Source organism: Onychostoma macrolepis, chromosome 03, assembly GCF_012432095.1.
Source record: "Onychostoma macrolepis isolate SWU-2019 chromosome 03, ASM1243209v1, whole genome shotgun sequence".
Lineage (NCBI taxonomy): Eukaryota > Metazoa > Chordata > Actinopteri > Cypriniformes > Cyprinidae > Onychostoma > Onychostoma macrolepis.
Window position 1 is genome coordinate 45,917,338 of NC_081157.1, and position 72,089 is coordinate 45,989,426.

The 72,089-nt window shown below is 37.3% G+C and overlaps 2 protein-coding genes and 2 long non-coding RNA genes across 5 annotated transcripts; 2 read left to right on the forward strand and 2 right to left on the reverse strand.

Annotated features, from left to right (window-relative positions):
• Positions 1 to 612: 612 nt before the first annotated feature.
• On the reverse strand, positions 613 to 7,228 carry LOC131536001 (uncharacterized). Its single transcript, XM_058768602.1, has 2 exons — positions 7,074 to 7,228; positions 613 to 3,242 (listed from the first exon to the last, which is right to left on the reverse strand). Exon 2 carries the CDS (start codon positions 3,117 to 3,119, stop codon positions 1,260 to 1,262), a length of 1,860 nt encoding a protein of 619 aa, XP_058624585.1. The 5' UTR covers positions 3,120 to 3,242; positions 7,074 to 7,228; the 3' UTR covers positions 613 to 1,259.
• Positions 7,229 to 55,506: 48,278 nt separating this feature from the next.
• LOC131536011 (uncharacterized) lies at positions 55,507 to 57,247 on the reverse strand. Its single transcript, XR_009269809.1, has 3 exons — positions 56,754 to 57,247; positions 56,596 to 56,664; positions 55,507 to 56,389 (listed from the first exon to the last, which is right to left on the reverse strand). It is a non-coding gene; the product is annotated as an uncharacterized LOC131536011 (long non-coding RNA).
• A 329-nt stretch (positions 57,248 to 57,576) lies between these two features.
• On the forward strand, positions 57,577 to 58,977 carry LOC131535769 (zinc finger BED domain-containing protein 5-like). Its single transcript, XM_058768294.1, has one exon. The coding sequence runs from the start codon at positions 57,577 to 57,579 to the stop codon at positions 58,975 to 58,977; it is 1,401 nt and encodes a 466-aa protein (XP_058624277.1).
• A 346-nt stretch (positions 58,978 to 59,323) lies between these two features.
• LOC131536010 (uncharacterized) lies at positions 59,324 to 64,362 on the forward strand. 2 transcript variants are annotated; one of them, XR_009269808.1, is made up of 5 exons: positions 59,324 to 60,626; positions 60,901 to 60,973; positions 61,291 to 61,345; positions 62,797 to 62,915; positions 63,681 to 64,362. It is a non-coding gene; the product is annotated as an uncharacterized LOC131536010 (long non-coding RNA). The 2 variants fall into 2 exon arrangements; XR_009269807.1 differs by having other exon boundaries at positions 59,329 to 60,973.
• The last annotated feature ends 7,727 nt before the right edge of the window (positions 64,363 to 72,089 follow it).

Consider the following 72,089-nt stretch of genomic DNA (forward strand, 5'->3'; position numbering starts at 1 on the left):
TTACAGTTTTTTTCAAAATGCTTAAACACAGTTTTTGAGGCTATGGCTCCATTTTTCAAAACTCTACACACAAAACCACAGAACACACACACAACATGCAAAATGTCACACACATCTTGCAAAAGCAAACACTTCTTTGAAAACTGCTTTAACTCTTCTAAAATTGTATTTTGTATTGTAACTCTACACACAAACATAAAATAATTAGCCACATACACACCAAACTACACACAGATGTGAAAAATGTAAAACACTACTCTCGTGTGTCTTTTGCTTGTCCAGAGTGCAGTGGAGCACAGGAGTTTGTCACAGCACTCCCACATATTATACATGCACATATACACTGTATATACAGTATGTATGACTGATTAATTTTACACAGTTATGCAAATGAACTGAATCAATACAGAACTGACTTGAGCTGCAGAATGACATTATTGACTTGTCAGAGCTGCTTTGCAGCAGAATGTGAATCTGACACTATTGTGAAACAATCTATATTGTAGTAAGCACTTTAGAAATAAAGTTGACTTTCTGACTTGGCCTATATGCATGTTCAGTATGTGTATGTGTATATATATATATATATATATATATATATATATACATACATACACACACACACACACACATATATGCATATAAACCAAGTCAGAAAGTCAGCTTTATAGATACAGTGTACACAGAAATAGAAGGGGGTGAAAACACTTCTTTATAAAAAAAAAAAAAAAAAAGAGTTTTGATTACTAAGTGAACAAATGATGTATAAGTGTTTTCACACATAATTGCTGTGTTTAGGTCATCAGTAAATGAGTGTGGCATTAAAATGGCAGTGTTTCGAAAATTAAACAAAAGAGCTTTTAGTTTCGAATGATGTGTGTAATGTAGAGAACTGTGTTTAGAGTTTTAAAAAAAGTTTGTTTTAGCAAACTGCAAACTGAGTTTAAAGCATGTAATGTGCTTATAGTTTTGCAGACTTGGTCTAAAGATTTGGTATATGAGTGAATGGTTCCACTAAGTGGGCCTCAAGTATCACTTTTAGTGTCTAAGCAATTAAAAAAAACAAAAAAAAAACTGTAACTACTAGTGAAACAATTGACTTAGTCAAGCAAACTTTCCCTCTTTTCATCTACAGATGATCAGTTCATTCAAACTCACTCATAAGAGAAGGTTGAAAATAGTCCATGTGTTTCTGTGCACACACGTCAGGTGTAGGCAATCAGAATCGTTATCTGTATTGAGCTTATTATCAGTGTCAGTTAAGAGCTTATTCTGACTGATATATTAACTTCACATGGCTCTCCACTTCCACCCTCTCCCTGCAATATCACCGACTTTGTAAAGTCTCTCATGTTCATGTTGGGTCTGCGTTCTATGAACATCAGCCCAGAATTTCTCTCAATAAATTCAATGTTCACCCTTTGGACATTTCTGCCATTAGTCTGTGGTGCCTCATTGGGTATCACAAAGCATTCTGGCTCTTCTACTGTTCCATTCACATTCTCCTTAATGATCACTTTAAAGAGGTGACTTGGCACTCTCTTCCCTCCCAACACCGAATGATCCATAGGTCTCCGGTAAAGTGGTCCAGTGTACACATGGACATTTCTGATCTGTGTATTTCTTGTCATATTTCGACAATCATTCTCCAGGGATTTCCATGTGCTATTGTTTAACGTACTATCCTGTGGTATCATGTTGCTGAACAAATTGGCATCATTATTTGCTTCCCGACACCACCTGTGATTGCGAGCTGCAGCAAGATGACCTTTGACATAGCCATTTCCAAAATCATCTGGCCGATCACACCTGTCCACTAAAGTTTCCCTGTTCAGTATCTCATACACCAATTTAGCATTCATGGTTTCAGTGTCGAATGACATGGCGTAAGATTTTCTTATTCTTAAATCAGTATCAGAAGGAAATCCATTTATTAATTTATAGTGAGATAATTGGTGACGTACACGTTGACTAACTGGTGATCCACTGCTGAACATTGCTGAGAATGGGATACGTATGCAAATGGTTTCATCAGCTTTTTCACTTTCTGATGCTGCGCTGACATTAGTTCCAGACTGGTTAGCGGGAGCACTAGGATCATTCCTAGTGGCCTGACTCCCAGCTGGAAATTGTGCCCCAGAGAGGCTCTTACTGGCACTACCTGCTTGATTGAGATCGCTTTTAGATGATTTGCGATTAGCACCAGAACTCTGCTTAACTCCTCCAGCAGCTTCCACTGCCTCCAGTTCAGCACTGCTTTGAGATAATCTGTCTTCTGAGTTTCCTTTTGTGCTTTCTGCTTTTCCGCAAGCTCGATTTATATCATCAGTTGACCAAAGACCATCTTCCCGTCTTTCATTCTCTGATTCAGTTTTTATTTGGTAGGGCGTATCTGTGAAATTCAACTCCTCACAGTTGTCAATGCTTTTTGGCAGCTCACAGTTGTTATATAAAGTATCCTCATTCTCATTCACCAAAGCAGCATTCATGGATTCACCGCTGCTTGAATGAGCGTAACAGATTTTTTCCCTTAATTCAGCAGGTAATGTAGCTACATCTGTGATAGGAGCTGAAAGTTGACTTTCTAATACTGCACTGGATTGCTCTATTAGTTTGTGTTTAAATGCATGCAAATCCGCTCTCCACATCTGCAGTTTATCACTGCTTTGAGATAATGTATCTTCTGGGCTTTCTTTCATTCCTGGTGTTGTTTCACAAGATTGATTAATATCATTGGTTGTATCATCGTGATCATCCTGTGCTGCGTTTTGTTTACACTCATCATAAACCATAAATCTTTTTAGAATCTGCAAAATTATAACATGAGCCCAGTATCGTCTTTTGTTTGATTTTATATTCATTGTTCGTGTTTGTCCCCAAGCTCGTTTGATATCATCAGCTGGCCAGCAATCACCATGCTCCTTTTTAATTTCATATTTCTTTTCAATCACTTTTTTAGCTTCACTTAAGCTCTTAAACCCATTTAAAAATGATAATAAATGTTCAGCTATGTCATCTAAAGGGACATCCAGTGGGTTTGTTTCCCCTTTCTCAAGAGTGGTTTCACCATTTCCATCAGATTCAGGAAGTTTATTTTGTACACATGTGAAAAAACCCATTGTGATGTGTGACTTAGGAACAAAGCTCAGGAATAAAGCACTCTTTACTCAATCTGCTGTTATTACTTCTTCAACGTCTTCTAGGATCTTCTCTTCTTCCTGGCTTAAATAATGTGAACACTTCTGGTAAGAAAAAACAAAACAAAATTCAGCTTAATTCAGATATTGCGTTCATTCAGTAGAAACAGAGAATAATACTCTCATCAACAGGTTTGTGATCTGATAAACAGAAATGTCTGCTGCTTTGATTTTATGTCAGTTCTGTTCTGCTCTGCACACAACAAACATATACAAAAAATACTTATACTGTAATGTACTCTTGTTGTTTATTCAAACAGAACAAAATTCAAGTTTTTTTTTTACTAAGAACATTGTTTTAGTAAAAACAAAAGTCAGTTATGCCAACTCCTATAATTTATTAAGAAGGAAATAATTATGCACAGCAAAATCTGCTGTTAAAATGTAAAAGTAACACTGAAGCAGTTGTAGTGGAAATTTTTCACGCAAGGACCAAAATGTTTAATTTAAAAGAGAGGTATTGGAAGTTTTTATAATTATTTTATCAGTTCTGCTTCATCATGTTAAACTCTCAAATAATATGCTTCTGTTGTAATCTGAAATATTAAAATGTCTTGTGCTTACGCTTACGCTTATATGCTTCTGTAAAAAGGAAACATTTAAACAACAAGAGGGAATGGCAACAAATGTGTTAGAATTTAATAGGCCAAGGCCATTTGTAATTATATCATATGATCTGATAGTCTAGATTTGAGTGATTAACACTAGGAAACTGTGAGCTGCCACTTTCAGATGAGTGTAAGCAATCTAACTGAACAATCTGCTCCGCTCGTGCACACTGAATGTAACAGAAAAACGCATTTCAAAAAAGTTATAAATTGATTTGCATTTTAATGAGTCAAATAAGTATTTGACCCCTTCTCAAAACATGACTTAGTACTTTGTGGCAAAACTCTTGTTGGCAATCACAGAGGTCAGACGTTTCTTGCCGCCAGGTTTGCACACATCTCAGGAGGGATTTTGTCCCACTCCTCTTTGCAGATCCTCTCCAAGTCATTAAGGTTTCGAGGCTGACGTTTGGCAACTCGAACCTTCAGCTCCCTCCACAGATTTTCTATGGGATGAAGGTCTGGAGACTGGCGACCACTCCAGGACCTTAATGTGCTTCTTCTTGAGCCACTCCTTTGTTGCCTTGGCCATGTGTTTTGGGTCATTGTCATGCTGGAATACCCATCCACGACCCATTTTCAATGCCCTGGCCCTGACAGTACATGGCCCCGTCCATCGTCCCTTTGATGCGGTGCAGCTGTCCTGTCCCCTTAGCAGAAAAACACCCCCAAAGCATAATGTTTCCACCTCCATGTTTGATGGTGGGGATGGTGTTCTTGGGGTCATAGGCAGCATTCCTCCTCTTCCAAACACGGCGAGTTGAGTTGATGCCAAAGAGCTGGATTTTGGTCTCATCTGACCACAACACTTTCACCCAATTCTCCTCTGAATCACTGGCAAGCTTCAGACGGGCTGTACATGTGCTTTCTTGAGCAGTGGGAGCTTGCAGGTGCTGCAGGATTTCAGTCCTTCATGGCGTAGTGTGTTACCAATTGTTTTCTTGGTGACTAAGGTCCCAGCTGCCTTAAGATCATTGACAAGATCCTCCCATGTAGTTCTGGGCTGATTCCTCACCGTTCTCATGATCATTGAAACTCCACGAGGTGAGATCCTGCATGGAGCCCCAGACCGAGGGAGATTGACAGTTATTTGTTTCTTCCATTTGCGAATAATCGCACCAACTGTTGTCACCTTCTCACCATGCTGTTGGCGACGGTCTTGTAGCCCATTCCAGCTTTGTGTAGGTCTACAATCTTGTCTCTGACATCCTTGGACAGCTCTTTGGTGTTGGCCATGGTGGAGAGTTTGGAATTTGATTGATTGATTGCTTCTGTGGACAGGTGTCTTTTATACAAGTAACAAACTGAGATTAGAGCACTCCCTTTAAAGGTGTTACCGGATGCTCATTTTACACAAGTTGATATGATTCTTTAGGGTCTTAATGAAAAGTCTTTTTGCAATACCGATTTGCAAAGATTTATAAAAACCTTATACTCCCTTCTGTAAATGAAGCTGGATCATGAATGATTCGCGCGAACATAGACGCATTTAGGCAGATCGGGGATCTGCGCATTCACTTCAAAACGAAAGTAACGTTAATCCTCTGCGTCTTCAGCAGCTCAGATGTCGGGAGTAAATGACGACTGCTATATTAATTATTACATCCAACAACAGAACACCTCAATTGCTTAATCGGAGACATCTTGTCTTCCCCTGCACCGGAGTCTACAAAATGGCAGACGGATGACAGTTCACTCAGCTCACTCAGGGCAGGTCTGTTTGTGGGAGGGGGTCTGTGCAGAACTACGTCATTCTGACAGGAATCTCAGAACAGCCTGATTTGAGGGGATTTTTAAACAGGGATTTAAAAAAAACACTGGGTGGATTTTTATCATTATAGGATGGATGTGTACACACACTTCCAACACGCATTTATGCTCAAACAACTTGTAAAGTGAATTTTGCATCCCATGACCCCTTTAAGAGAGTGCTAATCTCAGCTCCTTACCTGTATAAAAGACAGCTGGGAGCCAGAAATCTTGCTGATTGATAGGGTATCAAATACTTATTAAAATGCAAATCAATTTATAACTTTTTTGAAATGCATTTTTCTGGATTTTGTTGTTGTTATTCTGTCTCTCACTGTTCAAATAAACCTACCATTGAAATTATAGGCTGATCATTTCTTTGTCAGTGGGCAAACGTACAAATCAGCAGGGGATCAAATAATTTTTTCCCCACTGTAAGTGTTAAAGCTTCTGTATTCATAGTTGACTTGCTCTTCGGATGGGGACACATTCTCACTAGCATATATATTAATAGCATATTGGTTGTTTATTAGTACTTATAAAGGACATATTAACGGCTTTTTCTGCATGACCATATTCTAGATCCTTATTTCTACCCCAAACCTAAACTCAACAACTACTTTAATAACTATTAATAAGCAGTAAATTAGGAGTTTATTGAGACAAAAGTCAAAGTTAATAGTTAGTCGATAGTGAGAACTGCTCCCTGAACTAAAATGTGGCCTAAAAATAGGTTAATTAGATACTTAAGTGTTTAATAAAGTGCTGATTGCACATTAGTGATAAACACCTGATGTTAACATGCAAATTCACTGAAGAAAAGAGAAACACAACAACTACAAGTGACTTCCAACCACAGCCTTAGATGAAATCAACTGAAAAATTCTCTCAAGAGGACGATTAAACAACTCCACAATCAGCATCAGCAGCTTCACACATTACTAACTAGACTGGCTTTCAGGGTGAATTAGCATAATGAAGAATCAATATTCTAGTGATTTGTGTTTGCTTTTGTTGGGCACTTGGCCCTTGACTTTTTCGTGTTAGTTTATCTGGTTGATGTTAATGCTGTAAACATTTGTTATGGCAAGAAAAACCAAGAGAAAATAGGATTGTGAAGTTGGTCACTTACTGATGATGACATAATCAACCTATTAGAAATGTTATATTACATAACATCCTGCTGAAATGCGTATGGATGATGTGACAACAATGTGTATATTTACGTCATCAAAACTGTGTAACATAGAAACTGAATCTGTTTATTACTAGATTAATTATTATTATTATTATTATTATTATTATTATCAATAGAGTACATCTGATTTTGGAAACCAAAACATTTTAACTAACATGACATTTGAAGCGAACATATCTTTTTGAGTTTTAAAGCTTTTAAATCGTTATTTTCATATGAAGCTGTTCACTCTTATATATTATTTATAAAACGGGATCAAAGGCATTGGTAGTTTTTATCTGGTAGTTTTATTGGTCCACAGGACTGAATTAGATTTCTTACCTTGTCTGTCCTCCAGAAACACTGAAAATCATGTGAACTTCAGTGTTCAGTATTACTATATAAAGGTCCAGTAACCTTTCCAATTAAATCAGTTTTCATACACTGTCTTACAGAAATATCAGCTGTATTTCTGTTGTCACAGTTCACCAACGAGAGTTGTCTGTTCTCCAGTAAATGATGATGTTGATTGAGGAGTGTTTCAGTTTGATGCTCTTTATCAAGTTTAGGGCGTCATAAGGATGAATCATCCTACGTAGCTGTTTATACTGACCTGTCTAACTGTTGTGAGAATATGTTCCTTAGTTCCTTAGATTATTAAAAAAAATATGTCAAACAAATAATCTTATTATTATTCAAATAAAAATATTTACTATTATATAATTGCATTCATGATCAGAAATGTGTTTCATGTTCATAGTCATTACTTGCATAGAAAACAAGTCAGTCTTTTCTTGCTGTACATGTTTTGCAGGTCATGTTTTATGGAATGCTGTTATTACTCACCGTACAAGTCTTTGAGTCACTGTCAAATGTTGAATGTCATTCATTATTACATTGCAGCGTTTTTGCACTTTTTCACACAAGAGCTGTGAACAGTCTATTGATTATTGTCCTTCACTGAGACTTGTTCAGTTGTTGTATATTTTATAGTGAATTTCAATGTATGTATTTCTACCAGGGCCGCTGCTGGCCAAATGGGTGCCCTAAGCAGGATTGTATTGTTGTGCCCCCCCTCCCTCAAATATTAAAGTAAAAAAAACAAAACAAAGAAAAAACACCTACAGAACTTTAATAAAATATAAAAGTAAATGAATAAATAAATTGTAATTAAATTGTATTATTTACAAATTACAATTGTGGCTCTAGATAGTTACCTATGGCTATTATTTTATTAATACAGTTGTCTGATTGATTTTATGGTCTCAAGCATTCAGAAATCATGCAAAAGAAAATTAAGCTACTTTCCTTTTACTTTTCCATTTAATAATACTTTTACTACGATAAAACCATGGTTAATTTTTGTAAGGGTTGTGATGTCCACATGTTTTTTGTTGAAGAAATTATAGAGGCTGTGTCATCTATAGCAAAAAGGTGGCCAAAAATTAAAGATTACGTGGATATTTGAATTGAATGTTTGGTCAATAGCCTATTAAACAAGGATATGATCGTCCTGTAAGTATAACAGCAGCAATTACCAGGTTGGCTTAGGTTTGTTTTTATAACCACAAAAATATATTATCTTAATACTTCTTTGTATATTATTATTTGAAGTAACAAAACCAAGGTTAATTTGAGGTTACCATGGATACAACAACCATGATTTTAATTTTTTTTTTCGTGTTAAAACCATGGCTTTCGTAAGTGAACATGGAAACTCGGAGAGAATATTAAATGCATTGGTGGTGGTGAAATTATTACCGACATTTAAACACGTTATTAACCTCAACACCCAAAACAAGTTTCACAGGATTGTGATTTTATGAATGTAGCCTACATGAAAGTGACGCACGGGCTTCATTTTCATCTTTTTTTTTTTTTTTCTTGGCCCCGGATTGCTGATGTCTTTTCACCGGCATAGTTGTCCATCAATTATGATAATTTGCATTCAGCCGCAAAACATGAGGTGCCAGCGGTCGCGGGCGCGAATGCAGGAATGGCGCTTCACGGTTTTTTTTTTGGGTTTTTTTTGAGCAACTGGGATGGTGCCCCCCTGGGAGTTGGTGCCTACGCAAACTGCGTACTCTGCGTATAGGGAGCAGCGGTACTGATTTCTACTGTCCAAAGCTGCTATGTTTGCACACATGCACTTTATGTGATGTGTATATTTTGTTAGTCCTTCTGTATTTGTTCAAGACGTGACGAGGCTTCATCCTGTGGTGGAAGATGACAGAGAGTGACGTGTTCTTTATAAGAGTGGTAAAATAAGTATTTTGAGGAATATGAAATTATTAAAATATTAATTTTGCTTCATTCCTGGGGAGCTTCATAGAGAACTGGAACAAATATGTTAGAATTTAGGAGGCCAAGATATTGTACCATATGTATCACAAAAATCACATGATTATTCTGTACTTTAGTGTTTGTCCTACATCAAATTGTAGAAAGGGTTAATGTAACTTTTCTGAACATATCCTGCAAAACATAAATGTTTGTGTATTCTTCTGGTCGTTGAGTTGCTCTGCTGTGTCTGAAGTGACGTCCGGCTTGAGTCTGCATTAGAGACTCAAAGCACACACCTGGGGCAATCGAAACTTTACTTTCACTTTCACCACAAGAATCACAAAGACCTGCTGTCTGTTCAGGAACACAGTTTGAGAGCATTTCTCTTCATTCTCCACGAATTGCTGATTCCTTGATTTTGTCCAGAAATTCAAAAGTGTCAGTATATAATATATATATATATATATATATATATATATATATATATATATTAGGGGTGGCATGATACACAGATGTCACGGTTCAGTACGCACCTCGGTTCGGGGGTCACGGTTCAGTACGATTTCGGTACAACAGGGGGAATCTGCTATGCTGTTTCTTTTCATTTATTTTGAACAGACAGTAGTGCAAATGAAAAAAAAATCCATCTAGATGTGAAAATACTAAATATTATTACATGTTATATATATAAAATCTGTTTTGTTTTCATTGTGAGTGTACACAAATAAAAGCAGACCTTTATACAGTGATTATTAATAAGACAATAAAAGTGGATTTTGCTGGTATAAGGAAACAGTTGAAGTGATCGCGCAGGAGCGCGAGCGCACGCGCACACACACACACACACACACACAAAACAAATCAGTTCCAGCATTGCTAACTTGACTGCGCAGTTGGTACTTTATCAAAATAAAATAAAGCCAAACATCTGCGCGCGCGCCTCTGTGTCACTGATGGAACGCGACTGAAGTACAATGCCTATCATTTACATAATAAATAATAGTTTCGCATTCAGATACTTTGCACCGCAAATATGGAAATATTATGGAATATTTGGATTTGTGCCGAATGAGAGAGGTAGGATACTCGAGAGCAAAGCTCCATTTCGCAAACAGTTGAGTGCGCAAGCCTTTAAAGTATACTCCCTTGTCAGTCTATGTGAGAGACGCGTTCAGAATCAGCACATGGTCACTGTCTGGGGGCTTTGTTTTCAGGTGCGCAACTCATGGCATCCGCTGTTCTTCTGCTGGCGGTTATCAAACCGCGCTGTATTACTGCGGGCGCCCCCTTCTGGATTGGGGGTGAATTGCCTGTATTCGTCGGAAGACCTCATGCACCGAACCGAGACACCCGTACCGTGACGGTTCGGGACGAATACACGTACCGTGCCACCCCTAATATATATATATATATATATATATATATATATATAGCCTATATATAATAATGAGAGTCTCTTCTTGGTAAATGTTTGAAGAGGGTGGAACAGTTTCTGATCATCTTGTTCAGCAAGTTAGACAGGAGCATCAAGATTTCTTCAAGATGACATGAAAAATGCATTCAAAATGAACATGAGAGAATACATCTATTGATAGAAAAACAACACAAGACACTTTGTGTTTTATTTATTGCCCTTCATTTGTTAGTGTGTTTGAAGCTCACAGAGTTTCTCCAGGGTCTGTCATGATCAAATCTTTGTCAATTGTTTTTTTTTTTTTCACATGCTAAAGTTCCATAACAAGTTATTACATAATTACATCAGCAGGCAGTGTCCAGTCTTTTGAATAACAAGTGAGTCGTTCTTCACTATACAGATTATTCACAAAATAGTGTGTCCTTTACAACTGAACAAGTCTTTGTATCCTTTATTACATGTGTATGGGATTTCTTTAGTTTAGATTTGGACAAAGTGCACTCAAAATGAACAAAATCAACAACAAAAAAGAGAAAGGAATAAAAGACACTAATGTGAGTGTTTTACTTATTGTACTTTATTTGTTTGGTGTGTTTGACGATCACAGAGTCTCTCCAGGGTCTGTCATGATCAAATCTTTGTCAAAATGATTTCTTCACATGCTGAAGTCACAGCGATAAGCATAAGTTTGATTATGGTGCTGATTGTCAGTGTTTGGAGACGTGAACAGCACTTACAGAGACGCCAAACCAGTTTCTGTCTCTTCATCTGTTCTGCATCATGTCTTTGTGTTCATTGTGTGCTTCATGCCTTTTTTTGGTCACTGTACTTTCATTATCAGGGTTGCACACTTTGTTTGCTTGGCTGGAGTGAGTTTTTGATGACATGAGCTTGATCAATGACACAGCTTTGTATTTATTTCATATATGGCAAATTACCCAAATACTTCACATACTAACATTGTACTAGATGCACTTTTTAGAAACTACCCCAATTAACTTTCCCATTGTTGCAGGTTAGATAGCTACCTAATATTACCAGATAATCAGATTTCCTGCCAGCTAATTTATTAAATCATAAAAAAAGGTGTGGTATATAAATAGTATAAGTGATGGTACAGTATGTAGCTTGTTTAAATGCAGTTGTAAAACAGGAAAACAACAGTTATATGCACTAATCAATGCCAAGAATAATAAATAAAATGCAAACATCTGGACGATACACTTATTTAACTGAAAAATGAAGTGTGGAATGTCAAGCACTCAACGGTCACTGTTAATTAGATGATTAAGTGATGATTAATGTTGAAATTTTGTTTAAATATTCCATGGACATCACCATTATGGTCCGGTATTAACGTCGATGTCCTGTCCTGTGAATCTCTCCCTGCCTTGTGTTGCCCTGTTTTTGGTTTGTTTATTAAAGACTGTTCATTTTGAAGTTTACCTCTCGTCTCCTTGCTTCCCTTGTGTGCTTATCGTGACAAATATATTGTGGATAAAAAGTTTTAAACAACTGCATCATTCAGGCACACAGACATCGAGAACCAGCAAATGAATCTTAATGATGGTTACAGAAACAAATGAGAACATACTTGTAAAACCTAGTATAATATTATTAATTAATCTATTAATTATTAATATCCTTTTACAGGCTAGCATAATGTTCCAATAAACAACTTGATCTTTTTTGTACTCCAGAAAGCAATTATCCATCTTATCAATGAAAAAAAAAAAGAACCACACAAGCTGTACACCATTTTGAGCAGATGGTATATTTAAAGTAATAATACTTAATGTTCATAAAGTAAACACTACTCAATGAAGTGTTGTTTCAGTTCTACAAAACATTGTAGCATAAACACATTTCACACAAATGCAACGTTTTAAAGGTTAGAAGCAACATTTATGTTATAGAAATAAATAAAAGACCTGAAAATATACAGTGGTTCTTGAAAATTTGTGAACCCTTTAGAATTTTATATATTTCTACATAAATACAACCTAAAAGACCATCACATTTTCATGCAAATGCTGAAAGACAATATATACAGAGGGTATGGAAAGTATTCAGACCCCCTTAAATTTTTCACTCTTTGTTATATTGCAGCCATTTGCTAAAATCATTTAAGTTAATTTTTTTTCCCTCGTTAATGTACACACAGCACCCCATATTGACAGAAAAACACAGAATTGTTGACATTTTTGCAGATTTATTAAAAAAGAAAAACTGAAATATCAAATGGTCCTAAGTATTCAGACCCTTTGCTGTGACACTCATATATTTAACTCAGGTGCTGTCCATTTCTTCTGATCATCCTTGAGATGGTTCTACACCTTCATTTGAGTCCAGCTGTGTTTGATTATACTGATTGGACTTGATTAGGAAAGCCACACACCTGTCTATATAAGACCTTACAGCTCACAGTGCATGTCAGAGCAAATGAGAATCATGAGGTCAAAGGAACTGCCTGAAGAGCTCAGAGACAGAATTGTGGCAAGGCACAGATCTGGCCAAGGTTACAAAAACATTTCTGCTGCACTTAAGGTTCCTAAGAGCACAGTGGCCTCCATAATCCTTAAATGGAAGATGTTTGGGACAACCAGAACCCTTCCTAGAGCTGGCTGTCCGGCCAAACTGAGCTATCGGGGGAGAAGAGCCTTGGTGAGAGAGGTAAAGAAGAACCCAAAGATCACTGTGGCTGAGCTCCAGAGATGCAGTCGGGAGATGGGAGAAAGTTGTAGAAAGTCAACCATCACTGCAGCCCTCCACCAGTCGGGGCTTTATGGCAGAGGCCTGATGGAAGCCTCTCCTCAGTGCAAGACACATGAAAGCCCGCATGGAGTTTGCTAAAAAACACCTGAATAAGATTCTCTGGTCTGATGAGACCAAGATAACTTTTTGGCCTTAATTCTAAGCGGTATGTGTGGAGAAAACCAGGCACTGCTCATCACCTGTCCAATACAGTCCCAACAGTGAAGCATGGTGGTGGCAGCATCATGCTGTGGGGGTGTTTTTCAGCTGCAGGGACAGGACGACTGGTTGCAATCGAGGGAAAGATGAATGCGGCCAAGTACAGGGATATCCTGGACGAAAACCTTCTCCAGAGTGCTCAGGACCTCAGACTGGGCCGAAGGTCTACCTTCCAACAAGACAATGACCCTAAGCACACAGCTAAAATAACGAAGGAGTGGCTTCACAACAACTCCGTGACTGTTCTTGAATGGCCCAGCCAGAGCCCTGACTTAAACCCAATTGAGCATCTCTGGAGAGACCTAAAAATGTCTGTCCACCAACGTTTACCATCCAACCTGACAGAACTGGAGAGGATCTGCGAGGAGGAATGGCAGAGGATCCCCAAATCCAGGTGTGAAAAACTTGTTGCATCTTTCCCAAAAGACTCATGGCTGTATTAGATCAAAGGGTGCTTCTACTAAATACTGAGCAAAGGGTCTGAATACTTAGGACCATGTGATATTTCAGTTTTTCTTTTTTAATAAATCTGCAAAAATGTCAACAATTCTGTGTTTTTCTGTCAATATGGGGGTGCTGTGTGTACATTAATGAGGAAAAAAAATGAACTTAAATGATTTTAGCAAATGGCTGCAATATAACAAAGAGTGAAAAATTTAAGGGGGTCTGAATACTTTCCGTACCCACTGTGTGTATATATATATATATATATATATAAAAAATACTTAGCCATTTATTTGTTTCTAGAAAATGATCCAATATTACATATCTGTGAGTGGCAAACATTTGTGAATCTCTAGGATTAGCAGTCAATTTGAGATTAAATTAGTATCCATCTGTTCAGAGGTGTTTTCAGTCACAGAGGTGACTAGACGTCAGTGTGTTCCTTGTTTTATTTAAAGAAAAGGGATCTATCAAAGTTTGATCATGTTTGTGGAAGTGAATCATGGCACGAACAAAGATCTCTGAGGACCTCAGAAAAAGAGTTGCTGTTGCTCATAAGGCTGGAAAAGGTTACAAAAGCGTCTCTAAAGAGTTTGGATTCCACAAATCCACAGTCAGACAGAGAAGCATTATGTTTGGAGAAAAGAACACACTGCATTCCAACATAAGACCCTTATCCCATCTGTGAAACATGCTGGTGGTAGTATCATGGTTTGGGCCTGTTTTGATGCATCTTGGCCAGCAATTTCTAAAGGAAAACGTCAGGACATCTGTCTGAGAACTGAATCTCTAGTGAAAGTGGGTCATGCAGCAATACAATGACTCCAAGCTAGGGTTGCCAACTGTCCCATATTAGCCTGGGACGTCCCGTATTTTGGGCCTAATTGATTTGTCCTGTACGTGACCTCCCTATGTACTAACAAAGCTGAGCTGCAAATGATAACTTGATTTGAAATTGACTAATGACATCCAATGACTAGCAGTTCATCAAAATGTAATTGTTACATGTACCACATACCTTATGATCAAATATCTTATGAATTTTTACAATACTGCTACTACTAATCTTTATTCTTATCACTGGTTTTATTATTGGTGATTTGGCAATATTGTATGTACAATCATGTCAATAAAGTACATTGATATTGAGAAAATTTAAATATTTAAAACCTAAAAAGGGGAAAAACTGGAAGAAAGAAAGATATCGGAAATATAGAAAAGTATTCTTTCTTTAAATTACATAATTACCAATTACTGTTTTTTGAATATGATGAGGGAGCATCTCAAACAGCTTGAGGAAGTTGTTGCAAAAATGAATAGAGCCAAGATATTTTCATATCTACATATCTAAGCCACTGTATCTTTACCACAACATTAAAGAGGTACAGTTTTACTTCTGTTTGCTATTTCAATAGCTGAAGAAGTGTTTGTTTCAGTGTGGGTAATTATACGATGAAACAATGTTTCAATCACCTGAAAGTGCAAGTGAGAAAAGTAGCAGTGTTGAAATATTAAAATGTGAACAAGCCAGTTACCTTTTCATTAGATGGTCTGAGAGCTATGATTCTTCAAGAGAGACAAACAACAGCTTACAGCTATAAAGCTCTAAAACACACATGGCATCAGAGGTGGGTAGTAACGAGTTACATTTACTTCGTTACATTTACTTGAGTAAATTTTTTGGGTAACTAATACTTTTAGAGTATATTTAAAAATGGGTACTTTTACTCTTACTCAAGTACATTTTTAGTGAAAAAACGGTACTTTTACTTCGTTACTGTGGGCGACGCTCCTCTCGTTACTTTATCTTAATGCATTAAAAATCCTTCAATTTATTCCAAGCGCGACGTCTACTTTTTTTTTTTTTTTTTTCTGGGCAATGAGCGATGCCCGTTCGCGAATGATTCATTCTTTTGAGTCAATTCTGTTCGAAGGCTTGATCAAACCAGTTGGCAAACCAGTGAATCGGTTCGCGAATCAGTTTGAATGATTCGTTCAGTTCCCTGCCGCACGCGCTGAGTCTGAAGCGGCTCTCACTCAGAGTTGTAACATCAAGAGCGTTGAAGACGTGGAAAGGCTATTGCTAGCTATGAAGATCTTTATTAGATGAACACCGCGTGTGCTGTCGGTTCCACAGGTATAGATTCGATTACAGTACACGATACCATGACATTACCAATTTGTTGTACATGTACCTTCTATACAATGTATAATTTATTCATTGTCACAGAGTATGAAATAAACAGCCGCCAAACCCGCGTTAGTTCCAGGAGGAATGCCTTGCCAAGACACAATTAATATTGATATTTTCACAATATTTACGCTTGCAGAAATAAAGGCTACATTTGTTTACATTTTGCAGAACAGACGGAAGAAGTGCATTTGTTTCGTTATGTTCAGATGTTCTGTAGCGGTCATGTGAGGAGTTTTACTCTTCTCCGTGTCAGAGGTTATATACATTTATAATACATAATTCAACTTTAAAATATAATTTAATTTAACTCAGTGATGCAAATCAGAATTTGTATCAGCTGTTACTCCAGTTTTCAGAGTCATATGATCCTTCAGAAATCATTCAAATATATTGATTTATAACCAGTGTTGTTGAGAAAAAAAAAAAAAACAGCATATGCTGGTATGGTATGTTTTGAAGCTGGGATGCTGGTTTGTGCTGGTCATGTGCTGGTCTTGAGCTGGTGCTCAAACCAGCATCCCATGCTTCAAAACATACCATACCGGCATATACTGTTTTTTTCAACAGGGAACAGTTTTGCTGCTTAATATTTTTGGAACCTGTGACATTTTGTTCAGGATTCTTTATGAATAGAAAGCTAAAAAAAAAAAACAGCATTGATAATAAATCAGGCTGATAAAAATTCTGATTTGCATCACTGAAATAAATTACATTAAAAAAAAAAAAACATTAAAAGTATTTTGAACGGCAGTGTGTGTGTGTGTATAAAAAATGTATCTAAATATCTATATATCTAAATAAAAATAGACTATATTCAGTATATCCAAAGTAACTAACTACTTGAGTAGTTTTTTTATCCGATACTTTTTTACTCTTACTCAAGTAACTATTCAGACTATTACTTTTACTTTTACTTGAGTAAATATTTCTTCAAGTACTTTTACTTTTACTTGAGTACAGTTTTCGGGTACTCTACCCACCTCTGCATGGCATCATGGATTCTATCAAATAACAACAAATAAAACATCAATAGTCAAGTCAAGTCAAGTCACCTTTATTTATATAGCGCTTTTACAATACAGATTGTGTCAAAGCACTTAACAGTATCAAATTGGAGGATAGAGTGTCAGTAATGTATAATAATAAGATTAAACACTCAATTTTCAGTTAAAGGCATTTCATTATTGAATTCAGAGATGTCATTGTCTCGCTCAGTTTAGTTTAAATAGTATCTGTGCAATCAAATCGGCGATAATCGCTAGAAATTAAGTGTCCCCAACTGAGCAAGCCAGAGGCGACAGCGGCAAGTGACTGACTCTGTTAGAAATCTTATAATGAGCCATGTTTGGATCTTCCAAAACATTTATTTCATAATGATATTTCCCCCAATTTTAAATTCTTATTTTCCAATGAAAGGTTAGATTTTTGTGATTTTTTAAAAATAAAATATCAAAAGGATTAACAATGCAGATTAATTTTCACAGTCTTCTTTGATCATATTTACCAAGGGTGCCAATATTTTTGGCCATGATTCCACAGTCTGTTCGGAAACCGAGGCTCTCAAATATGGTTCTTTCAGTGAGGGTCGACAGAAGGGAAAAAAATGAACCAAACAATATTTTAAACTTTTTTTCATCAATAATCAAAGCTAGTGTGTCGATTTAATTAATCCATATATTAGCCTATATATTTTAGAATATTACATAATTCATCAATGCCGTTTGTCATGTAGCTATAAGCCTACACCAGCCAATCATGATCTGGCACAAGTTCAAATTTCATTGGACAATACGTGAAGTGGCGGTCATTTTCCGTTCTTATTCATAAATCGGTTGAAAATGACATGGGATCGACGAGCTTATTTGTGGAGCGATCTGGATCTGTGGTTTGTCTCATTTTATAAATCAAATTACATCGCTGAGAAAATGGATGCTAAACGACTACAAAAGCACTGCACAAAACCGTGCAGCGCCAAAAGTCGCAATAATGCTAATCACTACACAATTCACTTATGTGTGATATACACCATTTACTATTTGATGAAACTATCAATGAAGCCCAAGTGCCACCTACAGGCCTATTATATGAAGTGTAGGTTAGCGAAATGGTGACATGAAAGGACTTTATTATGTTACCAATTATGTGGATTATGGCCACAGCCATATCACCCTGCAGCCCAAGACTGGTTGCCCACTGAAGCTAAGCAGGGTTGAGCCTGGTCAGTACCTGGATGGGAGACCTCCTGGGAAAACTAGGTGTTGGAAGAGGTGTTAGTGAGGCCAGCAGGGGGTGCTCACCCTGCAGTCTGTGTGGGTCCTAACGCCCCGGTATAGTGACGGGAACACTATACTGTAAAAAGCACCATCTTTCAGATGAGACGTTAAACCTAGGTCCTGACTCTCTGTGGTCGTTTAAAAAATCCCATGGCACTTCTCGTAAAAGAGTAGGGGTGTAACCCTGGTGTCCTGGCCAAATTCCCTCCACTGGCCCTTGTCAGTCATGGCCTCCCAATAATCCCCATCCACTTGATTGGCTCTATCTCTCTCTCCTCTCCACCTGTAGCTGGTGTGTGGTGAGCGCACTGGCGCTGTTGTCCTGTGGCTGCTGTCGCATCATCCAAGTGGATGCTGCACACTGGTGGTGGTTGAGGAGAGACCCCCCCATGATTGTAAAGTGCTTTGGGTGTACAGCAATACACAATAAAGTGCTATATAAATTCATTCATTCATTCATTCATTCAATTATTATGCAGCATTATGAAAGTGTCTTATGCTCATCAAGCCTGGATTTATTGGATCAAAAATACAGGGGGAAAAAAAACTGTAATATTGTGAAATATTACAATTTAAAATACATTTGTATCTATTGCAATATACTTTATATATAAAATATAATTTATTATATTTAATAAATTAAATATAATTTATTTCTGTGATGCAAAGCTGAATGTTCAGCATCATTACTCCAGTCTTCAGTGCATGATCCTTCAGAAATCATTCTAATATGCCAATTTATTATCAATATTGGAGACCGTTATGCTGCCTATTTTTCTTTTTTATTTATATATTATATTTCATTTATTTATTTATTTTATTTTATTTTTTTGGAACCCATGATACTTTTTTTGGGGTTCATTGATAAATAAAAAAAATAAAAGAACAGCATTTATTCAAAATAAAAATGTTTTCTAACAATATCAATCTTTACTATCACCGTTTCTATCAGTTTAGCAAATCTTTGCTGAATGAAAACTAATTTCTTTCAGTTAAAAAAAAAAAAAAAAAAAACTGACCTCAAGCTTTTTTTTTAATTAATCAAAGAATCCAGAAAAAAGTATCACAGGTTTCCAACATGATAATAAGTCAGAATTGCATAAAATATATTTTAAAGTATATTAAAAATTTGAGCAAATAAATGCAGGCTTGATGACCATAAGTGACTTCTTGCAAAAATATAAAATAGTAATGTATCCAAACTTTTGACCTATAATTTTTTTCAACATTTTTTGCCCCTATTTTACATTTGAGCCCTGCCCCTGAAGAACTCTCTGCACGTCCCTGAGAAGCACACACCAAATCTGTAAAACCATACACTAATTCTCAGCCTTTGACTCAGTTTTCAATTTCATAAAACACTTTTCACACAACACACAATTCTCTATGTAACACACACACATCTAGCAGGAATTAATATTATGGCAAAGGTGTTTGCAAATGTTTGCTTTTGAAATGTGTTTGTAATGTTTTGAATGCAGTGCTTCATTTTGCAAGAGATGTGAGGCATTTTGCATTGTGTGTGTGTGTGCAATTCTTGGATTTGTGTGTAAAGTTTTGAAAAAAAAGAGGCAAAGTTTTGAAAATGTGTGTAAGCAGTTGAAAAAAACTGTAAGCATAAAAACTATTTGTTTGTCTACAAAAATAATTTCAAGAATTTAGGCAAGGCAAGGCAAGTTTATTTATATAGCATTATTTCATACACAGTGGTAATTCAAAGTGCCTTACATAAAAGTAAGTAAAATAGTCATTAAAAATAATAATAATAATCACAACAATAAAAACAAGGAACTATAAAATAATAATAAATTATATAAAAATTTGTTTAAGATTAATTTAAAGGGGTCATATGACGTTGCTAAAAAGAACAATCGTTTGTGTATTTGGTATGCAATATTTGTGGTTTAAAGTAAAAAAAACAAAAAAAAAACATTATTTTTCACATACTGTACATTATTGTTGCTCCTCTATGCCCCGCCTTTCTGAAACGCACCGATTTTTACAAAGCTCATCGTTCTGAGAAGCGAGCTGTGCTCTGATTGGCCAGCTATCCAGTGCGTTGTGATTGGCCAGCTATCCAGTGCGTTGTGCCATTACAAACGATGCATTTGTTGCATCCAGTGGAGACATAATTACTGATTATAATGACTTATACTGTCTTTTTACGCATTGCGTTGCTTTGTGCCACGTAAACATTACCATGTTTGCATTTCTGATCGGAGAAACGACAAACAACAAGCGCTACTCTACAAGCTCAAAACTTGCGTTTGAATTGTCAGTGGCAGAAACATACTTACAGGCTGTGAGTCAGAAGCGCCAGACTGTCCTTGCAAAGTTGGAATCGCCTCACTTTATAGAAACAGCCTTTGAGCAAGCCAGCATTGTATGCTACTCTTCCAGGTTCAGGAAATAGTCCTCTGTAAAATGCGCTGCACACACTCTAATATTTGGGTTGAACTGTTCTAGAACAGTGTGGTAAATATAACTGAACCACTGATTTCTAGTTGTGTCCTCTTTTGGAAGCCCAAACAAAGTACTTTCGCTTTCACAACAAAACACAGCACTCCACGACATGGCGCCAGATAATAGTTCCGCCTTCTTTCATTGCCTGTACATTTGGGTGGTGTTATGCAAATATTTCCACACCGTGACGTAGACATGTGCGGGCGTCTTTGAATGAGCCGTTTTAGGGGGGCGTAGACAAGTCTTAAATTGTATAAGGAATATCTCTTTGGTTTTGAGACTTTAGTCTTTGCAACTTCAGGGATCTCATCTATGCACAAACAGCTTATAACACTCCAAAGAGAAAGGAAAACTTGAAATCGCATCATATGATCCCTTTAAAACAATTACGAATAGAAAATGATTATACACAGTGCAATCAGTTCGGATTTAGGCATAAGCACTCACATCAAAATGTATTTATGATCATGAAAAACATTCATTTTTGAAATCATATAAAGTATTTTTGAATGGTGTACATCAGGGGTGCCCAACCCTATTCCTGGAGATCTACCTTCCTGCAGAGTTCAGTTCCAACCCTGATCAAACACACCTGTCTATAATTATTAAGTGCTCTTTCAGATCCTAATTAGTTGGTTCAGTTATGTTTGATCAGGGTTGGAGCTAAACTCTGCAGGAAGGTAGATCTCCAGGAACAGGGTTGGGCACCCCTGGTGTACATCTATAAGCACATACAGTGTGGGATTATTACATTTTTTTCAAAATGCTTAAACACAGTTTTTGAAGCTATGGCTCCATTTTTCAAAACTCTACACACAAAACCACAGAACACACACACAACATGCAAAATGTCACACACATCTTGCAAAAGCAAACACTTCTTTGAAAACTGCTTTAACTCTTCTAAAAATTGTATTTTGTATTGTAACTCTACACACAAACATAAAATAATTAGCCACATACACACCAAACTACACACAGATGTGAAAAATGTAAAACACTACTCTCGTGTGTCTTTTGCTTGTCCAGAGTGCAGTGGAGCACAGGAGTTTGTCACAGCACTCCCACATATTATACATGCACATATACACTGTATATACAGTATGTATGACTGATTAATTTTACACAGTTATGCAAATGAACTGAATCAATACAGAACTGACTTGAGCTGCAGAATGACATTATTGACTTGTCAGAGCTGCTTTGCAGCAGAATGTGAATCTGACACTATTGTGAAACAATCTATATTGTATTAAGCACTTTAGAAATAAAGTTGACTTTCTGACTTGGCCTGCATGTTCAGTATATATATATATATATATATATATATATATATATATATACACACAGACACACTGAATATGCATATAAACCAAGTCAGAAAGTCAGCTTTATAGATATAGATACAGTGTACACAGAAATAGAAGGGGGTGAAAACACTTCTTTATAAAAAAAAAAAAAAAAAAAAGAGTTTTGATTACTAAGTAATTTATACAAATGATGTATAAGTGTTTTCACACATAATTGCTGTGTTTAGGTCATCAGTAAATGAGTGCGGCATTAAAATGGCAGTGTTTCGAAAATTAAACAAAAGAGCTTTTAGTTTCGAATGATGTGTGTAATGTAGAGAACTGTGTTTAGAGTTTTACAAAAAGTTTGTTTTAGCAAACTGCAAACTGAGTTTAAAGCATGTAATGTGCTTATAGTTTTGCAGACTTGGTCTAAAGATTTGGTATATGAGTGAATGGTTCCACTAAGTGGGCCTCAAGTATCACTTTTAGTGTCTGAGCAATTAAAAAAAAAAAAAAAAACTGTAACTACTAGTGAAACAATTGACTTAGTCAAGCAAACTTTCCCTCTTTTCATCTACAGATGATCAGTTCATTCAAACTCACTCATAAGAGAAGGTTGAAAATAGTCCATGTGTTTCTGTGCACACACGTCAGGTGTAGGCAATCAGAATCGTTATCTGTATTGAGCTTATTATCAGTGTCAGTTAAGAGCTTATTCTGACTGATATATTAACTTCACATGGCTCTCCACTTCCACCCTCTCCCTGCAATATCACCGACTTTGTAAAGTCTCTCATGTTCATGTTGGGTCTGCGTTCTATGAACATCAGCCCAGAATTTCTCTCAATAAATTCAATGTTCACCCTTTGGACATTTCTGCCGTTAGTCTGTGGTGCCTCATTGGGTATCACAAAGCATTCTGGCTCTTCTACTGTTCCATTCACATTCTCCTTAATGATCACTTTAAAGAGGTGACTTGGCACTCTCTTCCTCCCAACACCGAATGATCCATAGGTCTCCGGTAAAGTGGTCCAGTGTACACATGGACATTTCTGATCTGTGTATTTCTTGTCATATTTCGACAATCATTCTCCAGGGATTTCCATGTGCTATTGTTTAACGTACTATCCTGTGGTATCATGTTGCTGAACAAATTGGCATCATTATTTGCTTCCCGACACCACCTGTGATTGCGAGCTGCAGCAAGATGACCTTTGACATAGCCATTTCCAAAATCATCTGGCCGATCACACCTGTCCACTAAAGTTTCCTGTTCAGTATCTCATACACCAATTTAGCATTCATGGTTTCAGTGTCGAATGACATGGCGTAAGATTTTCTTATTCTTAAATCAGTATCAGAAGGAAATCCATTTATTAATTTATAGTGAGATAATTGGTGACGTACACGTTGACTAACTGGTGATCCACTGCTGAACATTGCTGAGAATGGGATACGTATGCAAATGGTTTCATCAGCTTTTCACTTTCTGATGCTGCGCTGACATTAGTTCCAGACTGGTTAGCGGGAGCACTAGGATCATTCCTAGTGGCCTGACTCCCAGCTGGAAATTGTGCCCCAGAGAGGCTCTTACTGGCACTACCTGCTTGATTGAGATCGCTTTTAGATGATTTGCGATTAGCACCAGAACTCTGCTTAACTCCTCCAGCAGCTTCCACTGCCTCCAGTTCAGCACTGCTTTGAGATAATCTGTCTTCTGAGTTTCCTTTTGTGCTTTCTGCTTTTCCATAGCTCGATTTATATCATCAGTTGACCAAAGACCATCTTCCCTCTTTCATTCTCTGATTCAGTTTTTATTTGGTAGGGCGTATCTGTGAAATTCAACTCCTCACAGTTGTCAATGCTTTTGGCAGCTCACAGTTGTTATATAAAGTATCCTCATTCTCATTCACCAAAGCAGCATTCATGGATTCACCGCTGCTTGAATGAGCGTAACAGATTTTTCCTTAATTCAGCAGGTGATGTAGCTACATCTGTGATAGGAGCTGAAAGTTGACTTTCTAATACTGCACTGGATTGCTCTATTAGTTTGTGTTTAAATGCATGCAAATCCGCTCTCCACATCTGCAGTTTATCACTGCTTTGAGATGATGTATCTTCTGGGCTTTCTTTCATTCCTGGTGTTGTTTCACAAGATTGATTAATATCATTGGTTGTATCATCGTGATCATCCTGTGCTGCGTTTTGTTTACACTCATCATAAACCATAAATCTTTTTAGAATCTGCAAAATTATAACATGAGCCCAGAATCGTCTTTTGTTTGATTTTATATTCATTGTTCGTGTTTGTCCCCAAGCTCGTTTGATATCATCAGCTGGCCAGCAATCACCATGCTCCTTTTTAATTTCATATTTCTTTTCAATCACTTTTTTAGCTTCACTTAAGCTCTTAAACCCATTTAAAAATGATAATAAATGTTCAGCTATGTCATCTAAAGGGACATCCAGTGGGTTTGTTTCCCCTTCCTCAAGAGTGGTTTCACCATTTCCATCAGATTCAGGAAGTTTATTTTGTACACATGTGAAAAAACCCATTGTGATGTGTGACTTAGGAACAAAACTCAGGAATAAAGCACTCTTTACTCAATCTGCTGTTATTACTTCTTCAACGTCTTCTAGGATCTTCTCTTCTTCCTGGCTTAAATAATGTGAACACTTCTGGTAAGAAAAAACAAAACAAAATTCAGCTTAATTCAGATATTACGTTCATTCAGTAGAAACAGAGAATAATACTCTTATCAACAGGTTTGTGCACAGCAAAATCTGCTGTTAAAAAGTAAAAGTAACACTGAAGCAGTTGTAGTGGAAATTTTTCACGCAAGGACCAAAATGTTTAATTTAAAAGAGAGGTATTGGACGTTTTTATAATTATTTTATCAGTTCTGCTTCATCATGTTAAACTCTCAAATAATATGCTTCTGTTGTAATCTGAAATATTGAAATGTCTTGTGCTTACGCTTACGCTTATATGCTTCTGTAAAAAGGAAACATTTAAACAACACGCCCAAGAGGGAATGGCAACAAATGTGTTAGAATTTAATAGGCCAAGGCCATTTGTAATTATATCATATGATCTGATAGTCTAGATTTGAGTGATTAACACTAGGAAACTGTGAGCTGCCACTTTCAGATGAGTGTAAGCAATCTAACTGAACAATCTGCTCCGCTCGTGCACACTGAATTTAACAGAAAAACGCATTTCAAAAAAGTTATAAATTGATTTGCATTTTAATGAGTCAAATAAGTATTTGACCCCTTCTCAAAACATGACTTAGTACTTTGTGGCAAAACTCTTGTTGGCAATCACAGAGGTCAGACGTTTCTTGCCACCAGGTTTGCACACATCTCAGGAGGGATTTTGTCCCACTCCTCTTTGCAGATCCTCTCCAAGTCATTAAGGTTTCGAGGCTGACGTTTGGCAACTCGAACCTTCAGCTCCCTCCACAGATTTTCTATGGGATTAAGGTCTGGAGACTGGCGGCCACTCCAAGACCTTAATGTGCTTCTTCTTGAGCCACTCCTTTGTTGCCTTGGCCATGTGTTTTGGGTCATTGTCATGCTGGAATACCCATCCACGACCCATTTTCAATGCCCTGACCCTGACAGTACATGGCCCCGTCCATCGTCCCTTTGATGCGGTGCAGCTGTCCTGTCCACTTAGCAGAAAAACATCCCCAAAGCATAATGTTTCCACCTCCATGTTTGATGGTGGGGATGGTGTTCTTGGGGTTATAGGCAGCATTCCTCCTCCTCCAAACACGGCGAGTTGAGTTGATGCCAAAGAGCTGGATTTTGGTCTCATCTGACCACAACACTTTCACCCAGTTCTCCTCTGAATCATTGGCAAACTTCAGACGGGCTGTACATGTGCTTTCTTGAGCAGGGGGAGCTTGCAGGTGCTGCAGGATTTCAGTCCTTCATGGCGTAGTGTGTTACCGATTGTTTTCTTGGTGACTAAGGTCCCAGCTGCCTTGAGATCATTGACAAGATCCTCCCGTGTAGTTCTGGGCTGATTCCTCACCGTTCTCATGATCACTGAAGCTCCACGAGGTGAGATCTTGCATGGAGCCCCAGTCCGAGGGAGATTGACAGTTATTTGTTTCTTCCATTTGCGAATAATCGCACCAACTGTTGTCACCTTCTCACCAAGCTGTTGGCGATGGTCTTGTAGCCCATTCCAGCTTTGTGTAGGTCTACAATCTTGTCTCTGACATCCTTGGACAGCTCTTTGGTGTTGGCGATGGTGGAGAGTTTGGAATTTGATTGATTGATTGCTTCTGTGGACAGGTGTCTTTTATACAAGTGACAAACTGAGATTAGAGCACTCCCTTTAAAGGTGTTACCGGATGCTCATTTTATACAAGTTGATATGATTCTTTAGGGTCTTAATGAAAAGTCTTTTTGCAATACCGATTTGCAAAGATTTATAAAAACCTTATACTCCCTTCTGTAAATGAAGCTGGATCATGAATGATTCGCGCGAACATAGACGCATTTAGGCAGATCGGGGATCAGCGCATTCACTTCAAAACGAAAGTAACGTTAATCCTCTGTGTCTTCAGCAGCTCAGATGTCGGGAGTAAATGACGACTGCTATATTAATTATTACATCCAACAACAGAACACCTCAATTGCTTAATCGGAGACATCTTGTCTTCCCCTGCACCGGAGTCTACAAAATGGCAGACGGATGACAGTTCACTCAGCTCACTCAGGGCGGGTCTGTTTGTGGGAGGGGGTCTGTGCAGAACTACGTCATTCTGACAGGAATCTCAGAACAGCCTGATTTGAAGGGATTTTTAAACAGGGATTTAAAAAAAAACACTGGGTGAATTTTTATCATTATAGGATGGATGTGCACACACACTTCCAACACGCATTTATGCTCAAACAACTTGTAAAGTGAATTTTGCATCCCATGACCCCTTTAAGAGAGTGCTAATCTCAGCTCCTTACCTGTATAAAAGACACCTGGGAGCCAGAAATCTTGCTGATTGATAGGGTATCAAATACTTATTAAAATGCAAATCAATTTATAACTTTTTTGAAATGCATTTTTCTGGATTTTGTTGTTGTTATTCTGTCTCTCACTGTTCAAATAAACCTACCATTGAAATTATAGGCTGATCATTTCTTTGTCAGTGGGCAAACGTACAAATCAGCAGGGGATCAAATCATTTTGTCCCCACTGTAAGTGTTAAAGCTTCTGTATGTCACGGTTCATGGGTCTCTGTGCTCATTCCTGGGAGTGTGTGGTGTTGCGTGGTTCTGCCGCTGCTGGCAACCCGTTTCCTAATTAGCGCTTCACCTGCACCCTATTTCACTGCCTATATCTGGGTCGCTCTTTCATGATCCTTTGTCAGTTCGTTTTCTCGCTCACCTTTGTTTGTTCTCCCTCGGCTTCTAGTGTGTTCTGTGACCTGCTTGGATTTTACCCTCCGGCTGGACTTCTGTTCTCGGACCTTTGCTCTCTGAGCTAGGGCGTCCCTCCGGGATATTTGGATACTGTTGTGGTTTCTACCTTCTGTGTTATCAATAAACTGTTTCCTTCACTCGCTATTGGATCCGAGTCTCTCCTTACGTGACAGAACGAACTGACCAGAAATGGATCCAGCGAGTGCTACGGAGCTAAGAAGCTTTTTCGAGAATAATAACGCAAGAATGACTCAACAGGAGGAACAGATGCTGAGCACTGGCCGCGCCGTTCAGACATTAGTCTCGCAGATTTCCGATTTAACCTCTCAGTTTCAACGTTTTAAAGTGGAGTCTACACAACAGTCCATTGTGCACAATCCACCTGCACTTCCAGATGCATCTAGCACCACCCATTCTGCTGAACCTCGGCTGCCGCCTCCCACTATCTACTCCGGTGAGCCTCATTTGTGCCGTCCTTTTTTGACTAAATGTTCCTTATACTTTTCTCTTCAGCCGTCATCATTTCCCACAGAGGAATCTAAGATAGCGTTCGCTATCACGTCGCTTGCTGGACGGGCTGCTCTCTGGGGCACCACGGTCTGGGACAATAAGCACCAGTGTGTTTCCTCGTTCCAGGCGTTCTCGGGGGAACTGAGAAAGGTCTTCGATAGAGCGGCGTCTGGGAGAGGCGGCACGGATCTTGGCGGAGTTACGCCAGACTCACCGAACAGTTACAGACTATTCAATTGAGTTTCGCACCTTGGCAGCAGAATGCAGCTGGAATGCCGAGGCCCAATGGGATATGTTTTTGCACGGACTGGCTCCGCACATCCAAAACGAGATTTATGCCCTGGATTTACCCACCTCTTTGGATGGGCTTATTGACTTGGCTATCCGGGTGGATGCCAGGTTGCGACGGCGGTCAGCACAGACCTCTTCTCTCGACCTCTGATCGTTTAGATCGCTCTTCATACAATTCGTATGAGACGCCGGACGAAGTCTCGGATTCTGAGCCCATGCAAGTGGGACGGTCCCGTCTCTCTCCGGATGAGAGGGAGAGACGTCGTAGTCGCGGATTATGTTTATACTGCGGGGAGGCTGGCCATATGGTGGCACAGTGTCCGGTAAAAGCCGGAGTCCGTCGGTAAACAGGAGGTTACTGGCGGGCGGGTTCGCTACGGAAAAGACTTCCCACACTGTCACCCATCTTCCGATCAAGGTTCAGTGGGACTCAGACAATTACAGCTGTCAGGCTCTCATTGACTCGGGAGCCGAGGGTAATTTTTTGGATTTTACTTTGGCCCATAAACTTAGAATTCCTGTTTTTGCCCTTAAGAGTCCCATTTCTGTCGTTGCCCTCAGCGGTCAATCATTGTCTCCTGTGACTCACACCACAGGCTTGATAAGACTGGTCACCTCGGGCAATCACACGGAGGACATTTGTATTTTTCTAACTAATTCTCCTTCTGTCCCCGTAGTCCTCGGTCATCCCTGGTTGACTTTACACAAACCTCACATTAACTGGGGTCTCAATTATGTCCTGTCCTGGAGTGATAAATGTCATGCTTCTTGTCTATTGTCTGCTTGTCCTCCTGTCTCGTGTTCTGTGTTTCAGGGTGAGCATGGGGACCTGTCTAACGTGCCCAGGGAGTATCTCGACCTGAAGGGAGTGTTCAGTAAGTCTCGAGCTGCTTCTCTTCCTCCGCATCGTCCCTATGACTGTGCTATAGACTTATTGCCAGGTACGTCTCCGCCTAAGGGCAGACTATACTCACTTTCCGCTCCGGAGAGGGAGGCCATGGAGAAATATATTTCTGATTCTCTAGCAGCCAAGATCATTCGCCCCTCTTCGTCACCGGCGGGGCGGGTTTTCGTGGAAAAGAAAGACGGTTCCCTGCGTCCTTGCATCGACTATCGGGGCTGAACAGCATCACGGTGAAGAATACTTATCCTTTGCCGTTGATGTCTTCTGCCTTCGAGCGTCTGCAGGGTGCGTTGTTTTTCACGAAATTGGATCTCCGTAACGCATATCATTTGGTTCGCATGAGAGAGGGGATGAATGGAAGACCGCTTTTAATACCCCAGGGGCACTTTGAATATCTTGTTCTTCCGTTTGGTCTTTCTAACGCTCCCGCGTCTTTCAGGCACTTGTCAACGGCGTGCTGAGAGATATGCTCGATCAGTTCATTTATGTCTACCTGGATGACATATTGATTTTTTCTCATTCTCTCCAGGAACACATTCAGCACGTCAGGCAAGTGCTTCAGAGGCTGTTAGAGAATGGGCTTTATGTCAAGGCGGAGAAATGCGTTTTCCATGCACAGTCTGTCCCCTTTTTAGGGTACATTGTGTCGGCCGAGGGAATGCGCATGGATCCCGACAAAGTTAAGGCTGTGGTGGATTGGCCAATCCCAGATTCTCGTAAGGCCCTGCAGAGGTTTCTGGGTTTTGCCAATTTTTACCGGCGTTTTATTCGCAATTTCAGCCAGCTAGCTTCTCCTCTGACCGCCTTAACCTCCATCAAAACTGCGTTCAGGTGGTCCAACGCAGCCGAGGCTGCGTTCACCAAACTAAAGGGCTGCTTCGTTTCAGCCCCCATTCTCGTCGCCCCTGATCCAGCACGTCAGTTTGTGGTGGAGGTTGACGCTTCAGAGGAGGGAGTTGGTGCGGTCTTGTCCCAGCGCTCTTCCTCGGATGACAGGGTGCATCCTTGCGCGTTTTTGTCTCACCGCTTATCTCCCGCCGAACGCAACTACGATATTGGTAATAGGGAGCTGCTGGCAGTCAAGCTCGCCTTGGAGGAGTGGCGTCATTGGTTGGAGGGTTCGGGGGTTCCTTTCATTGTCTGGACCGACCATAAGAATTTGGAATACATCAAATCCGCCAAAAGGTTAAACTCCAGACAGGCTCGGTGGGCTTTATTTTTCGGTCGTTTCGATTTTTCTATTTCTTACCGTCCGGGATCTAAGAACATCAAGCCTGATGCGTTATCCCGTGTTTTTGACCATTCCGAGCGCCCGTCGTCTCCCGAGCCCATTTTACCACAGAAAGTGGTCGTCTCTGTGGTGTCTTGGGAGATCGAATCAAGGTTCGCACGGCCTCGAAGGGTAACGCCTCGCCCGGATGCCCACCGGTCGCTTTGTTTGTGCCTGAGAGTTTACGGTCGGACGTCATTCGATGGGGTCATTCTTCCAAGTTGGCTTGTCATCCTGGGGTGAGTCGTTCTACGTTTCTTATTAAACAACGATTCTGGTGGCCATCTATGGCTCGTGACATACGACTTTTTGTCTTGGCTTGCTCTGTCTGTGCTGTTTCTAAGACTTCCAATCGACCCTCGGCGGGACTCCTCCAGCCGCTGTTAGTTCCTTCGAGACCCTGGTCCCATATCTCGCTAGATTTCGTTACGGGTCTTCCATCCTCGCAGGGCAACACGGTGGTTTTGACCGTGGTGGACCGGTTCTCGAAGGCAACTCATTTTATCCCTCTGCCCAAACTGCCTTCTGCCAGAGAAACAGCGGTTGCTGTCATTGACCACGTTTTTCGCATTCATGGCCTCCCGACGGACGTGGTCTCTGACAGGGGGCCTCAGTTTATTTCCAAATTTTGGAAAGAGTTTTGTCACTTATTAGGCGACTGTTAGTCTTTCGTCTGGATATCATCCTCAGAGTAATGGCCAGACGGAAAGAGCAAATCAAGATTTAGAACGCATGTTACGATGTTTGGTTTCTCAGAATCCGTCCTCCTGGAGCCAGCAGCTCTCATGGGTTGAGTACGCTCATAACTCTTTACCGGTATCGGCTACGGGCCTATCTCCGTTTGAGGGTAGTTTAGGGTACCAGCCACCTGTTTTTCCCTGTACTGAATCTGAAGTCGCGGTCCCCTCCGCTCACGCCTTTGTTCAGAGGTGTCGTCGCACCTGGAGCAGAGCCAGACAGACTCTCCTCCGGGTGGGAGCGCGCACCAAGGCCCAAGCCGATCGCCACCGGTCTAAGCCTCCCGTCTACGTCGTTGGTCAAAAGGTGTGGCTTTCATCTAAGAACATTCCTCTTCGCACCGTTTGTAATAAACTTGCTCCCAAATTCATTGGCCCGTTTACGGTCACCAAGATCATTAGTCCGGTGGCAGTCCGCCTCAAACTTCCTCCTGCGTACAGGAGAGTTCATTCCGTCTTTCATGTTTCTAAATTAAAGCCCGTATTTCATTCTGCTATTAACCCGCCTGTCGGTTCCCCACCGCTGCGTCTCGTAGATGGGGAACCTGTTTATTTGGTGAAACGTATTCTGGACTCGAGACGGAGGGGTCGAGGATTTCAGTACTTGGTGGACTGGGAGGGTTACGGTCCAGAGGAGAGGAGTTGGGTGCCTGCGAGAGACATACTGGATCACTCTCTTATCGATGATTACAATCGCCAGGCAGGCGCTTCTGGGAGCGCCGAGGCGCTCTTAGGAGGAGGGTACTGTCACGGTTCATGGGTCTCTGTGCTCATTCCTGGGAGTGTGTGGTGTTGCGTGGTTCTGCCGCTGCTGGCAACCCGTTTCCTAATTAGCGCTTCACCTGCACCCTATTTCACTGCCTATATCTGGGTCGCTCTTTCATGATCCTTTGTCAGTTCGTTTTCTCGCTCACCTTTGTTTGTTCTCCCCTCGGCTTCTAGTGGTTCTGTGACCTGCTTGGATTTTACCCTCCGCGGCTGGACTTCTGTTCTCGGACCTTTGCTCTACGAGCTAGGACGTCCCTCCGGGATATTTGGATACTGTTGTGGTTTCTACCTTCTGTGTTATCAATAAACTGTTTCCTTCACTCGCTATTGGATCCGAGTCTCTCCTTACGTGACACTGTATTCATAGTTGACTTGCTCTTCGGATGGGGACACATTCTCACTAGCATATATATTAATAGCATATTGGTTGTTTATTAGTAATTATAAAGGACATATTAATGGCTTTTTCTGCATGACCATATTCTAGATCCTTATTTCTACCCCAAACCTAAACTCAACAACTACTTTAATAACTATTAATGAGCAGTAAATTAGGAGTTTATTGAGACAAAAGTCAAAGTTAATAGTTAGTCAATAGTGAAAACTGCTCCCTGAACTAAAATGTGGCCTAAAAATAGGTTAATTAGATACTTAAGTGTTTAATAAAGTGCTGATTGCACATTAGTGATAAACACCTGATGTTAACATGCAAATTCACTGAAGAAAAGAGAAACACGACAAGTACAAGTGACTTCCAACCACAGCCTTAGATGAAATCAACTGAAAAATTCTCTCAAGAGGATGATTAAACAACTCCACAAACAGCATCAGCAGCTTCACACATTATTAACTAGATTGGCTTTCAGGGTGAATTAACATAATGAAGAATCAATATTCTAGTGATTTGTGTTTGCTTTTGTTGGGCACTTGGCCCTTGACTTTTTCGTGTTAGTTTATCTGGTTGATGTTAATGCTGTAAACATTTGTTATGGCAAGAAAAACCAAGAGAAAATATGATTGTGAAGTTGGTCACTTACTGATGACATAATCAACATATTAGAAATGTCATATAGATTACATAACATCCTGCTGAAATGCGTATGGATGATGTGAAAACAATGTGTATATTTACGTCATCAAAACTGTGTAACATAGAAACTGAATCTGTTTATTACTAGATTAATTATTATTATTATTATTATTATTATTATTATTATTATCAATAGAGTACATCTGATTTTGGAAACCAAAACATTTTAACTAACATGACATTTGAAGCGAACATATCTTTTTGAGTTTTAAAGCTTTTAAATCGTTATTTTCATATGAAGCTGTTCACTCTTATATATTATTTATAAAACGGGATCAAAGGCATTGGTAGTTTTTATCTGGTAGTTTTATTGGTCCACAGGACTGAATTAGATTTCTTACCTTGTCTGTCCTCCAGAAACACTGAAAATCATGTGAACTTCAGTGTTCAGTATTACTATATAAAGGTCCAGTAACCTTTCCAATGAAATCTGTTTAGTTTTCATACACTGTCTTGCAGAAATATCAGCTGTATTTCTGTTGTCACAGTTCACCAACGAGAGTTGTCTGTTCTCCAGTAAATGATGATGTTGATTGAGGAGTGTTTCAGTTTGATGCTCTTTATCAAGTTTAGGGCGTCATAAGGATGAATCATCCTACGTAGCTGTTTATACTGACCTGTCTAACTGTTGTGAGAATATGTTCCTTAGTTCCTTAGATTATTAAAAAAAATATGTCAAACAAATAATCTTATTATTATTCAAATTGAAATATTTACTATTATATAATTGCATTCATGATCAGAAATGTGTTTCATGTTCATAGTCATTACTTGCATAGAAAACAAGTCAGTCTTTTCTTGCTGTACATGTTTTGCAGGTCATGTTTTATGGAATGCTGTTTTTACTCACCGTACACGTCTTTGAGTCACTGTGAAATGTTGAATGTCATTCATTATTACATTGCACCGTTTTTGCACTTTTTCACACAAGAGCTGTGAACAGTCTATTGATTATTGTCCTTCACTGAGACTTGTTCAGTTGTTGTATATTTTATAGTAAATTTCAATGTATGTATTTATACTGTCCAAAGCTGCAATGTTTGCACACATGCACTTTATTTAGTCTTATGTGAGTGTGTATATCTTGTCAGTCCTTCTGTATTTGTTCAAGACGCAAAAAGGCTTCATCCTGTGGTGGAAGATGACAGAGAGTGACGTGTTCTTTATAAGAGTGGTAATGGAAGTGTTTTGAGGAATATGAAATTATTAAAAGATTAATTTTGCTTCATTCCTATTTTACATATTTAATAATATGCTTATGTTGTAATCTGAAATGTTGAAATGTCCTGTTTTTATGCTTTTAGGTAAAAAAAAAAAAAATGCTTCATAGAGAACTGGAACAAATATGTTAGAATTTAGGAGGCCAAGATATTGTACCATATGTATCACAAAAATCACATGATTATTCTGTACTTCAGTGTTTGTCCTACATCAAATTGTAGAAAGGGTTAATGTAACTTTTCTGAACATATCCTGCAAAACATAAATGTTTTTGTATTCTTCTGTTCGTTGAGTTGCTCTGCATTAGAGACTCAAAGCACACACCTGGGACAATCAAAACTTTACTTTCACTTTCACCACAAGAATCACAAAGACCTGCTGTCTGTTCAGAAACACAGTTTTAGAGCATTTCTCTTCATTCTCCACGAATTGCTGATTCCTTGATTTTGTCCAGAAATTCAAAAAGTGTCAGTATATAATATATATATATATATATATATATATATATATAGCCTATATATAATAATGAGAGTCTCTTCTTGGTAAATGTTTGAAGAGGGTGGAACAGTTTCTGATCATCTTGTTCAGCAAGTCAGACAGGAGCATCCAGGTATCTTCAAGATGACATAAAAAATGCATTCAAAATGAACATGAGAGAATACATCTATTGATAGAAAAACAACACAAGACACTTTGTGTTTTATTTATTGCCCTTCATTTGTTAGTGTGTTTGAAGCTCACAGAGTTTCTCCAGGGTCTGTCATGATCAAACCTTTGTCAATTGTTTTTTTTTTTTCACATGCTAATGTTCCATAACAAGTTATTACATAATTACATCAGCAGGCAGTGTCCAGTCTTTTGAATAACAAGTGAGTCTTTCTTCACTATACAGATTATTCATTGGTGTTTGGAGACATGAACAGCACTTATAGAGACGCCAGACCAGTTTCTGTCTCTTCATCTGTTCTGCATCATGTCTTTGTGTTCATTCTGTGCTTCATGCCTTTTTTTTCGGTCACTGTACTTTCTTTATCAGGGTTGCACACTTTGTTTGCTTGGCTGGAGTGAGTTTTTGATGACTTCAGCTTGATCAATGACACAACTTTGTATTTATTTCATATATGGCAAATTACCCAAATACTTCACATACTAACATTGTACTAGATGCACTTTTTAGAAACTACCCCAATTAACTTTCCCATTGTTGCAGGTTAGATAGCTACCTAATATTACCAGACAATCAGATTTCCTGCCAGCTAATTTATTAAATCATAAAAAAAGGTGTGGTATATAAATATTATACGTGATGGTACAGTATGTAGCTTGTTTAAATGCAGTTGTAAAACAGGAAAACAACAGTTACATGCACTAATCAATGCCAAGAATAAAAAAAATGCACTCAAAACATCTGGACGATGCACTTATTTAACTGAAAAATGAAGTGTGGAATGTCAGGCACTCAACGGTCACAGTTAATGAGATGATTAAGTGATGATTAATGTTGAAATTTTGTTTAAATATTCCATGGACATCACCATTATGGTGATTGGTGTTTGCTTTGGTTGAGCTCTTGATCCTTGACTTCTTATTTTCTCTGTCTGCTGTAACTCTGTTTATAAAACACATTTGCTTTGGTGAAGAAAGCAGAGAGAAAATGAGATCAGGTGAAGTTGGCCGATTATTGGTGGAAATATAATCATCATGAAGTGGCCTGATTCACTGATCTCACCCAAAATATAATGTCTTATATTAAACTTGTTGTGTCATTAATACTTGTAAGTTTGTAGCATTACTAATCCTGTGAAAGAAGAGCATGAGGTTCATCAGTGTCGTGACAATCAACTATTCTAAAGGATTTTAATAATATTGTCAGACCTTTGTCCTGTCTTGTCTTGTGGTTTTCTGTCTCATGCTCCCCTTGACTTAGTTTTCCCTCATGTATGCCCATATTTGTTTACTTTCCTGTTCCTGCCCCCATTTAGTTAATTCAGTCCCACCTGTGTTTATTAATTATCTAGTTTACTCCCCAGTATTTAAGCCCTGTGTTTCCCTGTCTCGAGTGTCCGGTATTAACGTCGATGTCCTGTCCTGTGAGTCAGTTTTAAACAACTGCATCATTCAGACACACAGACATTGAGAACCAGCAAATGAATCTTAATGATGGTTACTACAGAAACAAACGAGAACACACTTGTAAAACATAGTATAATATTATTAATTAATCTATTAATTATTAATATTCTTGTAACAAAGTTCGAGGCAAGGAAGGAAGAAGTCGGAGTCGGCGTGACTGAGGCTCGGGTAATTTATTCACTGTTGCACAAAATAAACACTCGTGCACTCTGGCACTTTCAAATAAACATAAGTTCACAGCACTTTTGTAATTCTCTGGTCCACAGCGACCGTTTGCTTCCCGAGTCCTCAGCCTCTCTCTCTCAGCCACTGTCTGTCCCTCTGTGGCTTATGATCTCTCCACGCCAATCACTGAAACAAGAAGCAGGTGAATGTCATCTTGCACTTGGCCCACTTACTCACAGCTCATCTCCAGCCTCTCTCTCCCGCTGCAGACTCCGCTAACCACACACCCCTTACCACACTCCTTTTACAGGCTAGTACTCCAGAAAGAAATTTTCCATCTTATCAATGTACAAAAAAAAAATTAAAGTAATAATACTTAATGTTCATAAAGTAAACACTACTCAATGAAGTGTTGTTTCAGTTCTATAAAACATTGCAGCATATACACATTTCACACAAATGCAACGTTTTAAAGGTTAGAAGCCACATTTATGTTATAGAAATAAATAAAAGACCTGAAAATACAGTGGGTACGGAAAGTATTCAGACCCCCTTAAATTTTTCACTCTTTGTTATATTGCAGCCATTTGCTAAAATCATTTAAGTTCATTTTTTCCCTCATTAATGTACACACAGCACCCCATATTGACAGAAAAACACAGAATTGTTGACATTTTTGCAGATTTATTAAAAAAGAAAAACTGAAATATCACATGGTCCTAAATATTCAGACCCTTTGCTCAGTATTTAGTTGAAGCACCCTTTTGATCTAATACAGCCATGAGTCTTTTTGGGAAAGATGCAACAAGTCTTTCACACCTGGATTTGGGGATCCTCTGCCATTCCTCCTTGCAGATCCTCTCCAGTTCTGTCAGGTTGGATGGTAAATGTTGGTGGACAGCCATTTTTAGGTCTCTCCAGAGATGCTCAATTGGGTTTAAGTCAGGGCTCTGGCTTGTTGTTGTGAGTTGTTGTGTTGTGAAGCCACTCCTTCGTTATTTTAGCTGTGTGCTTAGGGTCATTGTCTTGTTGGAAGGTAAACCTTCGGCCCAGTCTGAGGTCCTGAGCACTCTGGAGAAGGTTTTCGTCCAGGATATCCCTGTACTTGGCCGCATTCATCTTTCCCTCGATTGCAACCAGTCGTCCTGTCCCTGCAGCTGAAAAACACCCCCACAGCATGATGCTGCCACCACCATGCTTCACTGTTGGGACTGTAGTGGACAGGTGATGAGCAGTGCCTGGTTTTCTCCACACATACCTCTTAGAATTAAGGCCAAAAAGTTCTATCTTGGTCTCATCAGACCAGAGAATCTTATTTCTCACCATCTTGGAGTCCTTCAGGTATTTTTTAGCAAACTCCATGCGGGCTTTCATGTGTCTTGCACTGAGGAAAGGCTTCCGTCGGGCCACTCTGCCATAAAGCCCCGACTGGTGGAGAGCTGCAGTGATGGTTGACTTTCTACAACTTTCTCCCGTCTCCCGACTGAATCTCTGGAGCTCAGCCACAGTGATCTTTGGGTTCTTCTTTACTTCTCTCACCAAGGCTCTTCTCCCCCGATAGCTCAGTTTGGCCGGACGGCCAGCTCTAGGAAGGGTTCTGGTCGTCCCAAACGTCTTCCATTTAAGGATTATGGAGGCCACTGTGCTCTTAGGAACCTTAAGTGCAGCAGAATTTTTTTTGACAACTGCCACAACTCTGTCTCTGAGCTCTTCAGGCAGTTCCTTTGACCTCATGATTCTCATTTGCTCTGACATGCACTGTGAGCTGTAAGGTCTTATATAGACAGGTGTGTGGCTTTCCTAATCAAGTCCAATCAGTATAATCAAACACAGCTGGACTCAAATGAAGGTGTAGAACCATCTCAAGGATGATCAGAAGAAATGGACAGCACCTGAGTTAAATATATGAGTGTCACAGCAAAAGGTTTGAATACTTAGGACCATGTGATATTTCAGTTTTTCTTTTTTTAAAAATGTCAACAATTCTGTGTTTTTCTGTCAATATGGGGTGCTGTGTGTACATTAATGAGGAAAGAAAATGAACTTCAATGATTTTAGCAAATGGCTGCAATATAACAAAGAGTGAAAAATTTAAGGGGGTCTGAATACTTTCCGTACCCACTGTATACAGTGGTGCTTGAAAATTTGTGAGCCCTTTAGAATTTAATATATTTCTACATAAATACAACCTAAAAGACCATCACATTTTCATGCAAATGCTGAAAGAAAATGATCATTTCTGGAAAATGATCCAATATTACATATCTGTGAGTGGCAAACATTCGTGAATCTCTAGGATTAGCAGTCAATTTGAGATGAAATTAGTATCCATCTGTTCAGAGGTGTTTTCAGTCACAGAGGTGACTATCAGGTGTCAGTGTGTGCCTTGTTTTATTTAAAGAAAAGGGATCTATCAAAGTTTGATCATGTTTGTGGAAGTGAATCATGGCATGAACAAAGATCTCTGAGGACCTCAGAAAAAGAGTTGCTGTTGCTCATAAGGCTGGAAAAGGTTACAAAAGCGTCTCTAAAGAGTTTGGACTCCACAAATCCAGAGTCAGACAGAGAAGCATTATGTTTGGAGAAAAGAACACACTGCATTCCAACATAAGACCCTTATCCCATCTGTGAAACATGCTGGTGGTAGTATCATGGTTTGGACCCTTTTTGCTGCATCTTGGCCAGGAGAGCCTGCCGTCATTGATGGAACAATGAATTCTGAATTATACCAGCAATTTCTAAAGGAAAACGTCCGGACATCTTTATGAGAACTGAATCTCTAGTGAAAGTGGGTCATGCAGCAATACAATGACTCCAAGCACACAAGCCATTCTATCAAAGAATGGTTAAAGAAGAACAATGTTAATGTTTTGGACTGGCTGAGTCAAAGTCCAGATGTTAATCCAATTAAAATGTTGTGGAAGAACCTGAAGGAAGCAGCTGAATGAATGAATGAATGAATGAGGCATATATAAAGTGCCTTTGTTGTGTATTGCTGTACACTCAAAATTCACAATCATATGGGAGGTCTCTCCTCAATCACCACCAGTTCATAGGAGGAAACCCACCAACATCACAGAGTTTAAGTGGTTCTGCACTAAGGAATGGGCTAAAAATCCTACAAGATGTTGTGCAGGACTGATCAGCAGTTACAAGAAACGTTTACCTCCAGTTATTGTTGCAAAAGGGGGTCACACCAGGATACTGAAAGCAAAGATTCACATACGTTTGCCACTGACAGATATGTAACACTAAATCAATTTTCTCAATAAATAAATGACAAAGTATATATTTTTGGCTCATTTGTTGATTGGTTTCTGTTTGTCTAATTTCAGGACTTGTGTGAAAATCTGATGAGCTTTCGCATCATATTTATGTAGAAATATAAAATTCTAAAGAGTTTGTAAAGACAAATTCTAAAGACAAACTTTCGAGCACCACTGAAAACTAATGTACTAACAAAGCTGAGCTGCAAATGATAACTTGATTTGAAATTGACTAATGACATCCAATGACTAGCAATTCATCGAAATGTAATTGTTACATGTACCACATATCTTATGATCAAACATCTTATGAATTTTTACAATACTGCTACTACCAATCTTTATTCTTATCACTGGTTTTATTTTTGGTGATTTGGCAATATTGTATGTAAACAATTATGTCAATAAAGTACATTGATATTGAGAAGATTTAAATATTTAAAACCTAAAAAAAGGGAAAAACTGGAAGAAGGAAAATATACGGAAATATAGAAAAGTATTCTTTCTTTAAATGACATAATTACCCCAGTAGATGGTGACCAATGACTGTTTTTTTAATATGATGAGGGAGCATCTCCAACAGCTTGAGGAAGTTGTTGCAGAAATAAATAGAGCCAAGATAGACCTTTTCATTAGATGGTTTGGGAGCTATGATTCTTCAAGAGAGACCAACAACAGCTTACAGCTAAAGCTCTAAGAGACCGTCAATGAAATTAGGTGCAAATAGAAAACAATAGAAACTGCAAATAGAAATGGCTGTTGGCACTTGCATACAAGTGTGTGAAATTTCACCAGCTGTGTGGATGCTGTGTTTAGGGTGAGTCGAACCACAATCCACTGGAGATAATATTCAAGAAGCTCCTCCATAAAGCTCCATCCAGACTATAATAAAATGCTGATGAGACTGTAATTAATGCTCCTGGGGCGGGTTATTGGAGTTAGGTCTAATGTTAAGGAGTAACATTTTTGTTTTATATCGTTTCATATTGTTTTAATGTAGTTTATAACCTTGTGCACAGTAAAATCAAATGGTAACACTTTACTTGAAGGGGTGTGCATAAGTCATATAATCATGAATATGAAGGAGGTTTTATGCATGTTTATGACAACTGTCATTAAGTGTCATTCACTCAGTTATGTCATTTTTTAATGCAAATATGACATTATTTGACCTAACCCTACCCCTAACCCTAGCCCATAACAAAGACATCTCTAACAATGTCATCTTTACATTAACTGAGCGAATGACACTTAATGACAGTTGTCATAAACATGCATAAAAAACTTTCATAATCATGACATGTGTCATGTCATGATTATGAAGGTGTCATGTCAGTCTTATGCACACCCCCCTTCAAGTAAAGTGTAACCAATCAAATTTAAAAACAAGGACGGAGAAGAAAGTAAAATATAAAACAATATCAAACTTCAATTAAGTAGAATAGGTGAAAAGCAAAATAAAGTGAAAAGCAATTAATAAAATGGCATAAACATTTAAATATGTAATCTATAAATGTCATATAGAGTATGTAATAAATATACAGAAAATAATAATAATGATAATATATTAGTATTATTAATAATAACAATCATCAGTTTTTGTAAAGGAAAAGAATAGCAGCCCTAGTGTTTATACCTGGTCTCATGGCATTTACGTACCTGGGTGCACTTTTTAGCGTGACACGAAATACGTACCAATAAGTACATATCACTGCAGTTTCCATAATAAATGAACACTTTCACACACATTTACAGAGTTGCGATTAATAAAGCGTAATTTTCGCACAATTACTTGAAGAATATCATGCTATGACTTCAAAACAATATTAATATGCTGGGAGATTTGAAAACTGATGCTTTTGAACGTTAGCATCACACACATCCAGCTTCATATCTATGGGTTTTCACAGATGATAAGTTTGTTCGGTAGCTCACGGAGTACGGAGACGGACCGGTTCGAATCCCGTGTAACTACGGTTCGACAAAGCAGTTAAAATCTGCGTAAAAGAAAGTTCAAATGGCACAGTTGCATCAGCTAATATGTTTTTATATCAGTTTTGCATTTGTTAACACTATCGGGTATGTTTAGGGCTGGATTTGGTGTAGGGCATATTTCCAACACGATAGAGCATTAACTTTTAGGAACAGTCCCCGGGTATTTGAATTCTGAACCGCCGTAATACGTATCTGAAGCATCGTAATAAAAAAAACAGCAATACGTACCAATATCTACGTAATAAAAACGTGCCAGGGTTCACATATTGAACCTGTGTTTTAGTGCCTCTCAGTGGACATTTCTATTTGAAACTGCGGCGAAACGTGCAGCAAGGTACATAAAACGGTGTCACACAAAAAGTGAGCAGAGGTACGAATTTTTATGAGACCAGGTTGGTTTATAGATACACCATTCAAAAATGTTCTTCATGAACATAAACACCTTTTGATCAAAGGGCGTATGCTTAAATGCTTGAAATTAGTTTCGTACACAAATATACAATGCTTATGTATTTCTTAAACACATAGAGTATGGGATTATTAAGCACTGGTGAGACAACTAAACTCAAACTTTCCCTTATTTCATCCACAGATCTTTAGTTCATCCAAACACACTCTTAAGTCTTTCAGTGTCATCAGGGTAATATTACAAATGTAATTTACTGCACACGTCAGATGTAGGCAATCAAAACCATAATTAATGAGCTTATTATCAGTATCAGTTAAGCGCTTATTTTGACTAACATATCAACTCAACATGGCTGTTCATTTCCACCTCTTCCCTGCAATGTCACCACATCTCATTCTCATTGGATCTGCGTTCTATGAACGTCAGCCCAGATAATGTCTCAATATCTTCAATGTTCAGCTTGTATTTATGCAAGCCTTCATGTAGTTCCTCATTGGGTATCACATAGCATTCTGTCTCTTCTACTACTAATAAGAGGTAAATTGGGATTATTTTCCTTCCAAAATGGTCCATTTCACTTGTATTAGGCACACGGACATCAGCATTGTTTACTCTTCTCAGGTAAAGTGGTCCAGTGTACACATGGATGCTGTGGATCTGTAAACATCTTTGTGGATGTGTAATCATATCTCGACATCTTTTCTCCAACCCTCTCCATATGCCCCTGTTTAATCTTTCATCCTGTGGTATCATGTTGCTGAACAAATTAGCATCATTATATGCTTCCAGACACCACCTGTGATTGGTAGCTGCAGCAAGATGACCTTTGTGATATACTGACATTTCAGAGTTGTACACCCATTTAGCATTATTGGTTTCATTGTCAAATGACATGGCGTAAGATTTTCTTTTCCATATATTGTATGAAGGAAATCCATTTATTAATTTATAGGGAGATCTGACATTTGCAGGATGAAAGCCTCCTATAACATCTTCACTGTGACACATATTACTGAGAGTGGGATACGTATGTAGAAGGTTTCATGTACACTATTCATATTTTCTTCACTTCCTAATGTCATGGTCTCGCCATTGCGGGCACGATTCCCAGTGGCTTGTCTCCTAGCCAGAAACTGTTTCCCAAGCCCGACCTGATTGACACTACCTGTTTGCCTGGGATAGCTACACGTTGGTTGATTTCTTCTAGAATGCTGCTCAACTCCTCCAGCAGCTCCCACTGTCTCCAGTTCAGCTTTGCTTTGAAATGATCTGTCTTCTGAGTTTGGTGTCGTTTCACAGCCTTGTTCATCAGGTGTAGCATGACGATTCTTCTGTGCTGTATTTTGTTTACACGAATTGCAAACTGAACTTTTTACCACCTGCAAAATGATCAGTCTGGTGTTGTTATGTCTTCACCTATAACCAAGTGTCTTGGTTATATATAATGGATTCTTCTGGAAAAAAAAAAAAAACTGTGTCATAATTCTGCTTAATTTCAGGACTTTAGTTTATCCACCAGAGAAAGAAAGATTTACTCACATCAACAAACTGAGATCTGTCACATCAAACAAACTTCTGCTGCTCTGATTTTATGTCAGTTCTGTTGCTCACAACAAACACACATAGAAAGGCACACATGCAAAACAGAAAAACTGATTTTATAATATACTTTATAAAGTATTTTACATTTTTTTATTATTATAAAACAACAATTTCAAGACTTTTTTTATTATTAAAATAACATTGTGTTCTGATAGTTGACTCCTAGAAACTCCTAAAAGTTATTAAGCATAAAATAATTTGACATTTCATAAACTAAATTCCATGAAATCCCAGTGAAATGCCCATATAAGTGATTTTCCAACGGTGTGTAATTTCACTTTCCCTGTTTGTGGTATGACATGCAATGACAGTGTGGGAGAGATTTTAGACCTAAATATCATCGTTTTGAAAGGTTTATAAAAGAGTTTTTCTGTTAGATGAGAGATTAAACATACATACTTTTTAATGTCCTAATTTCTATAAACCCCCAGTGAAAATGTCACCATTAATATTGTTTTGAATGAATGAATGATGCACTTATATAGCACTTTATTGTGTATAGCTGTACACCCAAAGCGCTTTACAATCATGTGGGGGGTGGGGGGTTATTCTCTCCTCAACCACCACTAGTGTGCAGCATCCACCTGGATGGTGTGACGGCAGCCACAGTACAACGGCACCAGTGCGCTCAAGCTCAGCACCCCACAAACTTACACATACAAGAAACTGTTAAAGGAGAGTATAAATTTATCAGAAACCCTTTGAAATTTCAAATTAATACAACATTAAACACTAACAGATCTCCCCCTATATTAATACTGTGCAAAAACACATTAAATAATACTTAATTTTAACATTTTTACTCTCCTTTAAAAGTCAGAAGAAAGCATGCTGGGAATTAGAAATCTGCTGTAACTCATTCAGTGAAAGTGTGTACTGTATATATGAGTGTACATACATTCACGTTCATATGGGAACATCCATGTGCAATATATACTCAATATAGGATCAAACATTATGAATATTAGATTTATCTTTGTCTTCATTTCTTAATATATATGTATGTATCATTATATACACTGTAAAAAGTGAAAGTTGACTTAACTTAAAAAAATTTAGGAAACTCGTTGCCTTAAAATTTTTAAGTAAATGGTAATTTAAAAAAATAGTTAATTGAATTGTCAAGTTCACTTAACTTAAAAAAAAATTATTATGTACTTAATAATTTTAAGGCAATGGGTTTCCTCAATTTTTTTAAGTTTAGTCAACTTTCACTTTTTACAGTGTAGCTATATATTGTCAGTAGGGATGCAACGATTATAGATTTTGTTGGTACAATTATAGTCTGAGGAATAATCACGGTTACACGATTATTATGCATGTATTCATTTCACAACATAAAATCACATAAACAGTCTTTAGATATTAAAGTGTTATTGATTGCTGTCTTTTGAAACAGAAATAACACAGTAACCAATAATACAGCACACAAAAAATCTCTCCTATTGGAATTAAAAAACGTGACCTCTGCTCTGTAAACATCCATGTCAGTATTTCCCTTTTGAAAATAACGAATGGAAATAGATCACAAACGTATTTGGTGTTTTCATTTTGTATATTCTTTCTACATTTCTTTTGGACCTGAGGTACAGAACTTGGAAAGATGGTGAAAAATAAATTGACTTATGAATAATACTATAACAGGGATGATAAATCTAAATATAAAATGATGATAAAATATAAGACTAATATTAACTTTATTCCACAGAGGGCACTGTTAGGCCTACTAATGAGGGGAGTAAACTAAACTATTATTGTAATCAACTGTCATCCATACTTATTCATTTTAATAATCTTTATTCATGTGATTTTACATATGGCTTGAGAAAATATCTATTATTTTGGTGTGAGAGATCGAGATCGAGCTGCCCACACAAACATTTAGGAGGACAGAAACGTGTTGTCAACGCTGCCCAGTGACTTTCATTAATAAAATAGCTTATAGAGACTGGATCGCTTCATTATATTAATCAGCAAAGAGGGGGTAAAATGACTGTTTAAATAACTAAACTCAAATCTTCATTGTTTAAAGTGACGCGCAGATGCAGGTAGGCTAATTCACACACTCTCTCTCACCGCACTATTTCATCTCTGATGCGAGCAGAATGTTAGAGCTACCGAACTTCGCGTCAGGTGGTCCTTACCTTCACATCGTGCATTAAAATCGTTTATTGCACAGCGAGAACAGGTTGGCGAGCTGTGTATTATCCCTTATGTATTCACTCTTTAGCAATTTTTACAGCACTATTTAAATAATGCCCTGGTCATTCTTGGTGTACCCGAAATTGGTCCCACACTATCGACTTCAGTCATTTCTCTGGTGGAAATAAAGGATCACTGTTTGGTTCCTCTGTCATAGTTAATCTAGTAGCCTCCAAGGTTGGATAAACAAGGCATTTTAAGATGGTGCACCACTAGTGTAACTTTGTTTTCGTTTTGCGCAAGTTTCAACAGTTCTGTTCCATGCAACAGAAACACTCGGTGTAGCAGAGCCTTTACGATTAATTAACCGTGACGTTTTAAAGCGCGGTTAATCGTAAAACCGGTTAATCGCTGCATCCCTACAACCATGTTGAAGACAGAGGCTGTGTTCGAAATGGCATACTTGCTTACTGCTTACTGCTTACTGCCCAGTACACAGTGCATACTGCCTACTGTTTTTTAAAGAATAGTGTGTGAAACAGTATATAATAAGCAACATATGTTTCAGAGTAGTATGCTTAATTGTCACATGACAAACACAAACATTAATTCAGCACAGCTGTCAAGGTTGTTACCTTACAAACAAATGTGCTAACTATTCTTTTTACAAAGGCTTGTTATAAGGCTTCATATTAGTAAACAATGCTATATTGCCCAATTGAACTCATTTCATTATTGATAAACTTTACATAGGCTATTGGACAGAACTGAATCAACACTGAGCTGTCTTTAACTGAACATTGATATTTTTGGCAGTTACACTAATTGGAAAAAGTGATATATTCTAGTTACACTAAGTACAACTAATGATAAATTCTGTTTACACTAAAATAGCAGCATTTTCTTTAGCAACAAGTGTGTAAATAGTAGTTAGGTGACAGATATTTATACTTCAGCACTGTAGTACATTATAAAACAGTGTGCAATAACTTATTGAGCGTAAATTATCATACATTTTATTTGATGAACGCCACTTTACTGGGACAAAAACCTACCTACAGCTAAACAGTGGTATTAATGAGGCATTTAATTTCCACTTTTCAAATATTTACTTAATTTTTTATTGAAAACAAATGCCTTTCTGATCTGGTATGTGATGGGAAACTGAGTTGCACGAGATTGACAAAAGGCAGACTCGAACTCGGATCGCTCGCATCAACAGCACACACTTCACGTCTTTTACTCACTGCGCCACTGATACGGTCAGTCCGCACTGTTTATCGCAGTCAGGCTTTGGTGGGCGGAGTTAATGTAAAAAGCCTCGGCTAACAAATTGGTCTATTTGTCCTTAGAGTAAATACATTCCATTTCTTTTTAGAGCTGCTTAAGCAGAATTTAATTATGTTTGCATAATTGAAATATTAACTTTATTTATATATTATATTACTGCAATATTAATTTTACTATTTAATATCTTTGAAGCAATGTATAAAGCGCTACAGAGATAAAGGTGACGTGATTTGACTTGATCGGAAAAGTGCCGCAGAGATTAAAGTACAATTTATGTCCTACTAATGATATTGTTTTTACAGCGATGGTTTGTAGTTTACATGTATATACGTACATATACAAGTCTTACATTTATAACTATTCCCCGCCTCCAGTTCACTCACGCGTTTGAAGATGAAACGTCACGTGGAGCGCGTTGTTTTCCCATGCAGCGTCTTCAGATGCATACATCAAATTTTAGCAAATGTAGCAGGTAATCCGGGCATTCCATGCATACAGAAAATTCACATACTATTCACAGTATTCACACAGCATACTGCAATATAGTAGGAGTTGTATGATAGTATGCCATTCGGAACACAGCTTCTGTACTGATTTCAGTGTATTTGAGTTATATTTAGCAGATTTTGGCAAAGATAGTAGATCATCCGGGTATTCCATGCATACAGAAAATTTGCATACTATGCGCAGCATACATACTGGATACTGCAGAAATAGAAAGAGTAGTATGATAGTATGGCATTTCGAACACAGCCATAAAGTCCCCCGCCCCACCCCGACCCTCTGGTCGTTTTCTTGAAAGTCATGTGATTTTCTAGAAAGAGAGAGCAGAAATCTGATATCTCTGTAGCATACAATTTTTTTTTCTGATTGGCTGTCATGCATCTTGCAAAACACGAGTACAATGATTTAAGCCCACAATACAGCGGCAAATAATACAGCAAAGGAATTCAAGAAAAAAAGACACAGCTGTTATATCCAGCAGAAAACTCGCCGTTTGCTGTTTGGAATACAGATCTCCTCAGGTTTGATTTTTGGTTTTTATTACAATTATTCCTAATAATTAAATCCCAACTAACCATTTTTGATTAATGGGACATTCTTGGAATATTAGTTTTTATCAGACCTCCCCATAACAGAGCTTAAAGACTCTTATTTGTTAGTGTGAATGTAGTCATGTTGTGCATGTTAGAATGCATTGTGCATTTCATGTTGTGCATTTTAAATTATCTTAATGTATTTATAGTAATATTTGAATACCAAATTCTGTAGGATATAAACTGATGGTATATACACTGTGTGCAGAATTATTAGGCAAGTTGATATTATGGGCATATTTTTTTGCCAAGAAAATTTTACCAATTCCAAACCACATCAATCTTAATAACTACTATTGATTTTGTATTTAATCATTTCTAAGTTATATATAATTGTCCATGAAGGCTGAAAGTCAAAAACTCCTTATTTCAGGTGTGATGAATTATTAGGCAGGTTTTCTTTTACAGATAAAATGAGCCAAAAAAAGAGATTGAACTCAGACCAAGTAAAAAAAATAAAATAAAAAATAATAATAATAATAATCAAATGCCCATAAGAAGGATGCAATACTAATTCAATAATAGAATTAGCAAAGTTAAGGCATGACCATTGGGCAGCGAAATGCTCATTGGGTCAGCAGGGTCAGAAAAAACAGGTGGAGAAGAAAAGACACCTTAACTGCACAAGAATTAATGTGAAGAATTAGGTGTGAAACCATCAGGAATCATTTAGTCTCCAGCGCCATCATTTTCCAGAACTGCAACCTTCCTGGAGTCTCCAGAAGTGCAATGTGTCAGGTTCTCAGAGACCTTGCTTGGGTAAAAAATGCTAAAAAATAACCCTCACTTAATAAGAATAACATGCTGAAGTGTTGTGAAATACATGAAGACTGATTTTGTATAGGCTTTATGGACAGATAAGTTGAGAGTGACTCTTGAAGGACCAGCATCACATCCTCTTGTACCACTGTTTGAAGAATTTATCTTCCAGAATCTGGAAGTTTTGGGAGCTCATTTTTTAGTTCATCTCCCATCCTGAAAAGTCTGTCTTTCAGAAATGGACTAAAAATGAACTCCCAAAACTTACTGCCAGATTCTGGAAGATAAATTATTGAAAGAGTGGTACAAGAGGATGTGGTGCTGGTCTTTCAAGAGTAGCAAGAATTTAAGTTTTTGAAAATTGTGGTGCTGGAGACTAAATGGTTCCTGATGGTTTCACACCTAATTCTTCAGCTTAATTCTTCATTCTTTTGCAGTTAACATGTGTCTTTTCTTCTCCACCTGTTTTTTTTTTTTTCTGACCAAGCTGACCCCATGAGCATTTTGCTGCCCAATGGTCATGCCTTAACTTTGCTAATTCTATTATTGCATTAGTATTGCATCCTTCTCATGGGCATTTAATATTTTTTGACTTTCAGTCTGAGTTTAATCATTTTTTGGCTCATTTTATCTGTGAAAGAAAACCTGCCTAATATCATGCACACTTGAATATAAGGAGGGTTTTTTGTTGTTGTTTTTTTACCTCCAGCTTTCATGTATAATTATATATCACTTATAAATTATTAAATATAAACTTAATAGTAGTCACTTAGATTGATGTGGGTTGGAATTGGTAAAATGTGCTTGCAAATCTAATAATTAGTCTAATAATTATGCACGCACTGTACAGCTTTGGGGAATGGTTCATTTGGAAACTTGGCAATGATTTACAGTTTCAGTGTTGCAACGAACACACTCCTTAGTGTGCTTCATTTACTGGAGAACAGACACGAATAAACCTCTTTAGAGAACTGTGACAAAGAATCAATTTTTATTTCTCTGAGACAGTGAATTTAAATTCCACAGATTACTCTGGATCATCTGTACTGTACACTGAAGTTCGCAAGATTTCCTATGTATTTCAACTAGGGGACAGATAAGGTAAGAATTCCGTTAACAAAACTACTTTTTCTCTAATTCACATTTTATATATAAAATCTATGGCTTAGTAGTTTAACATGGAATATTGTTTAAGATTAAAAAAAGTATGCTATGCTACAAAAATGTACTAATTTTAAAATGTTTTGGTTTCCAAATAATCATTCCAATATAGGTCTAAATCTAAAAATAAACAAGTGCATAGCAGTGTGGAAAAGAGAAGATGAAATTACACACTGCTATCTAAACAATATTTATGGTGGCACTTTCACTGGTGCTTTAGAGAAATGATGACATTAAAAAGTATGTGTGTTTAGTTCCATTATCCTTCTATGAACAAAAACTCTTTGTAAGCCTTTCAACATGAGATGGCATTTAACTCAAATCTCTCCCACACTCCCTCTACTGTTAAATTTCAGACCAGACAGCGTGTTGTTAAATGAATTTATAGCCTACGAAAATTATGGAATTTGAGAGTGAGTTAAGAATATTGTATGAGCCAAATAGTAAATGTCTTTGGTCTTTATTTAAAAAGGTTTTGATGTTGTTCTATTTGAAAATAACATTATACAATGTGTGTGTGTGTGTGTGTGTGTGTTGTCAAATTGAAGTCAAATCAGAGCAGAAGTTCCTGGTTATCCGACAGATCACACATCCTACTGATGTGAGTAAATCTTATTGTTTCTAAGTCATGTTCTAAGAATACTATTGCTTAAATCTTGAATTAAGGACTTTTTTTTTTCTTCCCAGAACTGTAGACATTATTTTAGCCAAGAAGAAGAGAAGATTCTTTATTGAAGACGTTGAAAAAGTCTTAATACCAGATTGCGTCATATCTTAACTTTGTTTTTAATACACTCTTATTGCATCAAGATGATATTTGAAAGAAAACCTTGTGAATCTGATAAAAATGTTAAAACCACTTGTGAGAAAGGGGGAAGAGAACCACCTAATTTCACTTTAGATGACATATTTAATGATTTGTTATCGTATATTGGAAAGTCTCCTCACTTAAACAAAACTTATACAAATATTGAGAAGAAATATGACATTAAAAAGGAGAGTGGTTACTGGCCAGAGGATGATATCAAACGAGCTTGGGGAAAAACGCAAAGAATGGATGACACCTCATTGAAAAAAAAACGCTGGTCTCTTGCGATAATGTTGCAGGTGATAAAAAGACAGAATTTCAATGGATGTATAGGAAAAGAAGCACAGCCTGATGAGAGCAATGAAAAAGCACATGAAAAAAAGAAAGGAGAAGGCTCAAACAAACGTAATTCTCAAAGTGTCTACATACCTATCCCAATCTCAGTCATGTTTAAAAATGAATCAACCTCTCAGAGAGAGGGGGGGGGGGGGGTGGAGAAAAAGACAGCCCTACCTATAAATTAATAGACAGATTTCCTTTCCTTAATGAAGTAAAAAAAAAAAAATCGTATGTTATGTTATACAACAATCAAACCAGGAATGCTACATGGGTGTATGAGATATTGAACAGAGAGACTGTACCTCCTAAAGATAAAGATGAAAATAAAGATAAAAACGTAGCTGCTACTGGATCACGTAACAAAAACTCTTTCAAATATAAAGATGACACCACTTCACAACTTTACGAAGCAGCTAAGAACACAGAAGAATGTAATGAAAGTGACTATGAACGAGGTCATCTTGCATCTGCTGCCAGTCACAAGTGGTGTCAGGAAGCCTATGAGGACACTTTTTTCCTCAGCAACATAGCACCACAGGTTCCTTCTTTTAACCAAGGCCTGTGGAAAAAATTGGAGGATCATTGTAAGAAGAAATTATACAGTCAAAATGATATCAGTAATGTTCATGTATATTCTGGACCACTTTACCTACTAAGTGATGATAAAAAAAAGGGAAATAAATTGAAGATTTGGAAATCGAAAGTAGTGCCAACTCACTTCTTTAAGGTGATAATTGTGGAGCATATTAATGGGAAAGTAGAACTGGAATGCTACGAGATGCCCAATGAGACACCAGAAGATAAAAATGATCAATCAGAAAACAAAAACAGTCAATCAAAAAACAAAAACAGCCAATCAAAAAACAAAAACAATGAATCAAAAGTAAAAAACAATCAATCAAAAGACGATAATGAGCTAAAAAAATACAGCGTGCCAATCAAACAGATTGAGACAGACTCTGGTCTGAGGTTCACAGAAAGCAGCTGCACTGAGGGAGAGATAGACAGTAAAAGGAAAGTGAAATGGGAGGGGAAAGATGCAGATGGAAAGCCATGTAGTGCTAAGATCAAGGTCACAATAAGCACCCCACTTACTGATCACAGTGATTTTGTCTACATCTGACGTGCACAGTAATTTACTGCATTACAGACTGACCATACAGTCTGCAGATGAAAAGAGGCAATGTGTCCTTGAACATGAAATGATCTGACTAGTGCTTAATAATCCCATATGTGATTACATATACATGCACATCATTCAAAAATGCTTTCTCATGATGTTGAAAACCTTTTGAGCTGAAGGCTTATGCTTAAATGCTAGTTTTGAGGACAAATATATAATTATGCTTATGTATTTCTTTATTTCTTAACAAAACTATATTTCGCATTATTATTGTTTTTATTATATATAAACGGTTGTCATAGCTCAGAAAAGCAGTCAGCAACAGTAACTCCAATACTGTGTAAAATCATCTTGTGGAAATATTATGAGGTTTTTGAGGAAATGTAAAGTGTTACTTTGGGAGGCTACTTTGAAGAAACTAAAATACCACAGTTTCACATTTTTCAGTTATTACATAATTCCATTCTTCAAATTGTTTTTATATTTCTGATGACTTTTCTATTGTTCTAAAATGTGTATCTTCTAAATATGTATCTTAATGAACTAACATTTAATGAGTATGTGATATTTGCTCATATTTACATCATATTTAGTTTTGTTTTACTCTGATTCTGTATTGTAATTGTTTTAGCAGGTTGAAACTGGGTCTGTGAATGTGAACAGCTTTATGTGAAACTCTATACTGGAACAAGATCAGCTAAAATAAAACTGGTTTACTGCCTTTCACCTTACTACATCCCAAATCACCTTCAAAATCAGGAAGAGCAACAATATTGGTAGCATTTCACAAACACTGAGAAAATATTCAGTTGAATGCACTTGCGCCCATCTGAAAAAGAGGTCAAGTCAAGTCAAGTCACCTTTATTTATATAGCGCTTTTAACAATACAGATTGTGTCAAAGCAACTGCACAAAATCAGAACAGGAAAATAATGTCAATAATGATAATGTATAATGATAAGATTAAACACTCAATTTTCAGTTAAAGGCATTTCATTATTGAATTCAGAGATGTCATTGTCTAGCTCAGTTTAGTTTAAATAGTATATGTGCAATCAGGTCGACGATAATCAGCTAGAAATTAAGTGTCCCCAACTGAGCAAGCCAGAGGCGACAGCGGCAAGGAACCAAAACTTCCTCTGTGACAGAATGGAGAAAAAAACCTTGGGAGAAACCAGGCTCAGTCGGGGGGCCAGTTCTCCTCTGGCCAGACGAAACCCGCAGTTCAATTCCAACCGCAACCATGTCAGATTGTAAGGGCTCAACTGGTTCCAGTGGTCTAACAATCCTTTAACGGATTTGAATAATAGAAGCGTATTAATGCGTTATGTGTAAGCCAGGCTAAAGAGATGGGTCTTTAATCTAGATTTAAACTGACAGAGTGTGTCTGCCTCCCGAACAGTGTTAGGTAGATTGTTCCAGAGTTTGGGTGCTAAACAGGAAAAGGATCTGCCGCCCGCAGTCGATTTTGATATTGTAGGTATTATCAAACGACCGGAGTTTTGAGAACTCGGTGGACGTGGAGGACTATAATGCGATAAGAGCTCGTTCAAGTACTGAGGAGCTAAACCATTCAGGGCTTTATAAGTAATTAACAAGATTTTAAAATCTATCCGATGTTTGATAGGGAGCCAGTGCAGTGTTGACAGAACCGGGCTAATATGGTCATATTTCCTGGTTCTAGTATGGACTCTAGCTGCTGCATTTTGAACCATCTGTAGTTTGTTGATCAAGCGTGCAGAACATCCACCTAATAAAGCATTACAGTAGTCTAACCTTGAGATCATAAACGCATGAATTAACATTTCTGCATTTGACATTGAGAGCATAGGTCTCAGTTTAGATATATTTTTAAGATGAAAAAAAGCAGTTTTACAAATGCTAGAAACGTGGCTGTCAAAGGAGAGATTGCTATCAAATAGCACACCTAGGTTCCTAACTGATGACGAAGAATTTACAGAGCATTAGACAGTGTTCTAGGTTATTACATTTGGGGGTTTTAGGTCCGATAATTAACACCTCTGTTTTTTCAGAATTTAGCAGTAAGAAATTACTCCCCATCCAGTTTTTTTATATCGACTACACTCTTAAGAAAAATGGTTCTAAACAGTACCAGAAAAGGGTTCTTCAGCGTGTAACAATAGCAGAACCCTTTTTGGTGCTAAATAGAACCCTTTTTATAGGGTTCCATAAAGAACCATGCTTTGAAAATGCTATATAGGACCTTAATAGTCTTTTTAATGATAGTTTATTTTCATTCATATTAGTACATTAGTATATTTATATCTTTAATAGTATTAATATTATTTGTATATATGATTTATTAATATAGTTTTTTACCCCTCTATCTGCCTGGTCTTATATTGTAGCCTGTATTAGGGTTTTACATAAAACAACAACAACAGCATGTCAATTAGGTACTTTTATTTATTTATTTATTTTTAATGACATGCGAAACTGTAACAAAAATGACAGTGCTCTAATAACAGTTATTAGCAGAATACATTAATAAATGACAATTGACATTGAATATAAATAAATACTTAAAGTAAAACAAAATAGAAACAGAAAACAGTGTCATGAAGACCAAGTTCCATTGAAATACTGTATTTTCATAAACCTCTATGATGCCTGAAAGTCCATCATTGTGCATATTTTGGTGTGATTGAGTGGCAGTTTCTCTCTGCAGATGACGAGGTTGTAAGATGTGACAACATCTGAAATGCACAATTGAGTTTCAATGTGTCTCCTTCCATTTGTTAAAACAATTGTTCATGAAGGTCAAAAGCAGGGTAACACTTTATATTAGGTGGCCTTAACTACTATGTACTTGCATCAAAAAATAAGTACAATGCACTTATTGTGTTCATATTCTATTGCAAAACACTTTTGCTGCTATTGAGGTGGGATACAGGTAAGGTTAGGGGCAGGTTTGGTGGTACGGGTAGGTTTAAGGGATGGGTCAACAGTGTAATTATAAATGTAATTACAGAAATTAATTACAGATGTAATTACATATAGGTATTTTAAAAAATATAAGTACAATGTAAAAACATGTATGTACACAATAAGTGCATTGTACCAAATTATTAAGTTAAATGTAAGTACATATTAGTTAAGGCCACCTAATATAAAGTGGGACCAAAAGTAGTATGTTAAAATGAAAAAGTGATATAAAGTCATGGGATAGCTGTGACTGGGTATGTTTATGCATAAACCCAAGTAATAATAATAATAGTAATAATAATCACCATCTCGCATAAATTCTATCTTTGTTACTTACGTGGTGGTGAAGAGGAGATAAGTATCTTTAACTGAACAGGGCTGGTCACACTTACATATTCTGTTAAACTAAAAAGAGACAAAAAGAAATTGGTAGGAAACCAGTTACAATTTGAAGTTAAATTATAGACATTTTAAGAAAGAAATTATTTACCTGTTGAATGTGTTGACAGTCTGTGTAGCTGAATGGCTGAGCTCCAGAAAATCAGTATTGAGCCTTTTATATATATTACATTAAAACAACAACAAGAACAATGTTGTGTGGATTGGGTACTTTTTTATTGATGTAACATTGTAGCAAAAATGTCAGTGCTCTTAACAACAGTTTTTAGCTGAATACATTAACAAATGACAATTGATAATGAACATGAATAAATACACAAAGAAGTAAAACAAAATAAAAACAAAAAATAGATGAAGACCAAGTTCCAGTGAAATATCTTCATATGCCTTTAAGTCCATCATTATGGTGTGACTGAGTGACAGTTTATCTGCAGATGATGAGGTTGTGGGATGTGATACATCTGCAACGTTGGAAATACACAACTGAGTTTAGAATTACAGTGTGTCAATTTGTTTTTGTAAACAAAAAATGGACAGTATGTGACCCCTTCACAATCTTAAAAGAAAGAAAGTGATATAAAGTCAATGGGATAGAGTTATAAAACCAAGTAATAATTAAAACAATTCTAATAGTATGGATTATAAATTCAGTATCTCTGTTACCTACTTAGTGGAGAAAAGGAGAGAGGTATCCTCAGCTTAAAAGAGCTGCTCACACTTACATGTGACCAAAAACCTAACAAGAGAAAAGAACATGTTTGTTTGGAAACCAGTTAAAATATTAAACTTAAATTTGTATTTAAATTTAAGAATGAAATCATTTACCTGTTGAGAGTGTGTTGACAGCCTGTGTAGTTGTATCACTGAACTCCAGAAAATCAGTAATGAGGTGCTTTGACAGTTACAGATTTGAAAAACAAAAGGGTGGGAACAAAGAACACTAAACTCTAACACAGCGGTTTTCAAAGTGTGGGGCGCGCCTCCCCTGGGGGGCGCCACAGCATGTCAGGGGAGGCGCGGGGAAAAATTATAATAAATAAAAAATATAATTATTTAGTTTAATTATTATATGTATTTTTATTATATTTAAATGTTTTTATTTTAAATGATACTAAAAAATAATAAGTCAAAAATATGAGAAACATTTTTCACCCAGAAGGCCATTGCTGTGAATTCGCTGCTGTTTTGCAAGCCCGCCAATATAGGTATATGCCTATTAATGCAATGGAGCGGTTTCTGAGACCACCCGATTCAAAGCCTTCAACTTCAGGGCTTAAACCCAAAAGACGACGATATGATGATCAGTATTTAAGTTTAGGATTTACGTGGACAGGACCAGCTGATGAACCACGACCTTTATGTGTGGTCTGTCAAGATATTTTGGCTAATGACAGCATGAGACCCGCATAAAACTTGGCGACACCTTGAAACCAAGCATGTTGAGGTAGCAGGAAAACCTCCAGAATTTTTCCAGAGAAAACTTCAAAGCTTTCAAGGTCAGAAAAAAATTGTGCAAGATTTTGTTAAATTAAATGGAAAGGCCACTGAAGCTTCATATCGCGTTGCATTGCGTATTGCCAAGGCAGGAAAAGCACATACCACTGGAGAGACGTTAATTCTCCCGTCAGCAAAAGACCTGTGTTCCGTGATGCTAGGAGAGGCAGCGGCTTCTAAGATCGATTCTGTTCCACTCTCTGACAACACAATAAGTCGGCGCATCTCAGATATGGCACAGGATGTGAAGGAGCAAGTGTTAGACAGCGTCAGACACAGCCCATTTTTTGCACTTCAGATCGACGAATCCACCGATGTGGCCAGCTGCGCTCAGCTGTTAACATATGTGCGGTACGTGAAAAACATGGACATTCAAGAAGAGTTTCTATTTAGTAGTCCTTTGCCCACCCACACAACAGGTGAACACATTTTCAACAAATTGAACGAATTTGTGAGAAAGAACGATATAGACTGGGAACGCTGCTGTGGCATATTCAGTGATGGGGCAAAATCAATGACGGGCCGCCACAGTGGTCTCATATCGAGGGTTAAAGAGGTAGCTCCGAGAGCCGTGTGGACCCACTGCACAATCCATAGACAAGCCTTAGCTGCCAAGAAGATGCCAAATGATCTTCGGAGTGTCCTCGACGAAGCTGTGAAAATTATCAACCTGATAAAAGCACGACCTCTAAATGCTCGACTTTTCCATATTTTATGCGATGAATTGGGAGCGCATTACAAACAGCTGCTTCTGCACACCGAAGTCCGCTGGCTGTCTCGGGGCAGAGTTCTATCACGACTTTTTGATTTGCGTGAGGAAGTACTACTTTTTCTGTCAAATGTTCAGTCCCCACTGGCACAGCACATGAGTGATTCGAGCTGGATCGCAAAGTTGGCTTATTTGTCGGACATATTCGAACGCCTCAACACGCTTAATACATCATTGCAGGGCAGAGACAGCAATGTGTTTTCGGCATATGAGCAAGTGTCCTCGTTCCGGAGAAAGCTGGATCTATGGGCCACTCGTGTGGAGAAAGGATGCTTGGACATGTTTCCTACGCTGGCTGACTTCATGCAAGAGGCAGGGCCGACAGTGGTTCCTATTCAGCCTTCGGTCGCTGAACACCTAAGGGGTCTGTGTCAGCAATTCACACACTATTTTTCCAACGAGACAATCCAGGATGAGTGGATTCGCAATCCATTCAAGTTCAAGCCAGCAGAAAGTGACGCACTGTCTATGCAAGACGAAGAGGCTTTGATTGATCTGACTAGTAATCATGAACTGGAGCAAATGATTACACACACTTCCATTGGACATTTCTGGCTCTCTGTTCAAAATGAATTTCCTGAACTCACAGAAAGAGCACTGAGGAAACTTTTACCATTCGTTTCAACGTATTTGTGCGAATCAGGATTTTCTGCTATGACATTCATCAAGAACAAATATCGTTCACGTCTTCAAGTGGAGGATGACCTTCGTCTGTTTCTGACGTCACTACAACCACGAATTAGTCTTCTCTGCGCAGCGAGGAAACAAATGCATACCGCTCACTAAGGTAGGGATATAATTATGTAAGCATATTAATCAATAGTAGATATATTTAAATTTTGGCGTTGTTTAAATTTTTCCTCACTCTCTGTTACAGATCATCTGACTGTTTTGACTGGGATGGACAGTTCTTACCATTTTAAATAGCCATTTAAAAAAAAAAAATCGCCATCGGGAGAGTTGTGTCAAAAGGGAGGCCCACTGTCTTAGACTTTGAAAACCCCTGCTCTAACACAAAGAACCATTTCAGCATAAAAGAGTTCTTCAGGATGCTATGGTTCTATATATAACCGTTACTACATGTAAAGAACCTTTAAAGAACCATCTTTTTCTAGAGTGTATGCATTAAATAAAAGTTTCTCAATTTGGTACTCCATACTGCACTTGTGATCGATATGATACCTCTTCATTCACTGCTATGAACTGATGGAGGTCATAAGTAAGATTTGAACCATGCTAAGGCACTTCCACTAATGCCAACAAAGTATTCTAGTCTATTCAAAAGAGTGTTGTGGTCGATAGTGTCGAACGCAGCGCTAAGATCCAGTAGAACTAATAAAGAGATACAACCACGATCAGATGATAGAAGCAGGTCATTTGTAACTCTAATGAGAGCAGTCTCAGTGCTATGATACGATCTAAATCCTGACTGGAATTCCTCACAGATATCATTTTTCTCTAAGAAGGAATATAATTGTGAAGATACTACCTTTTCTAGTATCTTTGACAGAAAAGGGAGATTCGAGATCGGTCTGTAATTAACTAGATCTTTGGGGTCAAGTTGTGGTTTTTTAATGAGAGGCTTAATAACAGCCAATTTGAAGGTTTTGGGGACATATCCTAATGACAATGATGAATTAATAATAGCCAAAAGAGGATCTATGACTTCTGGAAGCAGCTCTTTTAGTAGTTTAGATGGAGCAGGGTCTAACATACATGTTGTTGGTTTAGATGATTTAACAAGTTTATACAATTCTTCCTCTCCTACAGTAGAGAATGAATGAAATTGTTCCTCAGGGGATCTATAGTGCGCTATCTGATGCGATACTGTAGCTGACGGCTGCAGGGATACAATTTTATCTCTGATAGCATCGATCTTGGAAGTGAAGTAGTTCATAAAGTCATTACTGCTGTGCTGTTGTGTAATGTCTGCACCTGTTGATGCTTTATTTTTCATTAATTTAGTCACTGTATTGAATAAATACCGGGGTTTATGTTTGTTTTCTTCTAAAAGAGACGTAAAGTAATCAGATCTAGCAGCTTTTAAGGCTTTTCTGTACACTGTAAAAAAAATCCGTAAAAATACAGTACAATATACCGTAATAATTTGAAGGAATTTTCCGTATTTGGTTTTTACAGGTGTTTTTCCGTATTTTTTTAATTAAGCTTTGCATTGTGGGAACAAGAAGCTCACTCGATTATCGGCGCGAAAACAGTCTTGAGCAGACGCTATTATTCACAGAGACAGTCTCGGTAAAAAATTCATTTTAAAGTCGGATTTCGGGTTTGAGGAACCGTTTGTACACTTCCGTGGTAAATTATATTTTGTTAAATGTAACAAACTGTAACGTTAACTTAGTTGCTGTCTTTGCCAAATGAATGTCGGAGCCGTCGCATTTGACATTTTCAGCACACCGTCACATCTCGACGTGGAGGTAAGTTACGTGTTACAGTGTGCTCACTTTCAGTTTTATAAATAAGTCTATTAACTTTTAATTGTTGTTGATGCGGTGTATTTGTTACTGCGCGTGCAGTGAAGCATGCGGCATGTTGTTAAAGTTACTGAGGTGATGTTAAGCAGCTGTGATAAAGTTAAATCTGAAGTGTCGTACAGCTGTGTTTAGAGCGCTGTGTGCCTCCAACAGAAGCTGGCAGAGCAATTGTCAAGAAAAAAAGATACCATTACGACTTTTTTTTATTCTTTAAAAGATATTATACGACTAGGTGAAGATCTGACATCGCGGAATTCTTCAAGGATAACGCAACTTTTCTGCCAAACGAGGTAGGTTTAGACATTTTATTGTCTTGTTTGTTACACACACACACACACACACACACGAGAAGTTTGCTCGGTAACGTTACTGGCACGCTGTCGGTGAACGCACACGCGTCAGGAGAGCATCGAGTTCTCTCGCACTTACACGGACAAAAGCACACAAAACTATGTCAAAATGACCGTTTTTGGCTAGTGACAGTTTTAAATAAGTTAAAATGTCTTGACTGATGTAAAGTTGGGATGTGCGTCGATGTGAGTCATGTTTTAAAGGGACAGCAGTTCATGACATTCACTGTTTCTTCTGTTTTCTTTTCTAATGACAGGTCGTAATTGCTGCTGTATTGTGCATCCCAAGTACCCCCTGCATTCTTATCAAGGGTTTGTATTCTGTTTTATTTATTAACACTACAGTTTTTATTTATGGAAGCATATGGGGAGCAAAATTCAGTTTGAAATGCAAAATGGCAATGCAATATGCAAAATGGCAGTGCATTTCTGTATTTAAATTGACATTTTCCCATACGTGCAATATTTAGTGCAAAATGAAAATTAAATTATATAATTCATGTTTGCCATTTCCTACACTAGTTTTAATATGCAAAATAAAATCATATTTTAACGCTTTATAAGTTGCAAAATGAAAATGTATTACACAAATTGATTAGATATGTTTAATATGTCCAAGTCAGGACTGTTTGAAAATTATAATTTAATTGCTGTTTTTCCTAAATGCATTTAGACTTAAGGACACTTGAGGTTGCATTTTCATCATAATACCACATGATAATTGTAGAAAAATGCAGTGAGAATTTGAGGATGCAATCTGAGCCAAGGGTGCATCAAAAGGGTAGCAAAATGGTGATTTAAATGTCTTTTATTTTTCTTAAATGCATTGACGCTTGCATATAAGACGTTTCAATTGCATTTTCATTTAATACCTCGCTATGAATTTAAAGTCAGTGTGGATTTGAAATGCATTTGAAAATGCAACACGCCCCTGACCTGTCAATCGTTAGGTGGGGCTCAGCAACAGGACGCACAATAGGTCAATATTCACCATCAACCAAACGCTTTCCACATTGACTTATTCATTGCGTTGTATTAAATGAAAATGTTATTGAAATGTCTTATATGTAAGTGTCAATGCATTTAAGAAAAATAAAAGACATTTAAATCAGCATTCTGCTACCCTTTTGCTGCACCTTTGGCTCCGAATGCATCCTCAAATTCTCACTGCATTTTGCTTCAATTATCATGCGGTATTATGATGGAAATTCAATCCCAAGTGTCCTACACCTAAGTCTAAATGCATTTAGGAAAAACAGCATTTAAATGATAATTTTGCTACAGTTTTTGCTTGGACACATTAAACACATCTAATCAATTTGGGTAATAATTTTTGTTTTAACTTAATATTGTGAATAATTAACTTATAAAGTGTTAAAATATGTTTTTAATTTGCATATTAAAACTAGTGTAGAAAATGGCAAATGTAAATTATATAACAATTTTCATTTTACACTAAAATTTGGACACGTGTGGCAAAATGTAAATAAAAATACAGAACTACATTGCCATTTTATGTATTGCAATGCACTGCCATTTTGCATATTTCAAATTGAATTTTGCTACCCATATGCTTCCATTTTTATTTACCTTTAGGGATGTTCAATACTGACAAAAATTAGTAATTGAGTCGTTTATTCAGTTGACTTTGTTGTTGAAGTTCTTTGTGTAGGAAAGATTTAATCAATGTTTGGAGTGGCTGTCTGAATTTACAATGTGTTGTTTATAATTTCTTATTTTTTTATTGTTATTGGTGATTCCAGATTGCTGTCATTCAAGAACTTATTTCCTCCCCCATTGTGGCTGAGCTACACATTCTCCATTTTATTTTAAACATAAAACATCCAGAGGAGATGGCACCTACGTTGGAATTCATACAAATGTAAGGAACATATGTAATGAAACTGTGTATAAAGCATTTTGTTGTGTTGCTGTTTAGTTGAAAATAATCAAAGGGGTTAGTTCACTCAAAAATGAAAATTCTGTCACTAATTACTTACCCTCATGTCGTTCCAAACCCATAAGACCTTCGTTCATCTTTGCAACACAAATTACGATATTTTTGATGAAGTCTGAGAGCAAAGAAAAGAAAAATAACTTTATTCAAGTCATTATTTGACAAAAACAGCGTATCCGTGTGGTGCGGCTGACACAGAACAGCGTACGCAGTTTGCGTTCAGCGGATATTCTCCAAAATGGCGCTATTGTGACGCAGATGCGACGAATTGTTGAATAAAGTCGTTATTTTTATTTTCTTTGTGTACAAAAAGTATTCTCATCACTTCATAAAGTTCAGATTGAACCACTGATGGCAGATGCACTATTTTGACGATGCTTTTTATACTTTTCTGGACCAAAATATCTTAAATTGTGTTCTGAAGACGAACAAAGCTTTTACAGGTTTGGAACGACATGGGGAAAAGTGATTAATGACAGAATTTTCATTTTGGGGTGGAGTAACCCTTTAAGTATATCATAAAACATTGTTGACAAGATCACATGACAGATGCAATTGGAGACCACTGGAAATGCAAGTTTAGCATTTTATAAACAATGTTTGAACTGGAACTTGATAATTCAATCTCAACCTGTTCTGCACGTTACTCTATACTTCACTTTCATTCATTTAATTTCTTGTCATTTCCAGTGTTCCTGTGAAGAAATCCTGAACGAGGGTCGACGGTTCAGATGAAGGGAACCTATGCTTCCAAGACTCATGTATGAACAACTTTGAGAATCCATGTACAATTTGAGCTTTTTTCAAATCTCAACATGAAACTTGGACTGAACATGCAGCAAAAGGAAAAAAGAAGTAGTTTCCCCAAGCTGGCACATGGCAAGAGATACTAAAAGCACACAAACACTTGGAGCCCCGCTCTTAATTTAGATTGTATAGTTCTCTTAGTTTCACATTGAAATGTTAGGCATGAGTGCATGAATCTTTGTTCTTTATTTTCAAATGATGTACAAGAGTTTTTTTTGTTTTGTTTTTTTGCAGTACCATGTCAATTGTAGATGACAGAATTCACATTTTTGATAAATTAAATAACATTTCACTTGACTATTGACTAGAAGTCTGTAGCAATTGTTATTAATGACAGCCCTGTCTTTGTATTAATTTTTTCCCATGTATCGGAAAATGTTTTGAATCTTGACCGTTTCACAGTGAAGTTTGTGACCACTATTTGGTGCAACACCAATATTATACAAGTAGCTGCTCATGTTTTCTTTTTTCTGCCTGGTGCTGTTTAAAACTAAAACACATTGTTAAATTAATTGATGTAATAATATTTTTGTCTTCATCTCTTCACAAGGCAAATAAAAGCTACTGAACGCACTTTTAAGAATGTTTACATGAGGTAAAAATAAACCATGTTCAATTTGTATATATTATGCTGGATTTATTTGCTACTAAAGATAGGCCTATGCTATAATTTTTTAGAAATTTCTGCAAAACGGATTGTCCGTTTATGGTACAGAAGAAAATGTAAATCTACAGAATTTTTATTTTTAATGTTGAAGGAAATGTCCGTAAATTTAACAGAAAATGTCCTGGTAATTTTCTGCCAGTACATTATCCGTTTTTTTACGGAATTTTTTTTTACAGTGTAGGATAGGGTATTTTCCTGCCATGCAATACGAAATACCTCTAGTTTAGTTTTTTTCCAGCTGCGCTCCATTTTCCGGGCTGCTCTCTTTAGGGCACGAGTGTGCTCATTATACCACGGTGTTGGACTCTTATCCTTAATCTTCCTTAAGCGTAAAGGAGCAACCGTTTCTAAAGTGCTAGGAAAGAGAGAGTCCATAGGTCCTGTTACATAAAGTTGTTCTGAGCTGTTGGATATGCTGAGGAACTGAGATAAGTCAGGAAGATTACCTACAAAGCAGTCTTTTGTGGTAGAAGTGATGTTTTACCATATTTGTAACAAGGAGTTGAATTTACAGCTTTAGCTATATGGAGTTTACACAAGACTAGATAATGATCTGAGATATCATCACTTTGCTGCAGAATTTCAACAACATTAACATCAATTCCGTGTGACAATATTAAATCTAGAGTATGACTTCGACAATGGGTCCTGAGACATGTTGTCTAACCCCAATAGAGTTCAGAATGTCTATAAATGCTGATCCTAATGCAGCTTTTTCATTGTCAGCGTGGATATTAAAACCACCCACAATTAAGACTTTATCTGCTGCTTTAATTTTTTTAATATGAATATTCATCATTGCAAGCAACCGCGAAGACTGAAGATATTAATTCTGTATATTACTAAAGACTGAAGATAATACCACCGCGATAGATTCTGTATGTAATTGATTTTATTCTATGTAGAGGACACTTTATAAATTGGAGAGATGGGAGCGGCATTCACAACCTGACAGTTTGACGGATGGGAGCTAAGCCAAAGCTAAGCCTTATAATTGTACTTGTATTCGTCGTTTTGTCCATGTAATGTTACATTTCCCACTATATTTATATTGTTCTGTGTTAATAAGTTTTCAAATTTCCCTGTGTTATTTTACATAGGCTATATCCCTGTTGTTGGTGTATTTGCGCGTGAGGTGGTTCAAGATACTGTCTGAGATAAATTTATGTTTATCCCTTTTAGTTGTTTAAATTGGTCACTAAAACACGTAATTTTACAAAAATATATTTAATATTTTCAAAACTTAACTGGTGTGAAGTGTTTGTTCTTGTAGTAACATAGGCTTTGTCGTGGATCCCGGACGCTCACGCGAGCCTGTGAAAGGCGTTTGCGATTTAAAAAGGCACTGAAATGATTCAGTAAAGACTAAATATCAGTCTGACAAAAGCCAAATTAAGCATTGTGAAGCTCTATTTATGTTTATGATAATCGATTCTCAATTGTGTTTCAGGGCAGTTCATGAAGTAATGCTGCCTTCACATGCTGTCGGAATTATCATAAATACGAGTTTCTTAATCGGAAATTGGACGTGAACGACCTCTCAAGTCGAATTTACTGCTCCTGGAAAATTCGGAAATAATTTTGATACCCGCGTTTCCGAGTTGGGAGGGTCATAAACTTTAAACATGGTGGAAGGGACAACCATTGCTGTTCTCACAACTACATCCCTTTGTCTTGTCGCTAAAGTAGTGTATTTGTAGACTAGATATGAACGATCATTCGAAGCATGTTGTATGTTTTATAAGCAGTGAAATAAGCATGTATTTGGCCGAAATTCCAGAATTGTCAGCGAACTGCATGTATAGCGCGGTGAATGTTTATATGGTTGTCAACCAATGGGATGCTACATTTTATTCTTTCCGACATTAAAGGAACACTCCACTTTTTTTGGAAATAGGCTCATTCTCCAACTCCCCCAGAGTTAATAAGTTGAGTTTTACCGTTTTTGAATCCATTCAGCCGATCTCCGGGTCTGGCGATAGCACTTTTAGCATAGCTTAGCATAGATCATTGAATCCGATTAGACCAGTAGCATCGCGTTCAAAAATGACCAAAGAGTTTCGATATTTGTCCTATTTAAAACTTGACTCTTCTGTAGTTATATCGTATTACTAAGACCGGCGGAAAATGAAAAGTTGCGATTTTCAGGCTGATATGATTAGAACTATACTCTCATTCGGCGTAATAATCAAGGAACTTTGCTGCCGCACATGGCGCAGCAGGCGCAGTGATATTACGCAGCACCTGAAAGTAGTCCCCAGCTAGGTAACTAGTTATAATATAGCTGGGGACTACTTTCAGGCGCTGCGTAATATCACTGCGCCTGCTGCCGCACCAAAGTTCCTTGATTATTACGCCGGAATGAGAGTATAGTTCCTAGCCAAATCGCCCTAGAAAATTGCAACTTTTCATTTTCCGCCGGCTGATAATGGCTGAATAAAAACAAAAGAATAATGATAAAAGAATAATAAGGATTATGTCTCATACCTGGCGGAAGTGTGAAAGGTTCTGTTTCCTTAAACTAGTTTCATGCATTTCTTTATTTCAACACATTTTCAGGTAAATCCTAGTATTTTAAATTTGTGATTAATCATGATTGTGATTAACGCAATTACATTTTTTAATCGATTGACAGCTATATATATATATATATGCGGTAATACCGTATACCGCGCTATTGAGCCATTCAAAATTACCGCAAGGGAAATTCCTTAACCGCAACAGCCCTATTCACTAACAATAACAATGTCAGTAACACCTGATGCACTTGTTACACCGTAAGAAGTATGGCATCTATGCTAATATTAGTCTGTTTCATTCTTATTCCGAGGTCACCGTAGCCACCTGGACTCAGTCCATATCCAGATCAGATGGAGACAACGTCTATAGCCCTGAATGTCAGCAGAGACCATGTCAACTAGATGAGCCCCAAAGACAGATCTCCAGTGAAGGCCTCATCAACTGTACGGCCTTTGGCACAAAACCTCAGCAAAGACCACGATAACAAACACCACGTTGGTTTGTCTGGCCAGAGGTTGGTTTGAACAAACATGAGACCCCCCCCGACTGAGCCTGCTTTCTGCCAAGGTTTTTTCTCCATTTCTGTCACCTTTGGCTTGCTTATTTGGGGACACTTAATTTTCGGGAATATTAAAGACTTGTTTGCAGAGACACTATTTGAAGAGACTTGAACATGAGCTGGATGATGATGACATCACTGAATCAACGATGAACTGACTTTAACTGAAATATAGAGTGGGGGAACTATGATGTCACTTTGTAGGCGAAAACCCAGAAGCGAGTGCATTTGAGCACTTCCAGTTCCATCGTCCCAGAGTCAATGGGTTTTTTGAATGGGATTTTGGTTAAATTCCTTAAATAAGGTCCGTGGTTCACATAAGCTCAAGATACTTTCACATTTTATTCTACGACATAAAACACACCAGTTACACCCCACTCGTGATTTTTTTAAACTGTTACGTTTCTTAAAAAAGACGGTTGCTAACAAGCTGCTAAATGGGACTACAGGCGCTGTTGGAGACATTCAGCGTCATCACACCAAACAGTTTATCAATTTAGTATTTTGCAGTTGTAGTATAGTTTGTAATACAATTCATTGTAGAAGAACCAATGAATAGTTTCCCGCATTTTATATTTTTGTTCGACAATGATTTTTTGCATTGCCCCGAAATGCAACACACGTCTTCGGAGGGTAGAAGCTCGTTTTATCACTTTCCTACTGATACAGAGACTCTGGGTTCGTACCATAAGGTAAACTCATATTATGATTATTACACGTAAACACCACATTTACTGGCTTTACGTGGTTAAAGTGAAACTTTAATGATGCATAGTGCTTAAAGCCACGTTAAAATTAAATGTTTAAGGCAACATGAAGCTGTTAGAAAGCATATAGATTGAGGATTTCCTAGAAGCAAGGATAAGATAACATTGTGTGTATCCACCCTAACAAAATGAAATGAAATGTGGTACTTTGTTCACTAAAATAAGTTTAATCTTACCATATCCAAAAACTCGCTCACTCTGCTGCTATTTAAAAGATTAAATACGCGGGGATACGTTTTTAATTAAAATATTCATATTAATCAAGGATTTATTGACTTATAACGCACCTTATTTCAAAATGTACAGAAATGCGTGCTTTAAATGTCCTTTAGTTATGATTGTTTTATTTATTCACTATACTATTTATTACTAATGTCTCATTTCAGTTTTAGTTTGGCTCTAGTTTTGTATTTATTCCAGTTTATATGAAACGGTTCCTGTAGCGTGGATTAAAATTCATATACACAGTAAATCCTTCACTGAACATGTTATAAATAAGTTTGAAACAGTTGTCGAGAGCGCACTGGTGGTGATGCTGAAGGCGAGCGACCGTGGTGCTGTAGTTCATTTATAGCCTAAGTTTAGCTTTTTAGTTCTGGCGCTTTTATCTATGGGAAAATCCCATTGGCTTTTTGTCAAGGAACCAGTTTCATGCTAACAGCTGATCCGCATACAAAGTGACGTCATAATTCCCCCACTCTATTGACACTCTTTTTAGAGCTGCACAATTTTTTTTTTTTGCATTATTGACGCTATTTTCCTGTTTAACAATGTAAATCTGTATTGTATGAAGTGCTATATATAAATAAGGGTGAGTTGACTTGCTTTTGACAATTCTTCATAGAAATGTTTGTGTGCCGTCTGTTTTGAACAATTTTGTATTTTTGAGAATTGTATTAGTAGCCTTCAATGTGAAAGAGATCAGTAAAATAAGATTAGATCAAATCAGTCTCAAGTGAATTGTAATTACACAAATACAATAAGTTGTGGTTACTTAATTTTCTCAAGGCAACGGGTTTCCTCAATTTAATTAAGTAGACAGAACTCAGATTAACGTGTTCGTTTTAAGTTAAGTAGATTCACACTTTTAAGTAATCAAAATTTAATGAATTTAAGTTAGTCTAACTTAAAATAAAAAGTGACCACAACACATTTTCTTTTATTTATTTGTTAATGTAACTCAGAATTGTCAAGTTCACTTAACTTTTTTCTTTTAATTTTGCATGAATTTCCTTTACTTAATAATTTCAAGGCAACGGGTTTCCTCAATTTTTTTTAAGTAAGGTCAACTGATCGCTTTTTACAGTGTGGGTATAAGACTGGTTTTAAAATTGGTCACACTTGTTCTGTTCACAGTTAGAATTGGCTGTCATAAACAAAAATAAATAAAAATAACAAAGGGACATATTAAATCTACAAATCATCCACAGTATATCCATCAAAAATTATTTCTGAAAGCACTGTTCTCGGCAATAGAATATATATATATATATATATATATATATATATATATACGGTCGGTCACAGGCATCCAATGGCTACACCAAGTTATTACAAATTATTTTATTTATTTCCACCAGATTGCACTTCTATCTGCCTCCATTTGTTGGATTTTAAATGTTGTATAACTTAAATTCTGCAATAACTAAAAATTATTTTATTGAAATTGTTATATTTGATATCCTGAATAAGGACCAGAAAACATCTAATTCACATCCCTAATTTCCATAAGCAGCTGCAATTTAATTGCCCTTACCTCTGAGATCAGGAAATGTGGTTAGAATATTTGGAATCCTTCCCCGGTGTCTGAGTCTGCTCAGCTGAGTTCGGGCTTCCTGAGGCTCGAGGGAAGTCTTTCAGTTTCAGAATAATAGGTTACCAAAATAAATTACTTAGAGACTTGTTTTAATAAAAGTTTAACGCATCACCATTTGTAATGGTTTTGCTTTATTAGTAAACAATAACTCATAAGCAATAAAATGAAAGTAACAGCGAGTAAGTCTTCACCATCGGAGTGCGGCCCCGTCTGGAGCTCTCCCTTGACTTTTTATAGCCTTGCATACAATTTGCATTAATTTAATAAAATCCTCCCTGCATTCTTCCTTATATAGCAATCGTTTGCACACACACATAGACAGGACACATGACCTTTATCTTACTTAGTACAAAGTGTCAAAAGTTCAACTGGAAGAAGTGCAGGAGATCTAAATGCAACATGAATATCTTCATCTCCGTTTAAGCCTGCAAAAATATTTGTAACACCTTTTAAAAGCATAGTCTAAGTATACATCGTCTTAGCCACAAAAGCAACACCCATATACAGGATAAAAATTGTACGTTTAGATATATTAAATATGTGAGATGCAGCCCCTTTCTTTACATCGTGTACAAAGCAAAGAAATCATATAGCAATCAAACCACCAGCCTTCAACACTTATAGATTTGTGAACAAAATGTGAACATTTTGAAAATTACAAATTTGTGAAAATTCCACCACCTACTCCGCAAAAACGTCTGAGGCGTCCAAACTTTTTATTCCTCACATGTACCTAGCTTATTTAATTAATAAAACGTTCAAAAGGTTGACGTAGACTCCAACTCGTTAACATAAGTTATATTGTTTTATTTTCTGAAGTAGGCTGTAGGCTATAACATTAAGTGACTTCACAAGCTGTTTTATTCATGGTACAGGCTAATACAGTGAATGATTGGACATAATATTTAATGTCCGTTCCATTCATAATTTAAAGCACGCCAGTTACCCAGTAATCACAAAAATTTTGTGCTTGTTGCTTTTAACATAGCCTAACACAGCTTACCTTTCAAATTATGTCAGTTTTATCACGAAATACAATTTCCTCTTTATTTCAAGTTTATGGCAAGATATAAAAGTGACGGAACATCGGAAGGCATGAAAAAACAGTATAGCCTAATTTATAATGAAAATAATGTCTCATTATTGTAATCGAAAATATGATTGACACACGTGCCGCTTAAACTGAAGGGAATACAGTGATCTGTCACGCCACATTAAAGAGCGTGAAAAAACACATTAATGTAATATACATATTGTTTGTATTTTGCTATAAAACTGACAGATTTTGAAAGCTGAGACTTTGTATATCTCCCGATGCTCCCAATCCGGGCAATTTGCATGCGTAAAAGGCTAGAAGAAATATTACAACTTTAATCTTTATTCTCGTATATTTCAACTTTATTCTCGTAATATTTTGACTTTATTCTCGAAATGTTTCGACTTTATTCTCGAAATGTTTCGACTTTATTCTCGTAGTATTTCGACTTTATTTTCGAAATATTACGACTTTAATCTCATGATTTTAGATATTTTTTTATTTTTTAACATGGCACTAAAACGCCATCGTACAATAGGCCATCATAATCAGGGATGCACATAAGTTTTTCAGTCTGGATCTCAAGAGAGCACCTGGAGATTTGGTTTGATGCTCACACTGCAAATAGTGTGACCCATTAAATATAACTATAAAAAAATGAAATAATTAATTATTATTGCACTTTTTTAATTAATAGTAAAATAATAACCAAAATAATAAAGTGTAATATCACTATTATATTTTTAAACAAAAAATTAGTATTAAATTAAAATAAACATATTTTATAGTACCCTTAAAAAATACAATGTTAATATTTTCATTGTCTTTTTTACTTTTTATTATTATTTTGTATATGAATTTTCATCATTTTCAATCCTAAAATCAGCTAGCTTTTATTTTGGTGTGTTGTGTGCTTCCAGTGCCGAG

Bases quoted from the DNA above. Each gene is read 5' to 3' on its own strand.
- LOC131535769 (XM_058768294.1), top strand. From the start codon at position 57,577: ATGCTAGGAGAGGCAGCGGCTTCTAAGATCGATTCTGTTCCACTCTCT.
- LOC131536001 (XM_058768602.1), bottom strand. From the start codon at position 3,119: ATGGGTTTTTTCACATGTGTACAAAATAAACTTCCTGAATCTGATGGA.